Source organism: Sus scrofa, chromosome X (genome assembly GCF_000003025.6).
Source record: "Sus scrofa isolate TJ Tabasco breed Duroc chromosome X, Sscrofa11.1, whole genome shotgun sequence".
Taxonomy (NCBI): domain Eukaryota; kingdom Metazoa; phylum Chordata; class Mammalia; order Artiodactyla; family Suidae; genus Sus; species Sus scrofa.
Window position 1 is genome coordinate 55,205,658 of NC_010461.5, and position 71,351 is coordinate 55,277,008.

General features: G+C 50.6%; 1 protein-coding gene and 1 long non-coding RNA gene across 7 annotated transcripts in view; both read right to left on the minus strand.

Moving 5' to 3' along the window:
* Positions 2,250-44,602, minus strand: LOC106506983. Its single transcript, XR_002340616.1, has 6 exons — positions 44,428-44,602; positions 35,787-35,816; positions 35,190-35,290; positions 22,347-22,526; positions 7,848-8,218; positions 2,250-2,960 (listed from the first exon to the last, which is right to left on the minus strand). It is a non-coding gene; the product is annotated as an uncharacterized LOC106506983 (long non-coding RNA).
* The window catches only part of PJA1 (praja ring finger ubiquitin ligase 1), a 6,290-nt gene continuing 3,575 nt past the window's right edge, over positions 68,637-71,351 (minus strand). For 4 of the 6 annotated variants that reach the window (XM_005673705.3, XM_005673704.3, XM_005673703.3 and 1 more), the window contains one exon: positions 68,637-71,351. This exon is cut by the window's right edge. In XM_005673705.3, coding sequence (XP_005673762.1) covers positions 70,576-71,351 — 776 coding nt within the window. In that variant the 3' untranslated portion in view covers positions 68,637-70,575. The other 2 variants (XM_005673702.3, XM_003360347.4) reach the window with 1 other exon arrangement.

The following is a 71,351-nucleotide window of genomic DNA, read 5'->3' on the forward strand; positions in this document are numbered from 1 at the left end:
GCAGTCATGGGAAACAAGCAAGATGTTGTCCCTACCTCCCTCCCAAGAAGTGTGTGGGGCATGGGAGAAACATAGAGACCCCACTTGAGGGAGTTGCAGTAGAGTTGTCCTCAGGGCATAGGAATGAAGGAAATGATCTTAAGAGATTGAAAGTGTAGGGAGGGGAACAGTGGCTGACTATGGACCACGGGTACCGGAAGGCAGAGTGTAAGACTTTGGGCAGCTCATAAGGAATGCAAGATATGGCCCAAATTAAGCAATGTCTAGAACAATAAAGGCATTAGAGTTGGGAAGATGATGGAAGGTCAAGGAGGCCTAGGATTCTGTAGTGATTCAGGTAGACAGGGATGTGATTCCTGATGGAATTGATGAGAATTTCTTAGAGAAAGCGTGGTCATCAGTTCAAATCAGAAGATGTTGGGGAGCCTGAGTTGCCAACTTCCTACTGCTGGGCTGGAGATGGGGAAGCCAAGGGTGATCTAGGATTTGTGACTTTGGTAGGCCTCCCATATAACCTGCAGGGGGCAGCGTCTCTGTGGAGGGAGAAAAGGTGGTACCCAAAACAAGCAAAGCATGTAAGCACACATCCAACCTGGCACACATGACCACTTACCTGCAGGTACACACTTGCACGTACACAGAGGCCTTAACCCTCCACCCACCCACAGCATGAGCATGTACACAAAATATTCCGTATGTGCAAACATGGGATGGGCACTTTTACAGGCACCCACATACACATACCACGAACACAGGCCCAACACACCGCACCCATATTTCCCCAAACCATCCTGACATACTCACACATGCGCACATGTACACACACACACACCCCCCAGAGGAGACTGGGTTTTCTTAAGTCTTGCCAAGCCACAGACAGCAGAAAATCAAGCTGAAGTTGAACAATCCAACCCAGAAAAGGGGGAGGAGACGAAGGGGCGTGAGAATGAGGTGTGTGCTGGGGGAGTCAGGCGGGGGGCGGGGGGAGCAAGGAAGCCAAGTGCTGAGGAAAAAAAAAAAAAAAACTAGACCTTTTGAAAAAGGGAAAGCCTTCAGACAGAGCAGGAATGCAGGCTGTAATTAGAATCGCTTTAACCGTCTCTAGATCCGAAGAGGATAGGCAAACTGGTTGCACATGCAGCATGGTGATCCCTAGCCTAGATAATGTCGGAAAAGCATGTGTGCGTGCGCACATGAGTGCCTGCGAGGTCTGTGCACGATGCACTTGACCACCCGGCATTGGACCCTGGGGAAGCCAAAGTGAGGTGTCCCCAATACTTGCCCTGCAGGCACCTGCCTTCAGGCTAGACCCCTCACTCATCCCAGGGCCACACCGACACACACACACACACACACACACACACACACACACACACACGGCCCGGAGGGCTTAGGACTTGCCCAAGGCCACACAGCCTGCCAAATTGAGCCCAAGGGGTAACATAGTGGCAAAGGCACTGGATGAGGAGACAGTAGCCCTTTAAGTTCAAGTCCCAGGTCAGCTACTGACTAGCTGCCTCACTGGGACCCGCAACCCTGTCTTTCTCAGGGACACTGTAGCCTAAAGAGACATCTTGAGGTCCTTCTAATCTGGCCCTGAGTATTCAGGTTCATCCAGAACGATTGGTTCAGGGCAGCTGGAAGCAGGCAAAGGAAAGAGATTTGTGCAGTGCCTGCAAGAGGAGGAGCTGGGCCAGGAGGGATGTGAACCTCTCTGGCTCCCCTGGCTCTGGCCACAGATTTCCCTGAGTTCAAACCTTCACACATTGGCCTGGCCAGTGTGCTATGGGCTCTCAAGGACTAAAATGGGCCCCAGAGGAAAAGACCAGTTGGCCAGACAGGGCCCAGCCAGCCACAGACATAATCCTTCATAGTCCCTCTGGCCCTCCCCGCCTCTTCTTTTCACCTTCCTCCTCCAGGCTAACTAAGAGGGCCTTGGGGCCAGCTGCTGTCGTCACTAAAAATAGCTCAGCCAGCTTTGGGTGTGAAAGAGCCCCTCTTACTTGCAGGGTCCCAGAGGCCTGGCAGGTGGCAGTTGGTGTCTATGGCCCCTCCAAGCCTAAGAGATCACATTCTCCTTTTCAAGTGCAAGTCCCAGCTCCAGCTGAAATCTCAGGCTCCCCACCCACCACCCTCTTTGTTCCCCAGTATCCCAGGGACTCCTCTTTAAATGTTCACACAGTGTATGGCTTGGGTTTGGATGCTTAGAGAATAATAATAATAATAAACACAGAGCATTTATGGTACATCTGGCACTCTGCAAAGGGCTTGGCCTGTCTACCTCCTGACTCCCCACAACAGCTCTTTGAGATAAGTGTTGTTACCCCCATTGTGCAGGTAAACAAAATGAGGCACAGAGAGCTTAGGAAAATTATTCAAAGTTACACAGCTAGTAAGTGGTGGAGTGGGGATGTTGTTATCCATTTAATAGCAGATTCCTTCAGGGAGAGAAAAATTCTGGTTACAGTAAGAGTGAGAATTAATATTTATGCATCTGCATGCAATGGGCCTCCCTGAACACTTCAAACTGGCTTTATGGTAGAGCCCACTGGGGCAGCTGAAAAGGCCCCGAGGCTAAAGGGATAAAGAATGAATTCCTTGGTTCACCCCTCATTGGCTGTGCTACCCTGAGCAAGTGCCTTCTCCTTTCTGAGCTTGAGCATCCTCATCTGTGAAAGAGAAGTACTAATAGCAGCTGGCTCTCAAAGTGGCATGAAGATTCTAGGAGACAACGAGTGAGAACAGACCTGGCACACGTAAGACTGTGTTGTCCTCTTCGCCCCATCCTGAAGACACCTGGGGCCTTCTTGATCTCATTCTTTTCAGTGGCTCTTTGGGGACCCCAGAAGTCCTGTGTCTGGACCGTTTTCTCCATGTGGCACTGTCAGTGTAGTACCCAGGGCCTCCAAGCTTTCCAGGGGCCTGTGCGAATGTGCAAGCCCCAGGAAAATTTATGGGCTCTAAAATATGAAAAGAAAACAGCAGAATTAGAATTAATAAATGTTCTATTATGTGTCTACAAAACATAACATCGACCTCATTAATTGTTAAATTTAGTATTTCTAAAAATTTCATTACATTTGAAAACAATTTGTTGGTTAGATTTCTTCACTTTGCAAGAATTCCCAAATATGCATGATGATTACCAAGAAATCATAACCAATTGGGAATGAAACGAGTTACTCACAGGCAAATCATTTCAAAAGCGGAATTATAAAAATCCTTTGAAAAAGTTTATAGCAAAAATTACATTTAATATGGGATGTGGGTGCATTTTCATATATTTGATATGCTGTGGGGTAAAGCCATTAAAAGTGAGAGTGCCTGGGGCCTTCGAAGGTCTAGAGAGGGCCCTGCCCCTGAGCGGAAGAGGAGCAAGGGCCCTGCGTGAGGAATAAAAGCGCCTCTGTGAGAATTGCTATTTGGGGGAAGGAGTCGATGGGCCATGGCAGGCGCCCACTCCTCTGGTTGTTCCCCTCATCTCAAAACAAAACAAAACAAAAACCCACCCGGGCCACATGCATGTAGGCGCTGGCAGAATGGCCCTCACGGAGCAGCCCTTTCATGTACTGCCCTCGGCTCTTATCAAAGGCCCTTTCAAGAAACAGGCATGCCTGTGTGCCTTTCATAATCAAGAAGAGAAATAAACATTATCTGATGAAAAGCGAGAAGAAAACAGCCATGTGTAAATGGTGTCTTTTGGCTTGTCAAGCCGTTACCCAGGACATTGTCCACTGGGCTCCTCGGTGCCCCTGGGCAAGGGCCCACACGAGGCATCTCTCTCCCAATTAAGCACCAGCATCAACTAGGGGTCCCTGGAGGGCCTGTCAGTTTCCTCCCCTCTGATACCCAGAGCAGCAGAGCACTCTGCTTCTGGTGGACTCACCATGGGAGGCCGCCTCGGCTTAGGCAGCAAGTGGGAGGAACACAGGCCACCACTTACTTCTACGTGACCTGAGGCAGGTCGCTCCCTGCTGAGCCTTCTGTGCAACACCAGCAGCATAAGTCACAGGGTTAGCGTGAGGACGCATTGAGATAATGAATGTCAAGTGGATAGAATAGGCCTCCGTGCAGTTGAGAACTCCAGATCAGGAGTGGGTTTGCTCTGGATGGCTGACATTTGATGACTCAGACCCCCTACCCCAGGATGCCTGCCTGCTCTGCACGGTCTCCTACACCTGGGCTCCGTGCCCAACACATGCCAGCAACCCTTGTCAAATCTGCACTCCCTGGAATCACCGAGGAGCTCAGGGGCTGGTAGCAGAGACTCCACCGTGACCCCACCTCCCCAGAAGCTAAGATGACTCAGCCTCACGTCCTTCAGACCTTGTCTCTGCTCTAGTGAGCTACCCTGGCCTGGTTTCTGCCCACTCTTCCTCACCTCTTCCATGTGGAAACCCCGTGAGGATACAGCTCTGCTAAGAGCTCTGTCCTACTTATTGCTGAGACTGATGCAGGGATGAACAAGCCCAAGAAAGAGGCTGGTGGCATCATGCCAGCTCATCAATGGCAGACCAGTACTTGGGCTAAGTCACCATCTGTAGCTGGGCCACCCCCTTCCAGGCCAAACACCTTGCTGCCAGCTCAAGAGCTTAGCCCACTCCTTGGAATGCTTTCTCTCCTCTGCCCCCACCCTCCCTCCCTCAGACCCCAGCCTCCTTCTGCCCCTCAAACACCATTAGCCCTCCCTCCTTTGTGCTCTTGCCATGCTTTGTATGTGGCTCCATTGCAGCTCTTAGAAACTCTTGGCTCCTTAGACCAACATTTCTGGGGTCTGGGGTGTGTAGCTCTTAGATGACAAAGGCAGAGGCTATATGGTTCATCTCTGGGTCTCTTGTGCCCCGAACTGGTCTTGGCACAGGTGTATCTGCTGAACGTGGGGGATCTCAACAGAGGCAGAGGGAGCTGGGATTTCTCCTTCCAGCCCGAGGTGCCAGGACTCAGAAGATCAAGGCTCAAGTCCTTGACCATTTTTAGTTGTGTGACATTAGGTAAGTCATTTCCCTTTCCTATGAGCCTCACTTTTATCACCAGAAAAATGAGGCTCCCCATTTCTTCTCTGTTCCTGGCAAAGGCCATTGTAGAGGTCCGATGAGAGAATGGCTGGGCAAGTCCATGAGGCCTCCTGGACTGCTGGACCGGCAGCTGAGGCTCTGTTCATTTGCCCATCCTGGGAATTCCTCTGAGTTTATTTCCATGAGGGGACAGAAAGCCCCGGGGAACATGCAGATGGTCCAGCTACACACACTCATGCCTTGCCTGCTAGGTGGCTCCGTTGCAGAGAAATCTCACTTGCCTATTATCACAGGACGACTCCCACCTGTGCAGTGCAGTCCCCAGCCCACAACATCCAAAGTGATTTTTCTGCCCTCTCATTCCCTTAATCCCCACTCCCACCTCACCTGCCAGGCATCCTGAACCCCATTTGTCAGGTGATAATATGATTCATCATAACAGCAGCTAGCACTTATCAAGGACTGACTATAGCTCTGAGTGTCTTATACTGATTAACTCAGTTCTCATGACACTAACAGGTACCGTGATTTCCCGCATTTTTAAAGATGGGAAAACTGAAAATCAAAGAGGTAAAGTCACTTGCCTAAGATCATAGAACTACTACACTGCAAAGGTGTAGTTTGCCCTTAGATATCCTAGCTCTAAAGTCTGTAAGTTTAACCATTTTGCTGCACTACCTGCCAGATAAGACACTAGGCTGTGAAAGAAAGTGACTTGCCCAAGGTCACGTACACAGTGAGTGGCATTGCCGGCATCCTCTAACTCAGCTTGTTAGCCATTTCTATAACCTGGACTTTTCTGCTAAATAGTAGATGATGTAGAAATGAACACTTAGGGACACTGTCTAGATGGAAGGGGGGAGGCCCTATGTGAAGGAAGTCAATCATAGGTGTTTCCTACGTTTACAATTCAACGAGCATTTCCCCTTGCATCCAGGAGATATTCATTCTAATATTCCACTGGAGGAACAGAGGTACTCCTGAACTGACAATAGCCCTGTGGACCAAGGAAGGGGCCCCTCATTTTCCCACTTGGGCTGGACCTGGGAGGTTGCAAATTGCTGGAGAGGCAGCAGTGAGTCAAGGGGCGTCGTAAGCAGGGCAATTACCCAAGGAGAAGCACTGCTATAGGGAAAATCTTAGCGTGTTCCAGGGAGACTGAGGAATCCAAAGCAACTATAAGACATTCTGGAAGAAGCTGGATCAAATGGATAAAGGATTTGAAGAGCAAGCTAAGAAACTGGGGCTTGATTTTTGCAGGTGACAGGGAATTTACTTAGATTCTGGTTGCTGACAGAAGTCCCACTCACAGAGTCATTCAAGAAGAATAGACCTGGAGTGTCATGGTTTGTCCCAGCTAGAAAGGATATTGAGACCTCAGTGGGGGCCAGTGGCTTGTGCAGGGTCAACTATGAGATTGTGGGAGGGATTGGGCCTTCATTTGGGTCTCAGAAGAACTTTCAGACTTGTACAAGCAGAGAGGAGGGAGGAAGGGCCACGAGAACAGGGACCCCAGAAAGAAGGGAGGAGAAAGGCTTGGCTTTGGACAGCTCCACATCCCATCCCTACACCCACCCAGGCTGGCAGGTGTAGCTTTGAGTAGTGGGCTCCTGACTGGGACAGTCAAGGTGCTGGAATCTCGGGCCAGGGCGTATGTCCCAGGAAGGACCCCAGAGCCGGGCCAATGGGTCTCCTTCTTCTCAGAAGCAGAAAGCCCACATGGAAAGTTTTGTCATGGGAATGGAAGGCCTGGCTGGGCCTGGATGGCCAGACAAGTGCCCTGGTTTGAGAGAAGCCAGGCCCAGCTTAGAGAGGGCAGCCATCCCAGCTTGCTTGGAAGCCAATTAGAGCAGGGGTGAGGTGGGGTCTTGGCAGCCTCTGCCCTGGGTTCCCCACTCCCACCTGGCAATCATTAGGTTGGTTCGGAGGATCCCTGCAAGAGAGACTTCTGGGATGGATCAAGGTGAAAGGGAGGCTGATGGAAAGGACCCCTGTGCCGAGATCTCACACTGATGGCCCCCCAAAGCTGCTGCCACCCCTGGGCATGTCAAAAAGACATTTCAAAGGCCTGGCCGACCCTTATCAAGCCACATGTGCTCCCTTCCACTATGTGGCAGGCCACATGTCCAGCTCTCCTGGGAAGTGTGGACCTTTGGGCTTAGAGGGGAAGGGCTGCTTCTCAGCGCAATGGGCTGATTAGTCAGACAAAAGCTACTAGGAGGGTGCTAAACTCTGGGACCGGAAATATTGGATACAGGAGTCCCCAGGATGCATTGCCCTGGGGGAGCATGTCCAGGAGCTGAGATCATGCCTCTTCTTCCCCCAACCTTCAAATTCAACGATCAATTCTCCAAAACTTCAATGTCCTCGTCTATAAGATGGGTGTAATTCCTTCCTCACAGGGCTGCTGTGAAGCTGAAACAAGAGACTGAACATACAACTTTCAGCACAGTCCCAAGCACAAAGTAGGCACCCAGTAAGCCCTAGGCCGGCTGACTCCCTTTCCACCCTTAAGGGTTAGAACAAAGCAGTTGAGGAGTTCCCATCTGGCTCAGTGGTTAACAAATCCGACTAGGAACCATGAGGTTGCCCGTTCGATCCCTGGCCTTGCTCAGTGGGTTAAGGATCCGGCGTTGCCGAGAGCTGTGGTGTAGGTCACAGACGTGGCTCAGATCCCGCGTTGCTGTGGCTCTGGAGTAGGCTGGCAGCTATAGCTCTGATTCGACCCCTAGCTGGGAATCTCCATATGCCACAGGAGCGGCCCAAGAAAATGGCAAAAAGACAAAACAAACAAACAAACAAAGAAACAAAACATAGCAGTTGAAAATTCACCAGTCTGTGAAGCTCCTACATAGTGGAATTTGGAGGGCGCATATCATCTAGCCCCTCCCACCTCCATCTTGCTGATTTGGCAGCAGAGGCCCAGAGAGGTTAAGTGGCTTATCCAAGATCACACAGCCCATCAGCAGTAGAGCTGGGACTGGAAGCCAGGGTGCCTGTATCATAGAACACTGGAGTATGGCTGTCTCATAGCCCTGGCTCAGCTCAGTGGCAATGCTTGGTGACTTCTGGAGTATCCCTCCTTCATAGGATGTCTCGATGAGGACGAGGACCGTGGAGCTGCTGTCCCAGCAAGGCTTAAGGCTGAGATGGGAGATCCTCTGCCTGTGCTCTGTGCTGCAGCAGCCCCGCCCCATGCAGGCCTTGAGAGAGAGAGAGAGAGAGAGAGAGAGAAGCTTTATTAGGCTACCATCACAATGCAAGCTCCTATTTTATTTGCTGTTCACAAGGCCCTGCCCCCCCTTCCCTTGCTCTTTCGCTGGCAGATCTGCATGGTTTGCATTATTTCCCTTCCCGCCCACCCCCTACCCGGATATCTTGGTTCCATATTTTCCACGCTGAGTCTCAGTTTACTCCTGGCTGGGCTCCGGGCCTGCACCTGGGTTCTAAGAGAAAGGTCCTGGGGTGGGGGATGGAAAGGGCAAGCATGCTGGCTGGGATGTTGCTGGTCACCCTGCCTTTCTCTCTGGGGGTACAGGCCACCAGGGCATCTTCCCTACCTCTGCCTTTCTCTACCTCCTCCTGATGCAGCAATTCTCAAAGTCAATGCCATAGACACCTGCCCCTGAATCTCTTGATCCTAGTTGAAAATGAAGATATCAGGGCCCCACTCTGATGGAATCAGGATTTCTGGGGGGACAGCCCAAGAGTCTAGATTATGACTAGTGTTTCATCTGTAAATATTCTACGTGATTATTTTCCTTTAACTCCTTACCAGCCATGGGTAGCAACTTCTCTCCTTATGCACGATGATCTTGATCACACCTATACTTGTTAAGTTCATTTAACAAGTATTTGCCAACCACCCCTGGTTCCCCTCCTAGCTCTTGGGCTATTCTTCTGTTTCTTTTACTGGCTCCTCTCTCTCTCCAAATCCTTGGCTGCTGGAAAGCCCAGAGCTCAGTTCTTCCTCCTATTTTTCCACGCCGCCCAATCTCCCCACATGAGCTCATCTCCTCTCAGCTCCAGCTCCTATCTGTGTGCTGATAATCCCCACCCCAGGCCTCTAGCCCAGCCCTCTCCCCTGAGCTTCAGCCCCATCCCAGCTTGAGCATCCCGCAGACAGACCCCTCGAATTCAATAGGACCCATACTGAGCTCATCTTCTTCACACGCCCAATGAACTTTCTGAAACATGCATCCGATTACATCACTTCAAAACCTTCTGGGAACTCTCTTTGACCTACAAGATAAAGTCCACACTCCATAGCCCCAAAGCAGGGCCTGGCCCCTGTTTACCTCTCCAGCCTGCTCCCTCCCGACTCCTCTCCTCAACCTTCCCCCACTTCCCCACCTCTGGCTTCCCTGCTCCAGATGATTTGAATGACTCACATTTCTGTAAAAGCACCCGGTGTTCCTCACCTCTGGCCCCTGTATATATTACTCCCACTTCCTAGGACACAGGGGCATAAGGAAGCGGGGGGTAGGGGGGCAGAAAGGGACCTCTACCTTCCAGGCTGGTCTATGGGGGTGCTAGTCTCAAAGTCCTTAGCAAGACTGTGGGAACCAAGGGTACAAACACATCCCCCCAGCACTGTTCCCCAGCAGTGCCATTGTTGGAACACCAAACCCAAGCCTACTTGTCTTTAAGGCACTTCCTCCTCTTGGAAGCTTCTCCTTATCCTTCTGGTCTGAGTTACGAGCGGGATAATGATCATAGATAAGCCTCTAAGAATAGTGCCTGGCAATAAATCTTTGTTAATGATTGAGGGAATGTGTTCCTCTAATTTTCCTCTGTCAATATATTATGATGGACAATGTCAATTCTCATTCCCACCCTAGAGCAAGAGTCCACCAAGAGCCCAGGGTAACGTCTTCTCTCCCTGCACAGCCCCTGCATCCTGCACACATCGGGAGGTGCTCCATGGATGTTTGATGAATGAGCTTATTGAGGCCCCCACTGTGCCTGGCCCTGCACTGGTGTTCTGGGGAAGCAGGCAATGATTAGAAAGCTGCTGAGATACTGGGCGCTCCACCTGGTGTACTGAGGGTAGAAGAACGGGCAAGATCACTTGCTCTTTGGAGTGGGGCGAGGAGGAGGCAGGGAAAGACTTCCTAGGGCATGTAGCTTTTGGCAGAGCCTTGTTGGATATGGTTATAAAAATGATTATAAAAATGAAGATTTTTTAGGGACTTTCCTCATGGCTCAGCAGGGTAAGGATCTGTTGCTGTTGCTGCTGTGGCTCTGGTTTACAGCTGTGGCACAGCTTTGATCCCTGGCCCGGGAACTTCCACTTGCCAAAGGTGTGGCCAAAAAATTAAAAAAATAAGTGTTTTTAATTTTTATTTATTTTATTTTATTTATTTACTTATTTTTGTCTTTTCTAGGGCCGCGCCTGTGGCATACGGAGGTTCCCAGGCTAGGGGTCTAATCAGAGCTGTAGCCGCCAGCCTACACCACAGCCACAGCAATGTGGCTGCCAAGCCACGACGGGAACTCCAAAAATAAAGTGCTTTTAAAATTAAGACTTTTTGGCCTATTGAAGCTAGGTGCTTCTTATTTAATACCTCAGTTCATCAGGATCACAATCTTAAAAATAGGTATTATTGTCATCGTTTGACCAATAATAAAGCAGAAGCTCAAAGGAGATAGCGAAGTGGTCCAAGTCATTCAAGAAATGAATAGGAAAATTGTGACTTGGTACCAGATTTCCACGACACCAGAGATTCCATGCTTAATGCCACATTCTCCTGCCTCCAAATCCATACACACTGCAGAACACAACAAACATGGTCTTTCCTAAAAATCACCTTCCACCTGCCCCCCTGGAGAGTGTCACAGTTAAGTTAGGCACAAAAGTACAGGCGCCTTCTTCTCTTGCTGTGGCTCCACAAATGAGAGTCTGCAGAGTCTGAGGACTGGAAGCCTGGACTCTGAGCCAGCTCTGCCACTTACTAGCTGTGTGTTACTGAGCGAGATGCTATCCTACTATGGGCTTCAGTTTCATCATCCGGAATATGGCAGTGAGAATAGTGGTACCTAACCCATAGAAGGGTTATGAAGATTAAATAAGTTATGAAACACTTAGAATGGAGCCTGGAACATAGTAAGCCCTCAGCAAGAATAAGTCATTATTATGTACCTTTTCTACAAAAAATCAGCAAAAACAAACAAACAAAAAAAGGAATGTACTATATATGTAGCTTGGTATCCTATTTCTTCCTGTGGGGTAGGATTTTGTCAGGTGGAGAAGGGCAACCTAAGCAGGTAGGAAAATGGGTACAAAAGCATGGAGGGGGAAGTTCCTGTTGTGGTGCAGCAGAAATGGATCCGACTAGGAACCTTGAGGTTGCAGGTTCGATCCTTGGCCTCATTCAGTGGGTTAAGGATCCAGAATTGCCATGAGCTGTGGTGTAGGTCACAGACACGGCTCTGATCTGGTGTTGCTACGGCTCTGGGCTCTGGCATAGGCTGGCAGCTGTAGCTCCAATTGGACCCCTAGCCTGGGAACCTCCATATGCCGTGGGTACGGCCCTAAAAAGACAAAAAAGACAAAAAAAAAAAAAAAAAAAAAAAAAAGAAGCATGGAGGTCAGGAAAATATGTGATGTATGTTTGGGGAAGTTCGGAGAGGACCACTGTAGCAGGTGATGTGGACGAGGGCTGGTCATGAGCGCCTGGAAGGCTCCCTTGACATGATAGGGCTGGGAAGGAAGCCCAGAACTCCACGAGGCTCCTGGGAGCACAGCTCTGCTGTTGGAGCGCAACATTCTCAGTCCTCGTATCCTCTGGCAGAATCCCCAGTGGGGCAGCTGGGATGGGGCCTGGCTTTCCCCAGGGGCCAGAGTTTGTGCAGGCCAGGCTGCTGTCTGCCCAGCCCCAGGCTCCAGGCCTGCTTTTCACTCAGGCATCTGTGGCATTCTTTCCTCCTTAGAGAAGAGAGGAGGGGGAAGGGGCTGCAGGGGGCAGGGCCCCCTCAGCATCTGGAGGCACCACCTTGGGGTGAGCCTGCCTCTGAAAGCCCAGGCTCGGGAAGGCAGGGCGAAGGGGCCAGGGCAGCCTGCCAGGGTGGGCTCCCCTTCTCAGCAGAGGTCTAATGGGAGCTGACAAGAGCAGCTGTGGGCCTTTGATCTGCCCTTCAGGTATGTGTCCCAGCTTGGGATGGGGAAACTGGAATGAGGAATGTTGATGGGGGCGGAGATAAGAGAGGATCAGTCCAACCAGGCAGAAAGGGCCTGGGCCACCAGGCCAGGGCTCAGAGGAAGAAAGAGAAAAACGGAGCTAGAAAAAGACCTGCATAGCCCTCAAAGGAATGGCCATTTGGGCCCTTCCTCACCCACTCAGGGGGAGGCCCTGAAGGTGAGAGAGGCTCATCTGGACTCAGCCTCGGCCTGGCCAGGCCCTACTCGCATGGGTGGGGCTCAGACTGCCACGTGGTCTTCATTTCAGGTCTGCACGTGGGCACTCCACCCTGCCGCACCTGGCCAGACAGAAGGTGGGGCTGCGCTCAGACAGGGGTCGGCCTGGGCAGGCGAATTAGGATGGGGGCCTCCTGGAGCTGCCAGCCCTAAGATCAGAGGCCCAGCCAGGGCCCAGTGGGTATTTTTCCAGTTGGCCCCGGCCCAGGAGACACCTGCTTGGCATGGCCCAGACAGATCCCAGGAGTCTTCCCCTTACAGATTCTTAGGCCATTAGGACTCCCTCAGCAGTGCTTTACCCAGTGGTCAACCAGCATTTTCTCGAAGACTTCCAGGGACAGGTTGCTCATCACCTTTCCAGGTGGCTTACAGGCTTGCTTTGTCACACCCAGCACCCCTGCCCCACCCTGGGCTGATTCTGTCAGCCTTGATTGCTGCCTCTTTCAATGAAATCCCCAGATGTGGACCCAGAAGGAATCAGGACATGAGCCCAGTGGAAGATTAGGCAGCGATCCTATCCTAGGGCTCCTCTAGGATGCAACAGACTCTGGGGGAGCCAAACCCATGGACGGCTATGGTTCTTGCTCCACGTCGGACTGTCTCACTTCAGCGTCAGGCCATTTCACCACATTCCCACCTCATGCCCTACCAAGAACTTCTCTCACACCTCCAGTCCCAGGGGACTTGGCACCTTTCCCTTCTTGGACTTGCTCTGGTCGTTAGGAAGTGATTCCCTATGAAGAGTCAGAATTCTCCTCTCTATCCCTTTCCTCTTGGGCCTACTCTGCTTTGTAAACTCTTAGAGTGGCAAAGCCAACTTTGGGAGCAGGAGAAAGAGTACCATGATCTACACTCCCACCTTGAGTTTTCCCTGGCCTCTGGCTGGTCCCTCCCCCTCAAAGTTGGACCTGAGGAGTTTTGTCCAGATCAAAAATGCTTTATAGATTTTCTGCCCCATGACAACTCTTCACCTTTCTGAAAATGGACACCACGCCTCCTACCCGTCCCCATAGTTTTCTCTGTTCCAGAATAAACAACTCCAGCTCCTTCAAAGATCCCTCCTACCCAGGATGTGAGTTCTTGTCCCCTCCACAGCCAGTTAATTCCCCAAAGTGGGGAGGGAAGGGCAGAAATCCATAGTGGCCTTCCTCAAGGACTCAGAAATGTTTGCTTAGGAAAGAGTGGGGAGGCCCATGTTGGACTCTCATCTTCTTTCTCTGCCCAGTCTTGCCCTTGGCCTTGAGTTGCCCAGTCACCCCTAATCATAATGCCCCCAGCAGCAACACCCCAAGCAGCCACCTGATGCCACTGCCAAGTCTTTGTGCCCTGCTGACTCCTCCTTTCCCCTCTTGCATAGCCTAAACTTTGTAGAGCACAAGGAGCTCCCCAGGAAGCAAACCTCCCCTCAGGACCTTGATCTTGTTAGTTCCTAAAGAACCCAGCTCTGTGAGCCATGCAGGCTTGACAACCTCTGTTTGTTGCCTGACTTTACAGTTGCCCCTCCTTCTGGATCCCCCTCAGCTTCTTCAGAGGCCAGACCTAGAAATCTGACAGATGCTAGTTTGAGGAAAAACGGGATCTGCTTCCATTTAGGAAGTGCGAGCTGGCCATCCCTAGCTCCCAAGGGCCACTACAGCATCAGAGGTGGGGCTGAACTCAGCGGCAATCCTGGGCCAAAATCTGAGGCCTGGCCCAGAACCTCGGGGGAGGCCTGGGACCCTGGCAAGCCCTCCAGGAGATGACAGCATCAGAGGGAGCTTGCAGACCAGCCTCCTCCATCCCCATCCCCTTGCCCCCTTCCTCCTCCTCTTCAGGCTGCTGAAGAGCTGGAATGTTACCCTCTCTCCCTAGGGTGGTCACCTGCTTCCTCCCCACCTGAGCTGTGGGCTGCTGCTGAGGAGGTGGAGGAGGGTGGGGAAGGGGCTGGGGAGCACTAGCTAACCTTGGACTAGAAGAATGTGCAGAACAGGCAGGCAACAGGGCCTCTTTCCCCGCCAAGGGCCCAGTGATAAAGAAAAGGGGAGGGGGGCAGCTGGAGGCCGGTGGTGGGGAGTACAGAGAATGTGCTGTGTCAGCCTTGTGCTCAGCCCTGAACTAACAACTCCCTCCCCCTCTCTTCCCGCCCCTCCCCCCTTCCCTCTTTCCTCTCCATTCGAGGTCTCCATAGCCCGTTCTGTCTGTCTTTGTCTCCTCCTCTCTTTGTCTCTGACTCTTTCTGGTGGCCTCTGTTTCTCTTTCCAGCTCACTCTGTCGGCCTCTCCCTGCCCCTTTCCCCCCAGCCTGGCCTGTGGCCCTCTCTCCATTTTATTTCTCTGCTTGGACCTCTCTCTGTTTGCTTTTCTCCCAATGCATCTCTTTCTCTAGGTTTGGCCATCTCTCAGTGTCCCCATGCACATCTTCTTTTTATTTTATTATTTTATTTTTATTATTTATTTATTTATTTATTTACTTTTTAGGGCCGCACCCATGGCATATGGAGGTTCCCAGGCTAGGGGTTGAATTGGAGCTAGGCTAGGGGTTGAATCGGAGCTATAGCTGCTGGTCTATGCCACAGCCACAGCAAAGCCACACGATCCGAGCTGCGTCTGTGACCTACACTATAGTTCACAGCAACGCCAGATAGATCTTTGACCCATTGAGTGAGGCCAGGGATCGAACCCCCAACCTCATGGTTCCTAGTCGGGTTTGTTTCCACTGCACCATGATGGGAACTCCCCCCACATGTGTCTTCTTTTCTCTCTCTCTCTCTGTGTCTCTCTGTCTTTCTCCCTGCCTGTCGCTCTCACTCTCTGTCTCTGCTCTGCTCCTTCCCTGCCAGCTCTCCCTCTCCCCCACCCCCACTGTGTGGTTCCCAAGAGGATTTAGGCAGCTGCTGAACCACCAAAGGTGAACCCGGGCACCCACTGGTCGGCTCTGCCTCTGAGAGTGGCCAGGGCCTGGCTGCCTTTCCCAGCGCTGAGAAGGAGGGAGTGAGAGCAGGAGGAGGGCACCAGGGAAGGTTTGTACAGGAAAGACTGGAGAAGGAGGAAAGCAATCTTTCATGTCTGATGAACCATGCATAATACCGAGCACTTTCACAGATCTCTTCCTTTATCCTGTGACGGAAAGACCCTTTCATCCTTATTTTCCTGGTGAAGATACTTAGAGACGGAAGTGACTTGGCCAAGATCACACAGCGTGACAGTGGAAGAGCTGCTGGGAATTGAACCCAGGACTTTCTGCCCCCATTGCCCATAGGGAGAGGGCCCATTCTTTGGCTGTCCTGAGGTCACCTCGCCAAGCCCATGCCCACCTCTGTTGAAAGTGCTCTTGCTCTGGAGTTCCCATTGTGGCTCAGCAGAAACCAATCTGACTAGCATCCATGAGGATGCAGGTTTCATCCCTGGCCTCACTCAGTGGGTTAAGGATCCAGCATTGCCATGAGCTGTAGTGTAGGTCACAGACATGGCTTGGATCTGGCCTTGCTGTGGCTGTGGTGTAGGCCAGCAGCTGTAGCTCCAATTCGACCCCTAGCCTGGGAACCACCATATGCCACAAGTGCGGCCCTAAAAGGCAAAAAAAAAAAAAAAAAAAAAGAAAGTTCTCCTTCTCTGGGATTCAGGTCTTTGGCTTTCCTAGTAAGAGCCTCATTTGAAGACCCACTGGAAAGCAGGGCTGCTGAGATTCGAGGTATCACAGTGAAGCCACCCTGAACTGGCCTCCAGGACAGAAACCCCTGGGGCCTCTGGGAGATGTGGCTGAACAGATGGCATTTTTCAGGTGACACAGAGAGTCCCTGCTGGGAGGGTCTTTGTCCTTGTCCTAGTCCAGCCCCTTTCATGGCAGACAGGGACACCGAGGCCCAGAGTGTGGGAATGGGCCCAGGCCACCTCAAGACGTGCCCTCAGAGGAAGGGGGAACAACACTGGAAGAGGAAAATTCTTAGGAGCTAGTTTGGCATAAATAATACGAAAATTCTGTGCAATCCACCCCTATCAAGCCATCCACAGCCCAGCTTTGGACAAAGCACTTGGGGAAAAGTCTGGGGCAAGTCCCTGTATCCAGTCTTTTCTAATCTCTGGGGCTTGCTGGGGTCTCTTGGTCCAAAGCCTTGGGCTCCTCCATTCTTTCCCTCTGGGGGGCTGTCAGGCACCAGCCAAGGCTGGCCATGCAGCTGGTCAGGAAGAGAACTCTCTACTGAGACAGAGACAAGAGAGAATGAGAGGAAAGCAGAGAAAAAAAGGACAAACAAAGAGAAGGGATAGCAAGAGACAGAGGCAAAGAAGGAGAAGCAGAAAGCGTGAGCAGGCGAGCAGGCCTGTGGTGGGCCCGGAGGGAGTGTTCTTCTCGGGGCAAAGAAGCACTAGTCCTGCCCAAGTGCACCATCTTCAGAGGACTGTTCCCGCACATGATCTCATTTTTCTCCTCACAACAGGCCTGAAGAGTTTCCTGGTGGCCCAGTTGGTTAAGAATCCAGCATTGTCACTGCTGTGGCGCAAGTTTGATTCCACATGTCAAGGGCAGGTCCAAAAAAAAAAAAAAAAAACAACAACAACCCAACAACAACAGGCCTGTGACCTTGGCAGGGCTGAGAACATTGTTGCCCATTTGCCAGAAGAGGAAATTGAGGCCCCGCAGAGCAAAGCCATTTGTCCAAACTCTGGTGCAGAGAGCCAGTGGCCAACTGGAGGCCTCCAGCAAGCTTCTGGTGGCCTTTGCCACTTTGCCCTTGGTCCACCCTCGGAGACAGTGGCATGGAGCTACCCTGAGAAATTCTCAAGTGAAAAACAGTCAAGGTAGAGAAGGGAAGCCAGAGTTGCTGGAGGGTGTTTAGAGGGAGAAAGAAAATGATTAAGGAAGAAGAGAGATTGGCTGAAAGGGGGATATGAAAGGAGCCAGCAGACAGGGTTTGGCGGCTGGGATGAGTCAGGCCAACGGCCTCCTGAGATAGAGATCTACAAATATCTCTGAGGTGTTAACAGCCAAGTTGGCTTCAAGGAAGAGGAGGAGGAGGAGGAGGTGAAGCATAGCCAGAGCAGGAAGAAGAGGGGAGGAGTGGGAAATAGAGTGGCCTGGCCATTCAGTGAGGGGACACCTGCCTCGGGAACTGCAGGAACTATGCTGGAAGAGGCAAGGTGGGCTGGGGACAGGGCCTTGGAGGGCAGCCCCAGAGAGCTACAAGGGACCAGAGCAGGAGCCCCCTGCCCCAAGGCGGGTGCTGACCTCAACCTCATCCCACCCCTGGAGTAGGCAGGCCACTGCTCATTTTCTGCCCCCCACCCTGAAGTCAGGCCCCGAGCCAACTTGGGTCTCTTTCATTTCTAATAGGACTGACTCTGATGTCCTCTGCCTATTCCCCAGCCTGGGCCTGACCAGCCATCTTCATGCACTACCTCAGGACTGGTCCGTCACCTAAGGGTAGGAGCTGTAGGGAGCAGGAGGCCACCATCCTGGGCTTGTCTCCTCCTGTCTCCCAGGGGCCCAGGTGCTGGGAGGCCTTGGTGACCTGGAGAGGGTGGAGCCCCCTTTCCTCAACGCAGAGAAGAGGCCATGTAGAGATGCCACCCACAGATGGCAGAGGCTGGTGCCTGGGCCTCACACCCACACACTTTTCTGTACTCTGCCCAGTGTCCTGATGAGAGGCCTGGGGCACTGATCCCACTTTAATCAGTTGTGGAAACTGACACTCAGACAGGGAAACGAGGTTCCTGTGTTTCAGATGAAAATGTGGCCTGGAGAAAATGGAAGAAATGGGACGGCCGCTGCTTTTCTTGAGGGATTTGAAATATTGTCCCACCCCACCATCAACCAAAGTGTACACAAACCTCTCTCTCTCTCATACACATACACTGACTCACTCACTCACATATGCATGCAGGTATCTCTTCTAGAAGCGCTCCCTCCTGCAGTAAAATGGAGGAACATGGGCAGGGCTCAGAGGGGACCGAAAAAGCCTCATATGTTTTTTTTTCTTTTCCTGTGTAGTAGCTCACTGCTGCCATGGCTCTGCAAGGTAGAGCTCATGATTCCATTTCACAGATGAGAAGACTGAGGCTTAGCATGATGGACTGAGTGACTGGCGCCCTCACAGCTAGAGAGTGGTAGAGCAGGGCCTCAAACTCAGGTGTATCTGTGTCCACAGGCTGTAGTCTTTGTAGTCTTTGTGGCCTCCTCTGGGGATGGAAATTCTGTAGCTTCCTCCCTTTTCCCCCTCTGTCCATTTTTTTTTTTTTTTTTTTTTTTTTTTTTGCCTTTTAGGGCCACGTATGGAGTTTCCCAGGCTAGGGGGCAAATCAGGGCTGTAGCCACTGGCCTACACCACAGCCACAGCAACACCAGATTGGAGCCGCGTCTGCGACCTACACCATAGCTCAAGGCAGCGCCAGATCCTTAACCCACTGAGCAAGATCAGGGGCCGAACCTGTGTCCTCATGGATCCTAGTCAGATTCATTTCCACTATGCCACAATGGGAACTCCTCTGCCCACTTTGGTTGCAAGCTTAGCCTTCAGGATATTCTCCTTGGGGCCTCCTCTAAAGCCACATCTGAGGAAATGAAGCCAGGCCAGGCACATGGGCAACGGGAGATACCTGGTTTTCATTGCTGCAGCAGGAGGGATGAGTAACTTCTGTCTGCCCCTCTTGGCTCCCTGCAGGGAGGGCTGGATGGGCAGCTCCTTCAGAGTAGCCATGCTGGGGCCTTCTGTCTTGCAGCCAGGGATCCCCACCCTAGGGATGCTCTGGTACAGCCCACATGGGGTACCAAATGGCTGAGATGCCCCAGAGAGGAAACAGAAGGATGAGAGAGGGACAGGCACAATGGAGACTATCGCCTCCAAGACATAACTCCTATCTTCAAAGTGCTTCCTGAAATATGCCATGCAGACCTCACGCCAAAAAGGAATGAGAGAAAGGGAGAGGTTATTATTCCTATTTTCCACATGAGAAAATGAGGACCAGAGAGGGCAAGCAACTTTTGCAAGGTCACACAGCTAGACTATAGAACAGTGCATTGAGGGTTTTTCTAAATTGCACTCCATGGTAAAACAAACATACACACACGCACATATACCTATATAAAATACATACACATATATAGAATACATACATATATGTATTCTATATATGTGTGTATATGTAAAAGCATGTATGTATAAAATGGAAACAGAAGTTTCATGAAACAGTACTTATCCTTACTGCACAGACGTACTCTATTTCTTATTTTTTATAATATTTTGAGCATTTTATATTTCTTGAGATTTGTGTAATGATACTTCAAATGGTCTATGTGAATATACCTTTTTTTTTTTTTTTGGCTGTGCCCACAGTATGTAGAAGTTTCCCAGCCAGGGATTGAACCCGAGTTGCTGCAATGACAAGGCCAGATCCTTAAGCTGCTGCGGCACAAGAGAACTCCTCTATTTCCTATTTTTAAAATCCTAATCAAGGTTCCCGGAACTGATTACAAGACTTGCTAATAACTTGCACTCTGCAGTTTGCAAAAGACTGTTCCGGGGGCCTACAGGTCATAGACTCGGTTCCACCATCTCCAAAGCCAGAGTGGGCTCCTGGGTTGTGCTCTGCTGTCTAATTTTGAAAGAGAGCAGAGAAAATGGGCTGAGTTTGGTCAAGCGAGGAGATAAGCTAGTGGAAGATTGAACTGGGGTGTTGTGATTTCTGAGGCCAGAAGATCTCCTGGTTAGAGCTTCCTGCGCCTCCAAGCAAGGTAAAAGCCAGAGGGACCTCAAAATGCTGCTCCCTGAAGGTACAGAGAACCAGGATGCTAACACTGAGGCCTGATGGGGTGGGTCCCATGACATACAGGAAGGGATCTTCTAGAAGGGGAGGTGGAATCATTCTGTGAGAGGTGCAGCCCTCACGCGTGTGTATGCATATCAGTACACACACACGAACACACCAGAAAACTTCTATTGCAGCCCCCTCCCCACAGTCAGGGGTTTGGTATTCCCTCTCCAGACAGGTGTGGGCCTCAGACCCCTGCTGCTAGAAGGGGGACAGGCTTTAGTGGGCCTTGGTGACTTGGGCAGCTCAGAGGGCATGGGCCAGTGGCATCTCTGGTTCAATCCTGGCCTCCAAGGAAGACCTGGCTGGGAAGGAGGAAGTGCTGGGGGCCCTGGGAGGAGGCGAGTGAGTTGCTCAGGACTGGCTCCCATTTTGAGTCAGGGCTGAGCCCCAGCATGGCCCCCGAGCACAGCAGATGCAGAGTTCAGAGAAGCCAGGGCAAAGGCTGGGGTGGAAGATGGGCGGACTATGATCTCATTGCCCAACACCCTTCAAAGGATGATGGCTTGAAGGCTCAGGAAGGATGGGAGGACCAGAATAGCAGACTTGAATGTTGGAACTGCCTGGAGTCCAGACAAAAGAGGGAGGGTATTGGAAATAAAAGAACTACCAAGAAGATTTTCTAAAAGAACTCAGAGGAGTTTCCACTGTGGTGCAACGGGATCAGCAGCACCTGGACACAGGTTCAATCCCTGGCCTAGCACAATAGGTTAAAGGATCTGGCCTTGCTGCAGCTGAAGCATAGGTTGCAACTGTGGTTCAGATCTGATCCCTGGCCCAGGAACGCCATGTGCCACAAAGCAGCCAAAAAAGAAAAAAAAATTAATTAATTTTAAAAAATTTAAAAAACGAACTCCAAAATGGAAAAGTCATACACAAGGCTACCAAGTGAGGCAGACAACCATGCCATTGGGGAATGGAGTCACAGTGGGGGAAAATCAGAAGGTAGTGATGCCAGCAGAGAGGCATAGGCAGCGGGAAGTGTTTAAGAGCTCTACTTGGAGGCCACAAGATCCAAAGGAAAGGGCTGGGCCTGCTGTTCTGGGAAGACAGGGAGAAAGCCCACAGCCTGGTACCCAAAAACACTTGTGACCAGGAGGGAAAAGCAAACAGAGGCAAAGATGCAATGAAGAGCAACAGAGGCTACAAGATGGAGACTTGGGTGACTTATTAGTTAAGAATAAAGGTTTTGGAGTCAGACAGCTCTTGCTAAAAGGCTTGGCTAGGCCACATGCTAGTTGTGTGACCCTAGGCAAGTCATTGAATCGTGCTGAGCCTTTATTAGCTCCTGTACCAAATGAAGATGAGCATGCTTCATATCTTGTGTCTGCCTCACAGTAGGTATTGTGATTCCATGATAATATATGTAGAGTGCTTATTACAATCCTGGGCACATACAAAGGCAGCTATTATGATTATCACTTACCGTCCATGCTACATACCTCCAGCAAGGTCCCCACCTCCATGCCTTTACTCGGTCTCTTCCACCTGCTGAGAAACCCTCTCACCTCCTCAGCACTTATTCAAATCCTGCCCATGCTTTAAGGCCCAGCTCCAAAGTGACCTCCTCCACAAAGCCAGCTCTGATTGCCTCTCAGCTGCCCGGCTCCTTTTCCTCCAAAGCTCTCAACATTCTATCTGTGCCTTTTTCAGGCACTTGTCACCTTCTATCTTTTATTAAAACCTTTGGCATGTCTCCTCTCTCCCACTAGATGGGCAGCTCACTGAGCAGAGGAATCACATCTCACTCGGTGCTAACTCACCACAGTGCCCAGCCCAGGGATGTTAAATGCACTGTTGTCATTTTAAATGACTTCATCTCTAAGTCCAGAGTCCTGAAGACATTTGTAGGTATGAGGTGGGAACCATCAGTGACTCAAAGAACTCACGGAGACTGGAAGATTTTTGAGTATAGCATCGATTTTCAATGGGGGAAAGGTAGACTTTGCCAATATGAAACCACTTAGCTCAGTCTGGAACTTTGACAAAATTGTCAAGAAAACCGTCAAGTTGCTAGTTGTCAGGAAACCTCCCAGGAGGTGAGGAAGCAGTACCAGGGCCAACTGGGCCTCACTCTATTTTGTGACTGTGTCAGTCTCTGGAGTTCAACAAAGCTCTGACAAGTCTACTCACCCTGTGCTTGTGAACAAGGTGGAGAATTGTGGGCTGGAGAAGTTCCGGTGAAGGGCTTTTGCAGCTGAACAATGGAACTTGAAGAGTCTTGATTGATGTCAGCCAGGAAGGAACTATTTAGCATGCTGCTACAGGGTCTTGGGCCTCCATTCTTGCCTGCACATCAAGGTTATCAGTGACCTGGAGGAGGATGCAGAAGGCATGGTCACCAACAGATTTCCCAAGACCCGAAGCTGTGAGGCCTAACTAATATGTTGAATTTAAAAATGAAAACAACACAAAAAAATCTCAATGGACTGGGAGCAGGGGCTAAAACCCACTAGATAAAACTGAATGGAGGTCAACGTGAAGTCTTGCGTTGAGACTAAAAGCCCAACTACATAAATACAGGCTGGGGAGACGGGGCTTAACAGCCACATGTGTGAAAAAGTCCAAGGACTTTGAGTTGACCACAAGCTTCACAGAAGCCAACAGTGTGACGTGGTGGTGACAAAAGCTAATGAAATCTCAGGCTGTATGAATAGAAATACAGTTCCCAGATGCAGGGAGTTAATAGCTCTATTGGACTCTGTCTGTCCAGACCATCTGGAATATGGGGCCTGATTGTAGTCAACCCACATTTGCCAAGGCATGCTGATAAACAACAAGGGCAGGTCACCCAGGCCAGAGATGTAATGCATGAGAAATAGAGAAACTGGGGCCATTGACCCTGTGCAACAAGGCCCCTGAACCTTGGTCTAAAAGAGCAATGTCTTCCACAGGTTCAATCATATTGAGCACTCACAATATGCTGAACACTGTGTGAAGGGATTCGTGGATGTGGAACCCCCATAACCACCCTAAGAGAGTCACCATCATCTGACTCAGAGAAATGGAGTAACTTGCAGGAGGTCACACATCTAGAAGTGGCAGAGCCAGCCCACAACCCAAATCTGCTTGGCTCCAAAGGTCATGCTTCTGTGCAAATAGCTAAAGATCAACACAAGGCAGGGGGAACAAGGATGGTCTGTACGGTCTGAGTAGGCATATCGGGGATCTGTGTGTGGAAACTGCTAGAAAGTATGACTTCAACTCAACACATACATGGTTTTGCATTTTTGCTTTGTTTTGTTCAGTTTTGCTTTCACTTTTTATTATGGAAACTTTCACATATATGTAATAGTAGCCAAAATGGCTTCATGAGTTCCCATGTATGTACCAACAATCCACCTTTAACAATTATCAACTTATGGCCAATCTTGTTCCACCCCTATCTGCACCCACTTCCCATCCAAGGATTATTTTGAGGCAGATTCCAGACATCCCACCAGAGTGTAAACAAACAGGGATTTTAAACAGACTATCTATCACAGGACAGTCAGCCCTGTCCTGAGATAGAACTGGAATCCAGGAAAGAGATAGAAGGAGCATATTGTCACTGGAGGGGCGAAATTGTCTCTGAGGCCATTCTCCATTCATATAAATGAGGAATAGCCACAGCCTGCTCCTCTCTTGGACATAACTAAATGGATGGAGGCAGATCAAAGAGCGGGGGTTGGTGCTGCCATCTGGGCAAAGAAGGCTACTAATGTGCACTGAGCTTGCAAGACTTTTCCCCAGGGGCATAAGCTAGGAAACCCCTTACCCTCTTCAGCCCAGAGTAGCACTGCCCTACCCTTGGTACCCAGAGTTTGCTCAGAAAGAAAATGGAATATATTTCTCTACCCCAACACACACACACACACACACACACTAACACACTCTTAAACACACTTACATACTCACATACCCTATTAGAGTCTTTGGTAGGCATATCCTAGGCTGCCTCTCACGCCTTGCCCTGGAGCCTGACATGAGTCACCTCCTCTCCATTAACATTTGGGCACAGGTCTTCATGGGAGCCAGCCGTGGGAGCAAGCAAACTTCAAGGCTTTGGGGACCTCCAGACCCCAGGTCTAGCCTACACTTCTAGCAGGTGGTTCCTCTGGGCCCTACCCATCCCCTGCCAATAGCCTTTTAAGCATGGCCCTTCTTCACCAGCCCCTCCCTCAGGCATCAGTAGGGCTTCCAGCCATGCCCAGATGAACCAGGGGAACAGCACTTGACCAAGTCAAGGCCCAGAATTCCCTCCCCCTTGGCAGGGCTGTGGTCCCTGACCTGAACAGACACTCTCAAACATGTCAATAGCATGACAGGTATACAGGTTGGGTTTGATGGGTCCCATAGGCACATGACTATGTTAGTTCATCAGTCTTTGACTAGAGGGCAGAGGTTGGGCTCCTGATGTTCTCTCTGAATGAAAAGCAATGCCAATTAGTCTTTTAAATAAGTAAACATATTTTCAGAGAAGATCATGGAGGAGGTAGCAGTAGGGGGAAATTACATGACTGGCAGTATTGGTGGTTGTTGGTGATAACAGTTGTGGCACAAATGTTAAAGTTGAGGCAGGTGAGGACAGCAATGTCAGATCTAATTAACTTAGTCATAATGCTGATGAAAGTGTCAGTGGTGGCAATGAAGGTAGAAGAAATCGTGGTGGTGGTGGTCATGGTGGTGGTAATGACTGAAGGTTTGGGCTCTAGGCAGTTATCTTTGGTGATGTGGAAAATGCTTCCCACAGCAATTCTAAGAACCAAGGCAATTTCTGCAGGCTCAGAGCCTGCCCTGAGAACAGCCCCCTGGCCAGGAGCTGACTTGAACACTCAGGTTCTTGAGATTTGTCATAACGATATCTGTTCAGTTAGGTCAGAGGAGGCTGGAGGATAGACTATACATATGACATCTCTGAATACCTCTTGGCACAGGATTCTGTAACAGGCCAGACAGTGAGTTCTGACCTACACTGGTCTCAGGCAAAAGAGGCACTCCCAAGCACTTTTTATCCAATCCCCCCATCACTAGATATGGCTTCATAAAGACTCGGTCAGGGAGAGCACAGGACTAGACTCGGCCTCTCTTGTAACTAAGGCTCCATCTAAGCTGGGAGAAAAGAGGCTGGATCACTGATGGAGGCTCTTTTCTGTCTCCAGGCAGACAAACCCCATCATCCTGGGATAGAAGCCTAGCAGGGCGCAAGTTGCATTGACTGCTGAATCCTCAGGAGTTGAGGCCTTCTGAGATGGTAACATGAGGTCCCTAGGGAGAAAGAAAGTGATTTGGGAGCCTTGGCTACCCCAGATCAGCTGGTTTTCTTGGGGAGGGCCAGCCCCACTCATTCTGTGGGGGAGTGAGAAAAGGAAGGTTTTTGAAGCTAGATCTGGAATCCAAGCTCAGCTGCTTGCTAACTTTTTGCCCTTGCTCAAGTCCTTCCACTTTATTGCACCTTAGTTTCCTCATCTGGAAAATGGGCTTCTGGAATTTGCAGAGGCTTCCATGACATATTTCTTAACTAGGCCTGGGGGGGCGGCATCAACCCAGGACAGCATCTCAGGACAAAGTCAGGGGTGATGAAGACCCCGGCTGTGTGAACAACATTACTGATAAATTAAGCAAAGGGAATTACTGAAAGAAAAAAGATATGCAGGACTCAACTTCCAGCTTCTTCTTCTCCAATTCATCTTTCTCTCTGAGGCCAGAATAATGTTTCTAAAATTGTTTCTCCTACCTGGAATAGAAAATATCCATGGGTCTCCTCTCTGCCCACCAACTAGAATGAAAGCTCTGGGAGGACAAATGTTTTGTTTGGTTGACTGCTTGATTCCTGGTGCTTAGAACAGACCCTGATACATACTCAGTGTGTGAGACATATGTCAAACATCTAATCCACAGAATTACAAGATAAGAAAATTGTGTTGGAGAGACAGGATTAAGATGGTGGAATAGAAAGACTAGAGCTCACCATCTTCTCTCATGAAAACAACAGAATTACAACCAAATGCTGAACAATCTTCAACCAAATGGACTGTAAACCTTCAAAAAGATATTCTACTTCAGAAGACAAAGAGGAGACCACATAAAGATGGCGGGGGGGATTATATGATATAAGCAACCCCATACCATCAGATGGAAAGCCCACAGACTGGAAAGTAACTGTATCAGAGACTCACCTACAGAAGTGAGAGTTCTGAGCCCCATGTCAGGTCCCCACGCCTAGGGATCTGGCATTGGGAGAAAGAACTCCCAGAGCATCTGGCATTGAAGGCCAGTGGAGCTTGTGCTCAGGAGCTCCACAAGACTGGGGGAAATGGAAACCCCATTCTTGAAAGGTACACACAGGCTTTCATGTGCACTGGGTGCCAGGGCAAAGCAAAGGCTCCATAGGAATCTGGATCAGATCTGATTGCAGTTCTCGGAGGATCTCATGGGAAAACAGGGGGTGACTGGCTTGTTGTGGGGGAAGGAGATAATGGAGGAAAAGGTCTCAGGAATATTCATCAGCTGTGTTCCTCTAGAAGTGGCCATTTTGGGAAAACTGGCCCCACCCATCAGTCAGCTGAGAAGCCCCAGGGCAAACAACAATCCAGGCGGGATTACAGCCCCACCCCTCAGTAAACAGGCTACCTAAAGACCCCTCAGGCACACAGCTGCCTCTAATCTCACCCAGAGACAAAGCCCCACCCACCAAGGGGATAGGAATCAGTTCCACCTACCAGTGGGCAGGCACCTATCCCTCCCATCAGGAAGCCTACAGCAAGCCCCCATGCCAACTTCAGCCACAAGGGGGGCAGACACCAGAAGCAAGAGAGATTGCAACTCTATTGTCCGCAAAAAGGAGACCACACCAAAAACCTATAAAAATGAAAAGGCAGAGAACTATAATTCAGATAAGGGAACAAGAAAAAAACCCAGAAAAACAGTTAGGTGGTCTGGAGATTCTCAGCCTTCAGGAAAAAGACTTCAGACTTACGATGCTGAAGATGATGCAAGGCTTTGAAAACAAACTGGAGGCAAAGACTGATAATTTACAGCAAACACTGAGCAAAGAAATACAAGATTTAAAACTTAAGCAAACAGAGATGCAAAATACAATAACTGAAATAAAAAATTCATTAGAAGCAACCAACAGCAGAATACAGGAGGCAGAAGAATGAATAAGCGAGGTGGATTACAGACTGGTGGAAATCACAGATGCAGAACAGAAAAAGGAAAACAGATTGAAAATAAATGGAGACAGTCTAAGAGAACTCTGGGACAACGTTAAATGCACCAACATCCATATTATAATAGTGGTGCAAGAAGTGGAGAGAGAGAAAGGGCCAGAGAAAATATTTGAAGAGATAACAACTGAAAACTTATCTAACATGGGGAAGGAATCACTCAAATCCAGGAAGCACAACGAGTAACATATAAAACAGACCCAAGGGGGAATACCCCAAGACACATTAATTACACTAAACTATGCCTGTCACAATGTCCAGCACACAGTGGGTGTTCTATGACCAGCAGGAGTTCCTTTTCCTCCCTTTGAATCTCACTGAGGCATCATGGCCTTCCCCATCACCTTACCCCCTTTAAGTACCTGAATATCCCCTAGTAGGAGGCTAGGTGGCTGAGAGACATGAGTTGCCACCATTTGACCCAATTCATTGGGAAAACTCCAGGTTTTTCACAGGGAACTCTCCCAGAATGCCAAAGGCTGATGATTTCTTTGTGACCAGGAGAGAGGAAAGTGGCTCTTCCCTGATTCCTTGGGCAGATGTGGCAGGGCTGGCCAAAGAAAGGCCACTGTGTGCTTTCTTCCTGCTCTAGTGTCCTCTGGCACCTATTCCCAAGCCCCTCCATCTGGCACAAAGCATATGCTATCTGGTAACATCTCATGCATTGTTGTTAGGAAACTTTCTATTATTTAACTTGGCGTGTGTATCTGTGTGTGTATTTATGTGTGTGGGGGGGTGTTTTCTGTCTCTTCAAACTAGACTGCAAAGTCCCCAAGAGCACAAGACATTCCCTTCATTCCTTCTCTCTCCTCTTAGCACAGGGCTGGGCACCTGGAAGGTTTCAGTCCAGTCGAGTTCTTGCTTCTATGATAGGGCAGCTGTTTTGGCTCCTTCCAAAAAGTGTGGAGATTCCAAATCCCTCCCAAGCTCTGGGTCTCTGGACTGAGGGGCCTTCCTGGCTCCACTGAGACCATCATCCTGGTTGTTTCTCTCTCTGGGAAAATCTGTGCAAGCCTCTGACCTGAGATCTCTTGTTCTCTCAGGTGTGTCTCTGTGCCATTGTCTCTACAAGTGAATGTCTTCCAGTCTCTGGGAAATGAAGGCAGGGCCAATGCAAACATTGCAACTGAATCGAATCTTTGTGGCCTAATGATTTTGGAAAATGATTTGCATGGCAGGCTTATTATTTGCAGGATGGGAACCAGCTGTTCCCCCTCTCCCTGACAGCAGGATAAGAAGGAGTGGACTAGAAATAAAGTTGCAGAGACTGAGGTTTCTGACCTAGAGGTCCACCAGCATCCTCTCTAAAATCTCCCAGGGTGGATCATATTCTCCTCCAGCTCCATCTGGCTGAAGGGTGCCTCTCCTTAAGAGGCTCATGGAACAAGAAGCCACAGGATAATCAATAATAGGCAAGACATGGACAGGAAGCTGGAAGTAAGAGGGCCACATGAAGTCTTGAGATGGAGATTGGGACTCCTTGGACCAGGAACATTTTTCTAAGAGACTGTGAGTGGCCACAGGGGGAATTATTCCTCATTGATGGCCAACTGTGTCAGGTGATCTTGAATTTATTCATCTCACTTATCCCTCAAGGTAAGTTTTCAGGGCAAAGGGGCTACCGTGTCTATTCTACTTATGAGGAACCGAGGCTCATTTGGAAAGGTGAAATGACTTGTCCAAAGTCAAACACAGACTACAAACCATGGGGCTGAGATCTGAGACTAGGTCTGGCTCCAAAGTCAGTGCTCTTTACACCGCTCCCCAGACTTTGGTGTCCAAAGAAAGCAGTGACAAGTTGGGCCACTGCTGCTGGTAGCGAGGAAAGAGGGGAAGGGTGTGGCACCCATTCACTGGCACTTGCCAGGAGCAAGGTGGTACCTCAGGCCAGGTTTCATGTGTGAAGCTCCTCGGGACCCAAGTACCATTGGACCTTGATGCTCCAGGCTGGGTGCCAGAGATGGCTGGGGGGCAGCCTCTACACTCCAGCCCTTGCTGGCTCTGAGGAGAGCAGGTGTCAGCACCCCAAGGTCCACAGTCAGTGAGAATGGGCCTGGCCCCATTTAAGGTAAAACTCTACCAGGGCGTCCGGAGCTTTCTGCCAATGCCAAGGTAATATATTCTGAGATGTGATGGCTGGTTCCTACTGTCACAGCTACTGAGAGGCTGCAACAAGAGAATGTGTGTACTACTGCCTGGAAATGGTGCCATGCTCCTGGGTACTCATTAGGTGTTGGAATCTACCTGGCCAAATGAGGGCTAATACAGTGAGGAGACCTGGGGCCTTTGGAGGTGGTGAGGGGTGGGAGGAGCTGGAAAGCCACAGGACCTGGGGTCTGGCAACTAGGAGCCCACTACCTCTCCCTCAAGACAGCCTCCGCTTTCTCCCACAAGCCACAAGCAGTGGACTCAGCTCTTTCTACATCTCAGCCACCCCACCTGCTCTACCTCTGCCCACCAGGGAAAACAGCTCTCCTTCCTGCTGTCTCTGCAACAAATCCATGGGCCCTTTTGTGCTTTAAGGACTTTCCAGCTACTCTGGACAGAGAAACAAGTTGTGGCAGGTTTGGGGGAAGGGGATGGTTACCAGAATAACAGCTGTGGGGAAGCCTCAAAGAGTCAAGAGAGTAGAGTTCCAGTTGCCCTTGGCATTCATTGAAATGGAAATGGAGAGGGGGCAGCCATTCTCACAGGCCTTTCCCACACTCCTTTTCTTGCATGGCTCCATGGACATTGCTTGTAACTTCATTCCCTCCCTCTTTTATGCCTGAGCTTGGGGCTCCTGTATTCCCCAGCAAAGCTCTCTCATGCTTGGCTCCCACCCCCATCCCTCACTGGGGGGGTAGCAGAGACCTTCTTAGGGCAAAACACTAGGCATCACAATTCCATCATTCACATTCACCCACGCTCAAGTGGGTCATTTATATGAACCCTGGAATGGCAGACCTGGGAGGAATCTGACAGGACATCATCAAGGTCATCCTTCCCCCCACCCCCACCCCACCCCATCCCTACCCTCTCAGGGAAGGAAACTGAGGCCTAGATAAGGGAAGGGAGCTCTCCAAGGACATACAGTGAGCAAGAGTCTATGCCAAGACTGGAGGCTAGGGCTCCTGAGGGCTTGAAGGGCTCCGGCCGCTCTCTGCCTTTAATCAGATTTTTCAACTCTGAAGGCCCAATGGTCTGGACCCAGGAGATCCTCAGAGAGTGAGGCCCAGTCAAAACCTGCCTGCTTTCTGAAGGGGGGTTTCAGAGGAGTTTTTCCCTTAACTAAAGGGAGCCTTAGACAGTCCCTGGTATCTCAAAGGAAGGAAGTTTTCACCTGTTGCTAGCCTACTGTGTGCAAAATTCTCCCACATGTGATCTTTTATTTCATCCTTAAGACAAACCTGCAGCATTGTTATCCTCATTTTGCAGATGAGGAAACCAAGTGTCAGAAGGGGCTCATATGTGAATAGGTTACATAGCTAGAAAGCAATGCTCTGGGCCCCGGAGCCTGTGCCCTGTGACCTCCATCCCACTGCCACAAAAGACTCCTCAGAGCTCATTTCAGCCGTGCCCCAACTCCAGCCCTTGCTCTTTTCCCCCTCTACCTGTGACCCACCTCCCATTCACCTGGCGTGACCTGGGGAGGAGTGACTGGGTGAGGGATCCACAGAGCAGTGCTCCTGAGAACACCTGGGTCCTGACTCAGCCACCTCTGAGTACCCTGAGGAGTTGGGCAGTAGCTCTCAACACATGGAAGAACTGACAGTATGTGTGCGTGCATGTGTATGTGTGTGTGTGTGAGAGAGAGAGAGAGAGAAATAGTAGGGTGTCTAGGTCAATTCTCTGTTGTGCGTGAGGCTCTGTACGAGTATCTGAGTCTATGCACTTGGGGTTCCATTAGTCTTAGTGGGTCGAGATACATGTCTGGAACTGTGTGTGAGTGTATACATGTGTCTGTCCACACGTGTCACTGCATCTGTGGATTTGTATTTCTTTGCATAAATTTATGTTTCCCTTATGCACCCGCAACCGTGTATATACCCAGTTGTAAACATGTTTGGCAAGCTCTGCCATATCTGGGTGTGGGTGTGGCCCCTATGCCAGTATTTGTGGCTGCTGACCCTGTGATTGGTGTGGCTGACCAGGTGGGCAGAATACCATGCGTTAATACATGTCACTGTGCCTACAGGGTCTCTTTGTGCCACTGAGGGAAAGTCTACACACGTGTCCAGGTCTGGGGCTTTGTGTGAGGACAGCTATTTGCTGTGCACACAAGTGAGTATATCTGCACACGAGTCTGTGACTCTGGGCACCTGGTACACATGGATTTCCATGAACACTCAGGCCTGATGTCAATCTCCACCAGTAAGGCTCAGGGGTCCCCAGCAGCCCTCAGCTTTTGTGTCCCACCCCCACCATGCCGAGGAATCAGGACCCATCGGGTGTGAGCATCCCTATTACACCCTGCCAAGTGCACTAATCCCCCTGGGGAAGTCATTACCAACAACCATACACAGCCGGAGTTGCTTAATCACTCTTAAGAAATTTCTTTATAATCTGAGTAAATTACTTTAATTACTTGCAACTAACAATTAGCGTTTGAAGGTTTCCCTTCCAGAGGAACAAGCCTCCTGCTCTGGACTTCCAGTCCCCTCCTCCTCCGGGGTGAGGGCGGCTCACCTGGCCACCCCTCCTACCAGGCGCCAGGCTGCCCCCTCCTCAGCCCAAAGAGCCTCACCACAGTGGCCCAGTCCCTGGCTTGGCTTCAGTGGGTACTCAGTTTCTCAATGGCGCTCCAAGTGCTCCTTCCTGACCCTAACACCCTCACCTGAAGAGGAGGCAAGAACAGCAGCAGGCCCTAACTTAGCCTCCCCCAATACACCCCCACAGGGCTTGGCTCAGTTCTGGTCTTATCCTGGGCTCTGCTCCCAAAGGCCAGAACTTTCCCTCTCCAGGCCTCCTCCTCCCCAGCCACCCTCTATCTCTCCTGATATGTAGGACAAGCAGCCACTGCCTCTCAGCTCCTCGAATGGAAGGGGCACAAGGGTGCAGGTATCTGAGAGCCAAGCCAGTCTTCAAGTCAGGCTGCTGCCAGCTTCTCTTAAACCTCCCCCAAAGAAGTGCTGGTCCCACTCAGCTTGTACACACTACACAGGGAGCCCTCTGGAAGTTCCTAGAGAAAAGGTGGCATGCTGTAAGAGGAGGATAAGGGACACTGGCTTTAGTTAGAGTCTTACCTCTTCATCTTGGCTCTGCTGCATGACCTTGAGCAAGTCGCTTCCCCACTCGAAGCCTCAGTATCGTTATGTGTAAAATGTGAGGCTGACCTCACACTTGTGTGTGGAGATTAAACTCCTCCCCCCAGTGGCACCAGGGAGACACACACGCTAATTCCCCCACGTGCCAGGGGCAGGGGGCATCTCTGTGTGGCTGGATGCTGCATGCATAACCATATAGAAGGGTACAAGATGTCCCCCAGATTCTTCTTCTCATGTGAGTACCTTGGTGTGTGTGTTTATGTACACATATGCATATGAATGCAGAGATGAGTGTGTGTGTGTGGGTGTGTGTGGGTGTGTGTGTGTGTGTGTGTGTAAAACTTGAAGGAGGAAAAAAAGTAAAAATAGAACTACCATGCAATCCAGCAATCCCACTCCTGGGCATCTATCCAGAGAAAACCATAATTCAAAAAGACATATGCACTCCAATGTTCACTGCAGCACTATTTACAATAGCCAAGACATGGAAGCAACCTAAATGTTTATCAACAGAGGAGTGGATAAAGATGATGTGGTACATATATACAATGGAATATTACTCAGCCATAAAAAAGATTAATGCAATCTTGCCATTGCAATAATGGATGTAACTAGAGCTTCTCATACTAAGTAAAGTAAGTTAGAAAGACAAACATCATATAATATGACCTATATGTGGAATCTTAGAAAAAAGAATACAAATGAACTTATTGGCAAAATAGAAATAGACTCACAGACTGTGAAAAACGTGGTTACCAAAGGGGATAAGTCGGGGTGTGAGGGGTGAACTGAGGGTTTGGGATTGTCATGTGTAGACAAAGGATGCGGAATGACTGGGCAATGGGGACCTGCTGTACAGCACAGAGAACTCTACCCAGTATTCTGTGATCATCTATGTGGGAAAAGAATCAGAATTAATGGATATGTGTATATGTATGACTGGGTCATTTTGTCGTAAAGTAGAAATTATCACAGCCTTGTAAATTAACTATACTTCAATAAAACTTAAAAAAACAAGAGTGAGGATAAGGAAAGAGGAAGATGCTAGGGAACAAGTCTCCTGCCTCCTCCTCCCTGCCAGCAACTTTCTCCCTCTGCCCAGTGCCGGGCTACAGCTCCTGCTCACAGAGCACAAGAGGCCCACCTCCTCACCCATTCCCCCTTAAGGGCCCCTCTTCCACTCAGCCAGCCCTTTCCAACCATGAGGCAGCTTCCGGCTACTCCTGATTTCTTCCGATCTTTATTTGGACACAGTTCCCAGAGCATTCATTCTTGCCATGTCCCATTAGATCATCCCCATGGTCCTGACAACTAGGTGCTGTTAATGCCTCTTGTGTTTTTGTTTTTGCTATTTTAGGACCACACCTGCGGCATATAGAGGTTCCCAGGCTAGGGGTCAAATCAGAGCTACAGCTGCCAGCCTATACTACAGCCACAGCAACTCAGGATCCGAGCCGCGTCTACAACCTGCACCACAGCTCACGGCAACATCAGATCCTTAACCCACTGAGTGAGGCCAGGGATCGAACCGGCAACCTCATGGTTACTAGTCGGATTCATTTCCGCGGCTCCACAACAGGAACTCCTAATCCCTCTTGTTTTAAAGATGAGGAAACTGAGGCACAGGGAGATGACAGGACTGAGCTAAAATAAACTGTGTTGTATGATAACCTCTTCAACCTTTAGCCCCTTGGCTGTATGGCTTGGCCTCTGAAGCTCCCACCAGCCATTTGAAGGGTGTACCCAGGGAGGATTGGAAGGGAAGGCAGCTTCCTTGTCTGGAATGCTGGGATCGCTTGGGTCCCAGCTCCACACCCATTCTCTAGGCTTCAGTTTCACTGGCCTCCCCTTTCCCCGCCCCATGGAGATGAGGGAATCAGCAGCTTTTGGGGCAGGCAGGAGGGCTATAAGGGTTAATTAACTGTTTCCCTCAAAGCTTTGAAGATGAAGGCTCCTCTGAAATGGGGGTGGGGGCAACAGAGTGTAAAGCAAGCTTCAAGGCAGGCAGAGCTGCTAATGAATTGGGGTGCCAGGTTGTTATTAAGGAAAAATCCCCAGCTTCTGGCCTGCACTCCACCCACACTCTTCCAGGTGCTACCAGTGGGCTCTGCACTTTGTAAGCTCTCTGGTCTCTTTGCCCTACCATGCCTGGATGTGCTCTCTGGAGGTGTGTAGCCCTGGCAGAGGAAGGGGGAGACCTTTGTCTCTGGTGGGCAAATAGGGGAGGGAGAGGAGGGACCCCAGGCTGGAGACAGTGCAGGTCCCAGGGGCTACACGGAGGGGAGGATGGAAGCACTACCCAAACATCCTGTCTGTGAGCTCGATGTGGGGAGGGAGGCTGCTGGCTCCTGCCTCGCCTCACCCAAGCCAGGATGCCTCTTCAGTGTGCCTATATGTGGGCTGGATCCAAAGGTCCAGAAAGATGGCTCTTGATTCCATGTCCTGTGTCCTCAAAGGGCCAGAACTGGTGTTGGAGATGTTTTTCACCAGAAGAACCAGATAGAAGATAGACATCCTCTTACCTCAGAAGGTTTCCATCATCACCTCCTTGATCGCTTCCTCATCTCCTTCTCTCTCTTCCAATGCTCCAGGACCCTGAGCCTGTCCACCAGGAGCTTCCAGTCTAGTTGCGGGGACAGAGTTGTAAGAAGATAAAAATATAACTATTTAAGCCAACTCTTATTCTTTGAGGTTATTTTCCTGTAGAAGTCCTCACATAGGCACAATGATAGCCACAAAATTGTAATGCATATTAAGAGGGGCAAATTGTACACAACCTAGATGGCCATCATTAGGGGGCTGGTTTAAGAAAAGATTCCATACTATGGGATCTGCTGCGGCTGTTCAAAATAAGATAGATCAACACACTCAGAATGGAAAGATGCCCCACACCTACTGTTAAGGTTAAAAAGTAAGTTGTAAAACATGCATGCATGGAGAGTAAGACCCCCTTTGTGAAAAATGAAACCAGTTCTATGCTTCAGTGTATACTTATGTCCATGTGCAGATGGCCCAAAATAAAGGGTTGGCTTCTCCCCACCACCCTTATGCCGACCGGACCCCGGCACTGCTCCACTAGGCCTGGCCTGCAGGTGGAGGCCTGATGCTTCTTCACTGACCTTTGTCTTCTTAGTCCAACAGTAGCGGAACTACAAGGCAAGAACAAGAAGAAAGTTCGCACCTGCTCTGGGCCAGCCCTTGACTAGGACCAAACGCGTGTGGCTAAGGTCTCCCAAGCAGAGGCTGCTCAGCACCTCTGCAAGTTATCCATCCCAACCCCTGCCTCCACCACAGATGGCTTCCTCTGGCACCTGTCAAGCAGGATCTCCGCGGAGCATATAGCATCTACCCAGCCTCCAACAAAGCACAGCTTCCTTCCCCAGTCAGGGGTGAGGAGTCTGCAAGGGGGTGTGTGTCAGGCCCTGAGAAGGGACCTGGGGGGCCAGAGGCAGGTTGTTGGCCCCCACAGTCTGGTGGAGGGTGAAGGAGGGAGGGTTCAGAGGGCACAGAGACACCAAAATGGGTCACCTTGAGTGGAAAGGAAATTTGTGCCAAGATTCCTGGAGGGGCACACTCAGAACTCATAGGAGCTCAGAAGCAGACCTGAGAAAGAACAAGGAACACAGTGTGGCAGAGCTTGGCTAGGATACCTTTGCCACCACGCAGCCAACATGGCCGATATACCCCCCCCACCCCCATGCTGTGGCACCTGCTCCAAGAGGGAGCCCCAGTCACGCACCAGCCCCTTTGACCTCCAGAGTTGAAGCAGTTGCTTTCAGTTCCACCCCACCCCCCACTGTGACCACAGAAAATGGAGAGAAGGAGTTTCTCAAAATCAGGATGCCATTAGGTGGGGTGGGGGGAGCCTCAAATGACAAATAACCATGACAAGGAAGCCAGGACACAGAACAAAGCTGTGTGTGTTGAGGGCATGGGTAATGTGGGGAGTCCATTTGGAGCACCTCTCTTTCCACATGTCATCTGTTCCATGCTCACTGCAGCCCTGAGACAGAGACAGTATCACTTCTGTATACAGACGACGACGACGACCTGCAGGCTCAGAGGCAGGAAGTGACTCAACCAGTGGCATCATTCACCAACTGGCTGCATGTGGACTTGAACCGAGGATTCAGGCTCTGCTTTCATCCCTTCCCACCCCCTGGTTGGGGGAGGGGGAGCAGCATCAGCTGTTTGAGCAGCCCCTAGAGATCTGCCTTGAGAGCTCTGCATCAGCAGCATCCTCTGGTGCTCCCCTCTCCCTCCTTTCCCTCTCCTGCCTCCAGAACTCAATCCTCAGCAAATCTCTGAGCTCAATTTAGAAAGGGTGCTGAAGGCCTTTGGTGCCAGCCGGCCTTGTGGGCAGAGGCAGGGTGAACTGTGGTCACATTCCCTGGAGGCTATCCTGCCAGCTCCCTGCAGGGCTGGCCAGGATCCCTTGGCTATGGGTAGGCCTAGGAAGTAGCCTCAGCCCGGTACTGTGGGGAAGGGAGAAAGCCAAGGACTCCTCTACCCTGACATCCTACTCCAACAGGCAGCACTGAGGCAGGTCATGGGCTGCCTAGAAAGCAAGGGGAATGGAATATGGCTGCAGACGCCACCCCAGCCTGCTCAAGACACAAGGCCAGGGCGGGTATCCTTTTGGCTAGAATGTGGGCTCCTAGGTTCTCTTGTTACCCTCCCCCTCCTCTGAGCAGATTATCCAAAGTGGCATGCCTATCTCCCCCGTGTCCCCCCGCCCCTGACTGCCAGGCCACAGCCATCAGGACACAAGTCCTTTCCCAGTACTTGGCTTCATCACAGACTTGGCTTCTCACTCTTGCTACCTGAATTGCCCCCTTAGGGAGATAAGTCTTGGGGGACACTGAGTGGCCCTTTTGAGGGCCCCAGACAGGTCTAGGCCATTGGCTTTGAGACCTACACTATCTCTCTGAGGCCATGGCCTGAGGAATTAGCCATTCTCTAGACTCAAGGCTTAGAAATTCTTGACCTGTTTCTGTTGGCCCATCAAATCATGTGGCAAACGTGAGAATTTCAAACTGGATTAAACTTCCTTTCCACTGTTGCATAACTGAGCTGCAATGGGCAATGCAGGGAGGTACCTGGTGGCCTGGCAGGTGGCCAGGAATAGAAGAGACTTGAGTCCCAACCCTGCCACTACTGGCTGTGACTTGGGGTAAGGCCCTCCCCTCCCTAGCTTTCCATTGCAACCCCCAGGTCACAGGGTTGATAGAGGCTCCAATGAGTGAATGGATGCAAATAAACTGTGTAACAATAGTAATTTACTGGGTGCTCACTATGTGCCAGGCACCATTCTAAGCCCTTTACGAGCATTAATTCACTGAAGCTGCACAGCAACACTACGACCTGGGGAACTATTGTTCTCACAACTTTACAGAGGGTTTGAGGGAGACATAAGGCACAGAGAGGCTAAGTAACTTGCCCCAAATCACAGGGCTAAGATGGAGCAGAGACAAGAGTTAAATCAGGCAGCCTGGTTCCAGAACCTTCACTGTAAACCACTGTGCTATATACTATAATACTATAGTATTATGTTTATTTTTATTTTATTTTGCTTCTGGCAGCTCCCACAGCAATGTGCAAGTTCCCGAGTCAGGGATCGAACCTGAGCCACAGCAGCGACCAAGGCCGCTGCAGTGACAGCCCTGGATCCTTAACTCACTGAGCCACAAGGGAACTCTGTGGTATTATTTTTGGTAGCTGCCTCTAACTCGGGTTCGGTTGTGGCTGGAGTTCTTCAAAGAGGGGACACAAGGGAATATTTGGAAAGGAGAAACCACATGCCTGCTTTTTCAAAGCGAGGGGAGGGCTGCAGAGGTAGGTTCCACCAGCACTGACCAGGGTCAGAGGGCCCCTTCCTGGCCTCAGCCTTGGATTTGGGGGAGCACCTGGGCGGCTCCCGTCTGGGAAAAGGGTGGTGGGGCCGGAGCAGCGGGTGAGCTGCTAATCAGAAGCAGTGGGCCTGCCTGGGCAGCCCCAATCCTTGGCTCACGCCTCAGCAGCGAGCGCCTGCTGAAAGGGCACTGCTCCACCCGGAGCTACTGGCAGTGGCTGCGGCGGCGGCGGGGTGCTGATGGAGGGCCCTGGAAGCCCCTCCCCGGGGGCCGGCTCCCCACCGCTCCACTTTGATAGCCCAGTATGAGCGGCAAGTCCACAGTCCGGCAGCTTCTCGGGCATCGCAGGCATTCTTCCCAGCCAAGAAGGAACGCAGCAAGCTAATGGGATCCAGATGTTCGACTGCATTGGGTTTGAACCCCAAATACCAGCGGGGGTACTGGGAGACCTGGGGACTCACAGGAAGGCTGCTGAGCCTTCAGGAGGGCCAGGAACTCAGCCTCAAGCACCTCTAGTAGTTCTCTAGGGGCCTGGGGGCTGGGCCCGGAGCCTGGACCCAGGCCTCTGCTCCCTCTTTTGATTCTGTGCTTCATCCTGATGCTCAGCCTGCTGGGCAAACTAGCTCCCTCGCCATGGAAGTGGGAGAGCCCAGTGGGTAGCTAAAGAAGGCCATCCGCAAGGCCCTGTGCTCCTGTTCCAATCAGAAGCCCCATCCTCTGATACTGGCAGGCTGAGCAGCCACCTTGAGATGGTCCTCTTTGTTGGTGGTGGTGAGGACTTTGGCCAGCAGTGAGGTTTGGGGATTACAATATCTGAGTGCCAACTCCGGCTCCACCCTGTCCTAGTGTCATGGTTTTGGGTGCATCACATCACTTTTCCAGGCTTCAGTTACACTATCTATAATATGGGAGTCTGTGTGAGTAATTCTACCATGCAAGGAAACATGGACCTTGGCCCTAAAAGCTGAACCTGGCGCCTGGGGGCACAAAGGGAAAGGAGGATAACTCCTTAGAGAGCTCAAGTGGGTGCCATGGCCCCTTGTTCTCACTCGCCTCCTCTGCCCTCAGGGCCAGACTGTGCTAAGCAAGAGGAAATGGTGCCTGGGACCCTGCCACTGGAGCCAGGGGGCTGGGAAGAAAATGAGCACAGGCAAATCTTGGAGCCTCTTCGGACGTGTTCCTTTAAGAGCTACTGCCACTCAAGCCGTGGCAGTGTGTTCATCAGTATGCTTTGATCCCAGACTCAGTGAATATGTGGCAACACAGAGTGCTGGATAAATGGTTTGTAATATAATGTGATGGGCTCTTAAAAGCTCTCCCTAGCCCCGAAGCTCTTTTCCAGCCTCCAACAAGCCCGGAGAGCCTGAAATTGCACCATGAGCACTTTACAGTAAGTTATTATTTGCCATTGACACCACAGTGTGAATTAGTTGATTAGCTGGCTGAAGGACTAGGACAGATGGGGAGGGGGGGTTGGGGAGATCAGTTCAGAGGCTTGTAGAACTGCCTGGAATGATAAATCTCGGCCTGACTCAGGTACAGGGGAAAGCAGCACAAGGCCCACAAGATGATTCTGGCTACAGATGGGAGGGCTGACAGGGAAGGGAGACTGCATCTCCTGGGGCACTGAATTGGGAAACAGGAGACCAGGGTTCAAGTTTTGCCCTTGCCACTGACCAAGTTGTGTGACCTAAGTCGGGTCACGCCCCCTTTCCAAGTGTCAAGTCCTCATCTAGGTAGAGCCAAGGTAGGTGGAATGATCGCTAAGTACTGTCTGAAGGAGAGCATGCAAGGATTTGAATTTCTCAACACAGCTCTGAGCTGGGCCCACCCTAGGGTCTCCCTACAGTCCTGAAAAAGTGAAGGAAGCAGAGCCTTGGGGAAGAAAAGTAAGAGAGATTCCGAGCCACTGGAGCGAGGAGCAGGGCCTTCCTGCTTTGTGGGAGACCGATTTCTCATCTACACAGGCTCAGAAAGGTAGCTAAAGAAAGAGGGGAGGAAGCAGAGAGGGAGTGAGAGGGCTAACCCCAGTCTATCCCCTCACTGCATTCGCTTTTAAAATAAAACCCATTTATATATAAATGTTGGCCTGATGCCCAGTCTCTGTAGAAAAGCTTTTCTGTATTAAACGCTACAATGAATTAAATTAACCATAATGATTTCTTTGTGAATGAAAACCTCTCTCTCTCTCTCTCTCTCTCTCTCTCTCTCTCACTCTCTCTCCCCCCCCTCCATTGTGACATGGTTTTGATCAGGTTTTCCCCTCCTTCCTCAACTCCAACACCCCCCAACACCCTCTCCACATGCACCCCACCCCCACATTCCCCACTCCCACTAACAGCACTGCCCTCCCAGCAAGTGACCAGTTCTGTGAGCCCTTCCCAAGGTTAAGCCGATGGGCCCTAGCGTCCAATGTGGAGCAGAAATATGGTCAGCCTGAGGTAGGGGGACACATGCAGGAGGACATGTGCACAAACAGGGCGGAGGACATGGCCTGGGAAATCATGTGCCTGCCAGAGCTTCCGTGTGAGGTTTTCTGGCTGCAGGACACCTCCCTGAGCCTTGCTTTCTTCATCTATAAACTGCAGTGAGTGGTACTGAGTCCAGCAGACTAATGAGGGGAGAGTGGAAGGGGGGGTACACGTGCGTATAGCGGCAGCCGCGTGCAGAAGAGGTGCAGAGGTAGGCATGGACATTCATGGGGTGTACCTGAGAACACCTGCACCCTAAGGGCATCTCCAAGTGTGGGCCCCTGGACTCTGGCACGCACTCGTAGGTTTAGCCAAGTGTGTACCTGGCAGAACATGTGTGCACGTGGGTCTTGATCTGTGGGGATCCCACCCAAGGCTAAACCCTGCACGGGCAGAGAGAAATCAGAATAGCCCTGCCTTTGGGCACTCCCATATTCTATGCCAGGACTGGTCAGAAGAGGCGCTATGACTCCCAGCTAGCAAGGACCAGAGAAGGTTTCCTGAAGGTGGGAGCTTTGAGCCTGGGGGCTAGAAAGAGGGGCTCCAATAGTAATGATCTTTCCCATGGACACAGAGCTTCATATTTCCAATGCCCTTTTGTAGGCATTATGTCATTTCTCCCACACATCAAGCCTATGAAGTATGTGCTATTATCCCCATTTTAGAGATGAGAAGATTGAGGATTTCAAGCTTCTTGTACCCGTTGACTCAACAGCCATGGCCTGGCCCCAGCCAACCACACACATTCTGTCTCTGCCAGGCCCAGCGGCCCTTGGCACCCACTACCAACATGGTGTCTGCAGTCCTTAAGCTGTGCCTCATGCAGCTTTTCCCTACTTCTTGCCTACCACCTCACAAGGGACAACCCTTGAGCAAGGACATCCTTTCTATTGCTCAGTGTCTCATCAGGACCATGAGAGGTGCTTAGAAACCAAGCCACAGCCCCCAGAACCACCAGGCCATTGTGTGTGTCCAGGTCTCTTCCCACACTGCTTCCTCTGCCTCCTTGTCTGCCTCCCACATACCTACCGACCTTGCAAGTCTCCCATGCACTGAGTTAGATCTCCATCACTGCCTCCCTTGCTCTCCCTCCCTGGACTACCAGCATGACATCGAAATAAGACATTGGATGATCAAGGGACATGTGTGTGTCTCCCACCAGATGGTGAGCTCCATAGGGGAGAGGTGATCTCTGGAGCATTTCTCTTTCTCCATGACCCAACACAGAGCCAGACACTGAGATGCTTGTGGAAGGGAGGGAGGGAAAGGGGAAGAGTCTTTCCAATGCAGAGTGGACTGAGGTATTCATAGCCTTCATTCTCCCCCAAAATGTTGAGAGCGAGGAACAGTTCCACAATACATCAGCTTTGAAAGGGCAAAGTCGAAGGCAGGGGGCTGCTATCCAGGGCAAGTGGAATTAGGAAGAGAGAAGTGTGCTACAGCTGGGGCTACTGATGGGAAATGGATGCCTCCCAAGTCTTCCTATCAAGGCTAAAACGCCTCCGGAAAAATCAGGTCCCCATAGCAATGGAGCACAGCAGGCAGATGTTGCAGGCCCCCAAAGGCCAACTCCACAGACAAAAGCAAGTCCTTTTGTAGTAGCTGGAGTCGGGGGAGACACAGGAGTCTGGTAAGGGAGCGCATCTAGAGTCACAGGAGAAGCGAAGGGCAGGAGCATGGAAGAGAGCCCTGCTACCACGTTCTTCCTCTCACTCCCCCTTCCCTGCCCTTTAACTGATGGGCACTGACCCAGTCCTGGGACTGGTAGGGTTGCCCCTGGTTCCTGAATGCGCAGACACCCAGCTCGGGCAGAGGCCAGAGAGGTTGGCTCCTCCGTAGAGGGTGGCCATGGGAGCCACATGGGAGGGAGACCAGGCAGTGGAGCTGGTCCTGAGGAGTTTGGCAGGGTGCCAACAGGCCTGCCCTGGCACAGAGATGTGAGCGGATGGCCGTTGCAACTGGTCTAATTGCTGTCTCATCTGCTCTCCCAGGGGCTGATTCCAGAGCCAAGCAAAGGGAGGTTTCTGCTGTGAGACTCGAGACTCAAGGGAGCCTGAGGAGAGATGGAGGGCCGGCACGTTGAAAGGCCCTGACAAACCCCAGCACGCCCAGGGCACAGACCCAAGTCAGCAGGGGGAGGGGGAGGGTGGACAGGGAGCAAAGAATCCGGCAGGGTAGGGCCTAACATTCGCATCATGTGCTCTTGACTCCCCCTTGACACTACATCTCCCTCGAGCTCCTTTTCCCAGGGTCCTTGATCTCCTGTTCCCACTTCCCTACCTGCCCTGGCCATCTCAGACCCAGGCTGGTGGGCTCCCACCCCTACTTCAACTCTCACCCCAACCCCAGAGATCTAATGACAGAAGTCAGTGGATGCTTTTCTCAGAGTTCCCACTGTGATGCAATAGGATCAGTGGCATCTTGGAAGCTCTATGGCGTCTTGGAAGCTCTGTGACGCAGGTTCAATCCCCGGCCCGGCACAGTGAGTTAAGGATCCAGCATTGCCACAGCTACAGTGGGATCTGATTCCTGGCCAGGAATTTCCATATGCCTCGTGGTAGCCAAAAAAGAAAAAAAAAATCACTGGATGCTTTTCTATCCTTAACCCCCTCCCAGGGGACCTCTCAGCCACATTTGATATTTGTGACCCCCTCTCCTGCTCCAGGAAAAGCTCTACTTCCTAATTCGAGCCTCTCTACTTAGATGTGGCTTCCCTGGTTCTCCTACTTCTCTGACCATTTTTTCTCAGGCCCTTTCACAGGCCCCTCTCCTTCAGCACCCCCCTTATATGCTGGGTTCCCCAAAGTGCTGCTTGCAAGCCTCCCCTCCCCACAGATGCTCCCCAGGTGCTCAGCCCCTCCTGTGACTTCCACCATCTCCTCCTGGGCCAGTGAATTCCAAATGTCACCTCAGCCTGGACCATTCCTCTGAGCTGTAGCCGATACCAACATTTACCCGGTGGTCATCTCTGAAGACACTGCAAACCCACTAGCCCCAAATAGACCTTATCATACTCCCAGGCCACACTTCTGCCAGTTTCATTTATCAATACACTCAGGCACGCTCTCAAGCTCGAAACCTTCTCTCCTCCCTCTCCCTAACCCCTCACATCTAATTAATTACCATGACCTGCCAATTTTACCTCCTTAATAGCTCTGGAATCCATCCCAAGCATTCCATCCCTACAAACACTGCCCTAATTCAGGCCTTTATCATTTCTCTGCCACCAGAGTGCGTCCTCCTCTGACCAGCCTCTACCCTGCAGCCAGAGAGCCCTTCTCTGCAGACAAATCTGAGCATGTAATTCCCCAATTAAAATCTGCCAGTGATTCCCCCATTGTCTCCAGAGTCGAGTCTTAACTTCCTGAGCCTGGCACACAAGGCCCTCTGGGATATGGCCCTGCTCACCCACCTCACCTCTGAGGCCCAGCACGTACCACGCTCTTTCATGTTGTGCTCACTTCTCTCAGCCTCCTCTTCAAGTGACAAACTTCATCACAGGGGCAGTTTGGTGGGGTGATTAAGCGGGCAAGTCACACACCTTCTCTGTGCCTTGGTTTCCCTATCTGTAAAATGGGGATAACAAAGGTTTTTCGCTCAGAAGCTTGTATTCATCTCATAAGGAAGTAAATTAGATCATGCTTGTAAAGCACTTAGAACAGTGCCTGGCACATACTAAGTGCTGCATAAGTGTTAGCTGTTATTAGCTATTATTCCCCCTTCAAAGACCAGCTCACGCATTACCATCCTTGCGAAGCCACCTCCTCCTCTGAGACTAAGATAAGTGGCCCTCTTCTGGGCCCCTAGAGCCCTGGCAAAATTCCATCATGGCACTTGAGAACATCTGCCTGCCGCATGACCTTCCTCCCCTGCTACTTGATATCAAGGACTGAGGTCTATTTATCTTTGCATCTCTAGCCCCTAGCCCAGGACTTTTCATTTGAGCCTCAGACCAGCCTAATAGTACTAGTATTATCTCCATTTTACAGATGAGGCAACTGAGGCTCAGAGAGGTAATGGGAGTTTTCCAAGATTGCATAGCTTGAAATGGGACAGAACATGATTTTAAACCCAGGTCTGCATGATACCAACCCCCCTGATGGTTCTACTTTATCTAGTGGCCTTGGGGGAAGGGGTCTTGAAATCTTGTCCTGGAAGGAGGGATTAAAGGAACTAGTGGATGGCTGGAGGAGAGACAACTCAGGGGCAAGGCCGATCACCTCCCACCCATCTGTTTGAAGCTTACCAGTGCTGGTATGTGTATTTCAATAGTGGTGCCAATGCATGTGTTGGACACGTGTGCAATGAGGTCATGCCAGAATGCTAGGGATGGAAACCCAGAGATGACGACCTTCATCTCAAAACCCCCACTTGCCTCTGTGCAGCCTTCTGGAGTTTACGAAATGCTGTCCCATCCCATGTTGTCACTTGATCAGCCTCACACGCCTGGAATGAGGTAGCTCAGGCAGGGCAGTGACTTATCCCAAGTCACCCAGCTCAGAAGTGGCAGAGCCAGGACTCCAAAATCTAATCAACCCATAAAGGTTTCAATAAGCCCCATTTCTTTCCAAGCTACAAGTGTGAAGAGAATGAGACTGTGGCCGGGGAGGGTTTGTCCCTGAAGAAATGGGTATGTGAGTGCTATGATGGTTCGGGGTGGCCTTCCCAGAGGGTTGAAAGGCAAAAGAGAAGGTCTTTGAGACTCATGTTCTCACCTGCAGATGGAAGACACCCCCATCCTCACAAAGTAGGTGTAAGTCTCCAGTGAGGTGATACATGTAAAACAATCAAATAACTGGTGCATCAGTAAGCACCCAGCAGAGAGAGCATTGCATCTGAGTTCTTAGAATGTTCCCAACAGTAACAAAGGTATTTGAGGAAAGTCAATGTGTCAAGAGCCAGGCAGAGCTGGGTTTTGAAATACCACCTCTGCTGCTTACCAATGGTAGGGCCTCAAGGAAAGCATGTAACCCTGTGAGCCTTTCTTGCCTCATTCATCTGCCTTACACAATTGCTGTATAGGAGAGTACACATGCTGAATGACTGGCAAGGGGCAGGCATTCATCATGGTAGACAGTTATCAAGACTTTGGAGCCATACCACCTGGGCTCCAAGCCCGACTGCTTTACTACCAGCTGTGTGACCCTAGACACATCACTTCTCTGTGCCTTGGTTTCTTCCTCACAGAGCCGGTTGCAACGATTAAATGAGGAAATACATATAGATGCTTAGAACTGCTTCTGGCACAGAGTATGTGTTCTAGGAGAGCTAGTGATTATTGTTATTAACAGACAAAGGCCTGAGAGGCATGAAATAGTCCCCCCCCCCAGCTCTTCATGAACAAAGACATTAGTTGAGGCCAGTCAGAACAGATTAATGGGGTTCCTTTCATTCAGCTTCCAAAAGGCACAGAATGACCCCTTCAGGGCTGGGGCCCTGCTTGTAAGAGTTGCTGTGAGCAAACCAAACTTTAGCCAAGATGCCCCAGGCACTCTCCCAGACTAGGCCAGAACTGTTGAGAGCCACTGCAAAAGCTTTGTTGGGCTTGGAGAGCTCAGAAACGTTACCTGCCCACCCACTTGCTGGGCGGGGGGCAAAGGTGGGAATTCAGGAACAAATTCATCTTTCAGACACCTGACTCTAGAGCCTATGGCTGCACAGGCTACGGAGACCTGGGTTAAAGGGCTCAGCGGCAGCAGGGGGCAGGGCCGGGCTGAGGGGTATGGGCTGGCACCTGGGGGCAGGCACAGCCCCCTGAAATTCACGTTCTGGCTCCATTTTACATCAGGCTTCCCAGAGACCCACTGCCTTTTCCCAAGTGCCTGTTCTAGGTTTTCGTAGCTTTTCCCAGTCACCCAGGCTCACCCGGGGCTTTGGACACCCACAAAGAAGTAGGAGACCCAGTCCTGGTCCCCTTGGGTCAGCGATGAGGCTGGGGCTGGGCTCGGGCAGGGCTTTCACATACAAAGCAGCAGGCGTGAGCAAGCGACCCCTCCCCGCCTCCGCCCCCTCCCCGCCTCCGCCCCCTCCCCAGCTCAGCTCGGGCTGGCCCCACCCCGGCCCCCTCTCCCAGTGCCGCGTGGAGGGAAATCAGGAGAAGCCGAGGAATTGTTTGTAATTAGTGTGTTTTTAAAGGCTTTTCCGTGAGCCTTTAGCAGATTTCGGGGGAGGGCAGCTTGCCAGGGAGCATTGAAATGGAAATCCTGTGTTCTGGCTAGGACCCTCTTGGAAGGAGATTCTTCCCAGAGAAAAGGCCAGAAGCCCCGCCTCCCTCCCCCAGGTCCCCGCGCGCTGCTGTGGTCAAGGAAGGAGGGACTCAGCGATGTGGGGCGGCTTTGTGGAAAGGCATTCCTGCCCACAGGCCCCAGCTCTGCCTCAGGACACCTCGGTTCAGCCCCCACATGAAAGGCTGCTCCGCAGGCACCCAGCCCCTATTCACCCCCCCCCAACCCCAAAGGCACATCCGTTCACCTCCCCCGACACAGAATAGATAATCACCCGCTTTCCCCACTCTCCCCAAAGGGGAGGCAGTGGCCCTGGAACATGGCACCTCCAGGGTGACCTCCTCCTAAGTTACCCAGAGGTCATGTATACAAGCGGCAATTCTCAGAACAGAACAATCCCTCTGGCCTGAACAGCATTTTAGTTCGCAATGCCTTTGCATGCCGCCGCCGCCGCCGCCGCCGCCGCCGCCGCCGCCGCCAGAGAGCCAGTTATTCCTCATAGCAACACCCTGAGTAGCTACTGTCTACTGTTACCAGTTCACAGATGGGGCTGGGGTCACAATTTGCCTGAGGATCCTCAGCTAGCAGAATAACAGAACTGGCTCTAAAGTCAGGGTCTGTGTAGGATGCCTTCTTCCCCTCCCCACCCCAGGCTGCCTCTCCCACACCCTGGCTGACACGCAGGCAGGACTGTTCTGGTGCAATCCCAGGGCCTTGTGGTCTGGGATCATTTCCTGTGGCCTGAAGTACTTATTTGCAAGTTGTAAGGACTGCCCGGTTTCTACAGGCTTCGATGAATGCTTCCAGCTGGGAATTTAACCTTCTCAGACCCAGCTGTGGCTCTTGTGAGCAGTCCAAGTTCCCACCCATTTTCCTAGATTCCCCCCTCCTAGAGGTAAATCAGTCACATATGGGTGGGGGACAATGGAGAAGCACTGGACTGGGACCCAGAAGACCTGGCTTTGCCACCCACTTGCTCTGTGACCTTGGGCAAGTCCCTTCACCTCTCTGATCTCCAATCAAGACTTAGAAAGTGTGCTTCCCTGCCTGAGTTCCAAAGCCTGGCCTCTTGTTTTCATTGGAATGTGAGTGGAGCTGACCTCTCCTCCCACAGCTCAAGGTCTTAGGAGAACCACGAATTATTGCATGTGAGAGCTGGCTATGCACGCAGGCTCTTGGGGCCAACGGAAGCCTACCCCTGCCCCTCCGGCATTGTACAGATGGGCAAACATAGGCACAGGAAAGAGGAGTGACTTGTCCAAGATCATCCAGGGATGCTAGTGCTAAGATCAGGATTCAAATTCAGCTCAGAGGTGGTGGTACCACAGGTGAAGTGGAGATTTTAGCCTCCTGTAAGTTCCCACCAGACTCCCTAAGCCATTCCCGATAAAATAGTGATATTGTTAAGTGCATATTTAGAGTTCCAACTGTGGCAAAGCAGAATCGGTGGCATCTCTGCAGTGCCAGAACGAAGTTTCAATCCCCAGCCTGGCACAGTGGGTTAAGGGATCTGGCATTGCCACAGCTGCAGCATAGATTCCAACTGCGGCTTGGATCTGATCTCTAGTCTGTGAACTCCATATGCCACGGGGTGGCCAAAAAAAAAAAAAGTGCATATTTAGAATCCTATGTAAAGTGTGAATAAAAGCATCTTCAGAAAACTTTGTTATTTTTATTTACCTTTAACACCCATCCTCAAAGGAAACACGGTGTTTGCTGGCCTCCAGAGATGCCCCACCTTCCAGGAGACAGCTGCTGTCCTGAAGACCCTCCTAGTGGGGATGCGCAGCCATGGGCTCCTTGCAACTCTCCCCAGCAGCATCTTCTATGATTCTGTGAACACATGCCATCCCTGGATCCCTCCTTTCAGCCCGGAATTAATGGTCCTGGGTCTCCCCTCCTCAGCCTTCCTTAACAAGGGGAGGATTTTCAGACACATTCCCACTCTCCTCCACTTCTGCCCTGACCTTGGCTCTAGGAAAACCAAAGTACAAGGAAAGTCTGAGATTTACAAAAGAGTAAAGGAAGTTGCATGCCTATTTCAGAGGTGACTCTGGGTATCTTTCCCTGGTATCCTCCTTCTGCATAAAGGAAGAGTTTCTGAGCCTGCCCTAGTGCACAGAACATCAAGGAACTAGAGCAGGTTAGAGCCACAGGAGCCCTTAGAGATTTCCCATTCCTCCCTCTCAGGTTACAGATGGAGAAACTGAGGCACAGAGATGGGGAAGGACCTTAGAAACCCAGAAGCGGAGCCAGGACCAGAAACCTCTTCTGCCCCCGCAGCCAATGTCTTTTTTTTTTTTTTTTTCACCCTCCCCTGTACCCTGCTGCTTCTTGCGCCCACGTGCAGGCTCACCCATGTGTGCACTAATGCAGGCTGACGGCTGCTGGGAGGGTCACACATGGAGCCACACACCGGCCCATTCACTCTGACACATACCCCAGCTGGCTGTCCCCCTACACACACTCCTCCATCCCCTCTCACTGGCACCTACCTGCCCCCCGCATCCCCTCCACCATCCTTGCCCAAGTACACAGCCAGTCCCATGCTGAATCACATGCCCCTCCCTGCCTGCAGTCTCTCTTTGTCAATATGACTGCCCATGGCTGCGCAGAGAAGAGGTGGGCTCAGAGGTGCTCCTGGGGTTGGGGGCAGGGGTGCTCAGTGCCGAAGAGCTGGGATGTGTGTATGACCACAGGCTGGATCCCAAAGGCCCCCATGGGAGGCCTGGGGCTGGGCCACACCTTAGATAAAGCAGAGCAAGAGGAAGAATCTTTAGTGTTTGGAGAGAGAACAGGAGAGAAAAAGACACAGGGCTAAATAGCCTGCAAGAGATAAGCCTAGGAGTGGAGGCCTGTTCTGGCAGAGGTGGAGAGTGTCCTGGGGAAGCAGCCAGGCAGCCATCCAGAAAATGTGAGCTCAGGAGCCATTGAACATTAACCTGGGCTGAGGTGGGGTGCTGTGGAAGTGGGGCCAGCCTCTCTAGAGTATGGGGGAGAAGTTACTGAGCTGAAGAGGGGCCAGGCAGGGGCCTCTGACCACAGAGATAGGTCTGAGGGTGATAGGTCTCTTGGACTGGATGCCGTTGGACAGTGCCCGACACACTGTGGGTGCCAATACATGCTTGCTAGATGGATGAATAAATGAATGAGTGAATGAATGAATGGGCTCTCTCCCGTTTTACCATGAAGGAGCCTGGCCCCATCCTATTCACAGCTGGGGCTGGCTCCATGTGGCTAGCTGCAGGTGGAAAGGTTAAAGGAACAGTCGCCTGGAAAAAAGAACCTGAGCTCTAGGTCACCGCTGGCAGCACCTGATGGCCTTCTCCCCACCTCCCCCACCACCATGGGGTACAGCAGGTGGGGCCCCAGTGCCTCATGGCCATCTCATCTAAGCTCCCTCCCCTTCTTTGTGAGATGGGGAACCTAGATTCAGGTTGGGGAATGAATCTTCCAAGGTCCAGTAGCCCAGTGGTGGCAGAGCTCAGCCTGGAGCTTGCCTTTTTCACCCCAAGTCAGCAATCACTGTTTCCCCTGGCTGCCGCCCATCTCTGTTGCCTCTACAGCAGCATCCTCAGACCCAGACCCAATGGCTTCTGGGCCTGGGAGAGCCCTGGGGAAACCAGAAAGGGTGGAGAAAGAATAAGAATAAGAGAAGAACTTCTCTAGGAAAGCAGAGATGGGGCTGCCTGGCTGTGAATACAGGGGCCATGCCTCTAGGAGGGAGATGTCGGCCGCAGCCCCATCTGCCCACCCTGACACTGGTGAGGCCAAGCCAAGTGCCCTCACTGCCAAAGGTCCACGGGGCAAGGTGTGTGTTCCCCACACACTGCACCACGCACGGGCCCAGAGTGTATGCCCTGCTGTGTGACAGAGGCGATGGTTATGGAGACAGTGTCCATCCTCTCACTTCACAGCGGAGCCTGGCGTTGCAGCTGGAAGGGAAGGACTGGGTGGCTTGGGGGACAAAGGCCCTTGGATTCTGCACGCCACCAATGGGTATTTTTCTTGTTAACACACAATACTGCTTGCGTAACTGGAACTGGCCAGACACTGTGAGAAATATTTAGGACTTGAGGAAAAGCAGGAGGAGGAATAAATAGCCACAAAGCCACAGGGTCCCATGGGCTGCTTTCCTGAGGACATTCCACTCCCCTACCCACCCACACTCCTGCGAATGGGGGTCTGGAAGGGAGGCTACAAAGATGGGACCAGCCCTCATCTCAGCGGCCCAGACTGGCCCCATCTGTTCATAGGGCTCTCCTCTGTGGGAAGAACCCAGGTTCTCCATGGCTTCCCATCTTTTTTCCCAGCTGGTCAAGCACCCCACTACCCACCAGGCCTGGCTCCCTACAAGCTCAATCTCTAGACTGGGAGAGCAGCAGTGGGACTGAGCCGGAACCAAAGGGATGTCTCCACACACCATGGTTAGGTCTACGGAGTGAAGCCAGTTGTTTCAATTCAACCCTGATCCTGACCCAAAACTTAGCCCAAGTTCCAGCATTAAAGACATCCCTGAAATGGGAAGCAGTGGCATAAAGGCCTGGGGAAGAGATGGGGGAATGAAAAAGGAAACTGGTTTTAGCAGATGATTTCAGAGAACTACTTTGGCCAAAAAGTAGACAACTTCTTTATCTCCTCAACTGGTCCCCTCAGCAGTGAAGAACATATAGATATTATCTTTAGGCAGAGGGCCAGGATGAAAGTGCAAAGAAAATGTGCCAGGATGCTTCACCCAGGTGCTCAAAAATTCACCCATCTGAATGGAAGTTTAAGTGTGCAAGGCAAACGAGCAAAATGACAGAATGCCTGTCCCCTGTAGGGGGGCAGGGCCCAAGCCATCCAGACCCATCGACCACAGCTTTTATAAATACTTGTTCTCTGGAGGGAGTAGAGTGTATAGTAAGTGGCCCCATGACTTCTGAGATTCTCCCATTCTAGGATTTGGGGTGGGGAAGGTCAGAAACATCACCTTCCCTGGCCATTGCTGCTCAGTTATTTTGCAGACACCAAACTTCCTGTCTCCATTACCCTATGCCTTTTCTGGAGGAAAGTCTTCCTGGAACTTTATTGTCTTTCCTTCTGCCTTTCCCATCCCCAGAAAATCCCTGCCACCTTTTGGGAGTGGGACTCCTCGAAAAGAGTCCATTCTAGTCCCCAGGCATCCCCACTCCAGTTCCCGCTCTGCCTGCCCCCTGGAAAATGGGTAAGTGGGATCTGGTGACTGGCACCCCTGGGTCCCTAAATTAGAAGCATGTTTGTTTATAGCCAGATGAAATCCATCCCTACTCCCACCCTTTCCCCCAGCCACGTCTGTGTATATGTCTCAGAAGTTCCTGCCACGGCCTCTACACCAAGCTGGCTTCTCGCAACCTTCCCACCCCTGGATCCCCGAGAGGCGGGGCTGAGGCAGCTGCCACATTCAGCGTGGCAGAGCAGCTAGCTCAGTACAAATCAGAAACACATTGGAAGCAGGCAGGGCGGGAGCAGACAGGCCAGGGCTGGGGCCCATTAAGGCCGGAGCCCGGCCACGCTGTTTGCCGTCTCAGCACAAGGTTTCAGGTCTGCCTCCTGATTGTTTGTTTGTCTCGGTGATGAGAAGGGCCAAGAAGGCAGCTGACAAGGACCATGGGGGGTGGGAGGTGGGAGGTGGGGGGAGGCCCCCCGGCTCTCACCATTCTCCCCACCCTGGAACTCTTGGAGTGCAGGAAAAGCAAACTGCCTCATTTCCCTACCCCCACCCCCAAATTCCAAACAGATGTGCCGTCAGATTCTTCCTCTCCTTGGTTGGGGGAAACAAAAGAAATTAAAAATGGGACCCAAGAGACACTACTTTCAGGAGAACCCTGGTATAAAGAAGGGATGAAAGAGAGATATGGGAAGGACTTCTGGCGGGGGGGGGGGGGCAGGTAAGATGGGAGAGGTGGGGGCAGCCGCCCCTTCTCCTAAAGACAAGTTCGTGAAGATTCCTATCTGGGCTGGGGCAGTGGTTGGGGGGGAGCGGGGTTTGCCTGGAAGGATGATTGCTCTGGGAGGTCCCACTGAGTCTCAGATAGAAAGGATTCAAAGACGTCTGCAGATATGCATACATTCTCTATATCTTGATTCGGTGAGTCTTGACTTCATCAGCGCTGGCCTTCACCATCATGGAGCCTGGCCCTCCCTCAGAGACAGACTCCTCGGCCCAGAAAGGGGAAGGCATTGCTCAGGGTCACACAGGAGACCAGACTCTGGACTAAGTCTAGATCAGAGGCCTCCTGAGTCTCCGTCCAGGGCTCCCTTCACTTTATGCTGGCCCCCTTTCTCAGTGTTCTCTGTTTTCTAGGAAAGCAGATACCCTAGCCCTCTCAATCGGTCTCACCCCAGCGCCAACTGAGGGTCTGGGCTTAGTCTTTCATGGGCTCTCTGTGAAGTCTGCAAAGTCTCTCTGGATTTGCTTGTTTATCACAGCCCCCCATAAGGAAGTTTATACAAGGGCCCACAGCCACCCCACCACTGCCCAGGCCAGCCTCAAGCGCCCGTAGTTGATTGAGGGCAGTGTGGTCAAATGGTGAGCACCCACCTCAGGTGACAGTGACAATGGCCTTGTCTCTGGCAACAGAGCTTCTAGCCTGCCACTGGCTAGGCCTTCCCCTGGGCACGAGAATCTTGTGTCCACCCCATTACAGTCTCCGCCCAGCTCTTCCCTCCTTTCAGATCTGCCTGCCTCCTAGCCAGGCCTGCTCTAGCCCTCGTCACAATCCGTGCCCACCTGAGGCCAGACTGAGGCTGTCTCTGGAGGCCCTCTGTGCTCCTGGCAGGGCTTGGCTGCAAATATCCCCAATGCATACATGCCCACACATGCACGAGCGTGCACACACTCACACTTGGCATATACACACACATACACCAATGCCAGAAGCTCCTGATGATGGTTGCTTTGCTTCTTTGGCCTAGGGAGCTAACATAACCTCACCCTACCATTAAGACAAGCAGCCCGGCAGTCACCCATGACCCACTGTCCACTCAAAGCCCTGGCCCCAGGGGGCTTTTAAAAACTCCTGACTCTGCTGGCATCCAGGCCAATGCTGCCAAAGAGCAATGCTAAGGAACAGGTTTGGGGAGATGATGGCCAAAGAGATTAGATTCTCTTTCAGTGCTCTTGTATTTGTGACTCCCCCCCAACACACACAAACATCCTCCTCATTCCTCTCCCTCTCTCTCTCCCAGTCTCTCTCTCCCTTCCTCCCTTCCTCTCCATCTCTCTCTTTTCTTGCAGTAAATTCCAACCAGATGGGCAAGCCTTCTCTCCCACTTCTGAAGCTGAGAGGGAATAGCAGTCATGGGGGAACCAGAAATCACTCCCTTCCTCAGACTGGATCATCCCAGCTTCACTGGGTCTCCTATTCTAGTACCTCACGCCTCACTGGATTAGGCCAGATATTAAAAAGTATTTCCTAAATCCTTTCTGTTCCGAGTCTACTATTGACACTCACGCTTCCCTCTCGGTAGGGCCTCAAACAGAGTAAAGGGAGAGGGAGGGAGGGGAGCAGGACCCACTTTCAAGGATTCAGCTCTCTGCAGGGCTGGACCCAGGCTGCAACTCCATTATCAGGGGGAAGAAGAGCTCAACTCCTGGGCATGACCAAGAATATCAATGGAGTGTTGTGTCTGCCTAGACCCCTCTCTAAGCCCAGAGCCAAGCACAAACAGAAACAGCAGACTTCAGAGCAGTCAAGTGCCGCTTCTTGCTTTGCAGCAAGAGCTGGGTCTTGTTACTCGAGCTACAGACAGAGGGATTTATATGTCTCCGTGTGATTTTCCCTTGCAGAGCTGAGGCCCAGAATCCCTATGCATGGCAGGGCTGGGACAAAGCCTCTCATGTCTAAGGATGGTCCCAGAAAGAGTAATGGGGACCTGAGTTGGGCTGAGCTGTCTGGTTTCCTGGGCCTGCAGCCTCTTATGCCCACAGCTGTGGCCACAGAGCCACCATCATGGCCCCTAGGATTGACCCCAACCTCAGGTGAAACTTCTCTTGGATTCCTGGTCGTGGGGGTCAAGAGTAGCCACAGCTGGTCTCAACTTCTGCCTCTGCCTTGTACCCCAGATCCAATAGCTAGCCCCCTAGCTCATTAGCCCAAGCCCATCCTAGGACTGCAGAGGATGCTGTAATAGCACAATCCTGGCTTGCTTCCCTGACAAGCCATGATCAAAATGATAACTAATACCTTTTTTTGTTGAATAACAGTTGATTTACAAGATAACTAACACCTTTTGAGTAGTTACTATGTGCCAGGCACTGTTCCAAGAGCTGTACATGTATCCTGCAACATAGGAACTCTTAGTATTACTCTCATTTTACAGAAAAGGAACCCGATGCACAGAGAGGTTAAGTAACTTGCCCAAGGTCACACAGCTAGCAAGTGGTAGAACTGGGATTCAGCCCAGTGGAGAGATCAGGCCTCAAGAGCTGCCCTCCAGGACTGCTGCCCTCTCCCCATCTTCCCAGTCTTCCCAGGATTTCAGTCAGGTCTCCCAACCCCATGCCCTGTGGCTCTGCCTCCACGAGCTGCCTGTCAGAATCTCCTCCCCAGATATCATCCACCCACCTGACTCCAGCCCAGACTCTGACCCTGGGCTCAATGGCCTTCCTGCCTGCCAGTCTGGGCCCTGGCTCCTTGCCATCTGCTGTGACCTTCCTCCATTATGTATCCTGCCCCACCTGGGCATCTCTTCAGAACTGACAGGATGGTTACTGCTGCCGGAGATGTGTCACATTGTTGTCCAATAGAAATATAATGCAAACCACTTATGGAATGTTCTAGTAGCTAGGTTAAAAAATGTAAAACCAAAGGAGTTCCCGTCGTGGCCCAGCAGAAACGAATCTGACTAGCATCCATGAGGATGCAGGTTCAATCCCTGGCCTAACTCAGTGGGTTAAGGATCTGGCATTGCCATGAGCTGTAGTGTAGGTCACAGACATGGCTCAGATCTGTCATTGCTGTGGCTGCAGCATAGGCCAGCAGCTGCAGGTCTGAGTCGACCCCCTAGCCTAGGAACCTCCATATGCCACAGGTGTGGTCCTAAAAAGATTAAAAAAAAGAAAAAGTAAAACAAAAAAAAAAAGAATTTTAATAATGTATTTTATTTCACTCACTATATCCAAATATTATCATTTCAACATATAATCAATATAAGAATTATTAATGAGATATTTTATTTTCTTTTTTTACACTGCCTTCCAAGTCCAGTGTGTATTTTACACTTCCAGCACATCTGACCTGGGCGCTATTGAACTGAACAGCACAAATCTTGAGGCAGAGTGTGGGCCTGAGGAACCCCAGGTGCAGAGGTAACTAAAGTCACCAGACATAGGGAGTGGTGCACTGAGAGGGGGAGGCAGAAAGGATGCACACATGGGAGTTCAGAGACTTGGGTTCTGATATCAAGTCACTGGTGAGCTTGAGTCACCCCCTTGCCATCTCTGGATATTACAGTTAGAGGGTTGGCCTAAAGACACTTTCAGCTGGAACATTCTATTCCCGCGCCCATGGTATCTAGTTATCAGTAGGAACAAGGTCCAATAAGTGATGAGCACCAGCACAACCCTCTTTCTCCAGAATGTCAAAACTGTGGCCTTTTCGGCCTTTTCTGGAAATATCCCTGGCTGTGTGAAGCTTGGCCCTTTATTCTTCATGACCAGTGGACTTGGCCTTGGACTGTCACAGACAGACTCCTAAATCTGAGCAAATAGAGTGTGGCCATCTTTCCAATCACAGGAGCAATTTGAGCAGAGGTGAATTCAGTGGTATAATAGGTGGTCAGGCCTAGCCTTTCTAGAAGACTCGGTTGGCTCAATGTTTCTAATACACATCCCCTCCATATTCCATGGATCCCACACCAACCAAAAAGGTTTTACCACAAGCTCAGCTTTCTAGAGCTTAGACCATGGGAGAAAACTAGGTCTATTGAATATAATTTTACCAACTACCTATGCCCTTGGGAATTCTGTAATCCACAGCCCCCACTCTCCTACCTCCCAGCCCCACCCAGTCACTAGTAAAAACTGAAACCCTAGAGCTTCTAAAGAAGCTTTTTTCCTTTTTTTTTTAAACTATGGTTCTGATCCTGAGAATTGAGGAGATGAGGATATTTCCAAGTGGTTTGGACTATTATAATCCAACTAGAACAATGTTGGCCTATTAAAATGATTCTTTTAAATAACATGTAACCTGTTTAAAGTTAGCATTGGAGTAAAGTGACCTTCTTATCACCAAGGTCAAATGTCTGTAGAATTAAAATAGGTATTCTTCTTCTAGTGCAGGAGATGATTTTTCTGTGGTGATGCAAGACTTTGTTTATGGAGGTGGAATGGGCCAACATATGTGTCCCAACATAGGTGTGAAATCTTGCAAGGAGGTACCACAACACAGCAAAGGGGGTGTTTTGCTTGGGCCTTAGCCCCGAGAGCACTGTTCCAAGACTTGGTCTCAGTTCCTGGCCATGGGAGCTGTAGACAAGTTACTTCGAGGCTCAGCATCCCCATCTGCAGGGTGGACTAATCAGAGCTCGCCCTGTGCTACTGTGTCCCAAAATGGTTGTGAGGGAGGCCCTGTTGCCATAACTAATGGGTGCAAATGGATTCTGTAAGCTTCAACGTGTTGCACTCACCTAGAGGAAAACAGGAGTGCAAACGTGAAGATTCCTGGTGGCCTCTGACTGTCTTCTGCATGTTCAGTGCCCATGGGGAGGCTCAGAAAATGCTTTGTCCACAGTGGTCCTGGGGTAGGTCAGACACTGGGAAGCAGCTGGAGCCCAGGAGGGGTGAGAGGCATCCCTGAGTCAGAGATGAGGCAAGAAGAGGCAAAAAATTAAAAGGTCTGGGAGTTCCCGTCGTGGCGTAGTGGTTAACGAATCCGACTAGGAACCATGAGGTTGCGGGTTCGGTCCCTGCCCTTGCTCAGTGGGTTAACGATCCGGCGTTGCCGTGAGCTGTGGTGTAGGTCGCAGACGCGGCTCGGATCCCGCGTTGCTGTGGCTCTGGCGTAGGCTGGTGGCTACAGCTCCAATTCGACCCCTAGCCTGGGAACCTCCATATGCCGCGGGAGCGGCCCAAGAAATAGCAACAACAACAACAACAACAAAAAATTTAAAAGGTCTTAAATAGGATCTTGAACAGAATTATTATTTTTTTATTTTTTGGCAACCCCATGGCATATGGAGTTCCCAAGCCAGGTATCAGATCTGAGCCACAGTTGTGACCTATGCCACAGCTGCAGCAACGCCAGATCCTTAACCCGCTGTGCCAGGTTGGGGATCGAACCTGCCTCCCAGCAATCCAGAAATGCCACTGATCCCATTGCACCACAGCAGGAACTCCCATAATTATTAACAGTAATTTTTAAAGCATAGAGTGTCTATGGCATTCTACCTTTTGGGATAATACTTGTGCAAATCTTAATCTTTATAACAACTCTGGAAACTGAGAACCACGATTAGCTCCATTTTATTGCTGAGGCCCAGAGAGGGTAAGCCATTTAACCAAAGTCACACTGCTAGTAAATGGTAGAGCCAGGATTTGAATCCTAGGTTGTCTGATAATAAAGCTTACACTATGCTGATCCTGACATCAGAAGACTTGTGGATGAACACACAATAACACTACCAGGCTCCCATAGTGCTGTCCAGGCACTATTCTAGGTCCTTTCCTCATATTAACTCACTTAATGCTCACTACAACCTTATGAGGTAGGTACAATCATTACCCTCCTCACTGTATAGAAGAGGACGCTAAGGCACAAAGTCGCTTATCTAAGGCCTCCCTGCTGCCAGGTGGCAGAGGCAGGATCTGAACCTGGTATCTGGCTCCAGATCCTTTAACCACTTCCCCATGCAGCGATTTAAGCCAGGCCATGTTCCCCAGGCGGTGGAATCCTTGGGTTAGCAGCAGCCACGTGAAACCACCCAGGACCTCCTCTGCAGGCTGAATCCAGCAACCACTCCCCAGGAGCATCCAGCCGCCTAGCCCACTTTTTAAGAAAGCCCAGCCAAACAGAAGCAAGCTCAGCCTGACAGAGAGGCAAGGTGGTGTAGTGGAAAGAATGTGGCCTCGGCATTAGACAAACCTGAGTTGAAATATCTTGGCTTCAGAAATTACTTTGTGACCTTGGGCAAATCACTGAACTTCTCGAGATGTCAGTGTCCCACCGCTAAGGGCGGTTATGAGAAGCAAATAAAACAGCTATATAGAAACGTGAATTATATACTCCAAAGTGCTCTTGAAGGTTAGTTGGAATTGTTAGTTGTTCTATAGGGCTAAGTTCCTCTGCCCAGGCTGAGCCAAAGCGCGATCAGGAGAAGAGGGCTTTAGAAATGCTAATGGCCTGCATGAGTGACAGGCGGGGACAAAGGAGGAGGGAGCCTTGAATGGGGCAGCCAGCCTGGGAGCGGGGCTCCCCACTTGGGAGCGCAGAGGAGGAGGGGGCAGGAGGGGGGCGGCCGATCCCAGCGGAGTTGATAGGAGACTAGGCTAATTGGAAGGGGCTGGAGCTGCGGGGGCAGGAAGAGGGAGGGGATTACTTGCGGGTCGGGTCCCAAGGGGGCGGGGCTCCCAGGAGGGGATCCTGCCGGGAGCCGGGATGGGGGTGCAGGAGCCCTGGGCCTGGGGCAGAGGGGAGCAGAGGCAATGTGCGGGACACCCAGAGATGGAGGGGGCGGGGAGGGCAGGGGCTGGAGATGGAGACCACGCAGGGGACTTTGGGTTGGGCAACTAGAGGCCCAAGCCTAGGTTGGAGCTTGGGAAAATAGGACAGTTAGCTTCTAAAGCCAGCTTGTATCCTGACCTCCTTGAGCAACCTGGGGATCAGTGTCCCCAGTGCCAGTACTCAATGAGGACAGTGTGTGTGTGTGTGTGTGTGTGTGTGTGTGTGGTGTGTGTGATGGGCTGGCTGGGGGGGTGGGTTTGGGAACTGGGTCTGTAACCTTCTACTCTTTTCCCTCCTCCTCCATCCATTTCTTCCCTCTCTTCCTCTCCCCCCCTGTGCTCTCCCGGTGCCCTCCCCTCCCCCTGTACCATGAAGGCTGTTTTTGTTCCTCCTCCTGGCCTAGCCCCCGAGGTGTGCAAACAGGAAGGACCTCTCCCCAGGCAGTGAGTAAGGAGGGAAAAATGAGGTGTTGAAAAGATGACAAGTCGCCCTGTCAGAGCTCACCTTGGCAGGGAGCAGGTGGCAGGGGCCGGCGGGTGGTGGGAGGGGGAGTCCGCCCTGGAAGCCAGCCTACATGTGCCCAGAGCCAGGCAAGCTGATCCTCAACAAGCAGGCACTGTGTATGCGTTTGTTTGGTTTAGAAAAGCACCCCCCACCCCCATTCCCACCATCAAAGATTCCTTCCTTCCCTTCCCAGTAGGAAGAGTAAAGGCCGCTGGGCCAGAGGTTTAGAGTGTGATTGAAGGGGGCGGGGCAAAGGGAGGGGGCTGGGCAGGGGGCCCAAATCCCTCTTCTAAGCCTGAGCCTTGCATCCAACAGCTTCCTGAACATCCCCTGGCATGTCTCAAAGGCACCTCAAACTCGACATCCTCAACCGAATTCATCAATGCCACTCTCCCCACCCCTGCATTCTGTCCCTCCTATAGGGTTCCTATCTCAGTAAATGACCTCATCATACAGTCACCCAAAAGCCTAAATCTTGGGAGTCATCCAAGCCTTCCTCATACCCCCAGTTGGATCAGTTTCCTAATCTGGTCAGTTCTCCCTCTTATCTCTTGAATCCCTCTCTTTTCTCCCTCCTAATGGCTACCACCCTATGTTAATTTCATTCATTCACTCACTCATTCAACAAGGATTTATTAAGCATCTACCATGTGCCAGGTACTATGTTAGCCATTGAAGATTCAGCTGTGAACAAATATGACTGGCTCCTGCTCCCATGGAATTTGGTGCCAGACATGGCTGGGTTTGCTGCAGTGAGATGGGGCTGCCTGAATGAGCCAACTTCCAAAACTCTTCCTTCCAGAGCATACCAGTTTAGAGCAGTGATTCTGGAGCCAGCCAGCCTGGGTTTGGATTCTGGCTCTACCACGTCTAGCTGTGAGGCCTTGGGCAAATCGCTTAATCTCTTTGCACCTTTGATTTTCTCACGTGGCAAATGGAAGTGACAGTAACATCTACCCCATAGGGCCACTCTAAGGACTGAGTGTCAATTTTTTTAGATCTATTTTAATATTATGTATATTTTAATGTACAAGCACAGTGTTCTATTAGCATGGTTAATTTTATTGTTTAAAATATGGAGTGAGGCAGGGCCTGATGATAGACCAAATTATCAGAGCCCAGGGGTAGGCCTGCCTGGAGGGCAGTGGATCAGATCTCAATAATATGGCAGCTGGTGCTTGCAATGGCCCCATCAAGAAGTCCACATGGGAAAGCCAACAGAGTCCTGAGTAGCTAACGGAGGCCTGGCATAGGAAATCCAGGTACAGAATCCAGAAATCCAAAGGGTAAGAAGCAAAAGATGGCAGAGTAGTTACTGTCAGGAAGACTAGGGTACCAGCACCAGCTCTGCCACTTCCTAATTCTGTGATCTTGGTAGGATATTTCCCCTCCTGAGCATTAGCTCCTTAAGGATAGCAGTTAACAAATATCAAAAGCTGAATAGTCATCAGGCATTGCTCTCAGCCCTTTGCCTCTCAAAGGGAGCTACTATTATTGAACTCCCATTTTACAGATGCTAAAACTGAGGCACAGACAGATTAAGGCACTTGCCCAAGATAGCGGAATAAGCAAAATGCAGACCTGGGACCTGAAGGCAAGTATCTTTGAGATGGGTGATCAGCATACCTCCTTTGCAGAGCTATTGTGAAAATTTGTGATATACTTCCAGAAATAAATGGTAGCAAGCTGGCAGGCTGCCCAGGGAAGACTGTCTCCAGGCTGTGTGCTCCGGTCCCTGGACTGAGGCAGGAGGAAGCCTGGGCCTCAGGCATCTAATAGGACCTGAGCAATGCCATAGTCTTGGGGACAGGCCAGAATCCCCTGGTCAGAAGCAGGGCTCAAGGTTAAGCCTGGGCTAGAGGCCAAGGGGATGGGAACCCCTGAACCTGCTTGAGGGCAGAGACAGAGACAGTCTTAGTCATTTCTGCATTCCCCAGTGCTCCACAAAAGGAAGCACTTAGTAAATACAGGAAGGAAATGCCACTTCTGAAGGATCTCCTACAAACCGCCACTGCACTAGGCCCTCATGTCCTCTTCACAGTGGTCACATGAGGTTATTGTCCCCATTTTACTGATGAGAAAACTGAAGCCCACAGAGGTGAAGTGACTCACTCAAGACCGAGAGCTAACAAGTAGTCAAGTGGCTCTTTGAATGCAGAGAAGAGAAAAAAAAAAAAAAACAGAAAACAAAAAGACCCCTGCCCCCATCTATGGCCAAATAGGAAGATACATTTTAACACTCTAAGATACACTTTCTGGTGACCACGGGCCTCACTGCCTCTACCTCATGCTGCCTGCCTGCAGCCAAGGCGCAAGCGCCACCTCTACAGAACCTACATGATGACCAAGCCTGGGGGTCCATCAGATCCTGGTATTTATGGTCTAGGCTTTGACCAAAGATATTAGAGAAGACCCCACCCCTGGTTGGCCTGAACCTGTCACTCTGGGACTCCTTCATTCAGGAACAAAGAGACCAGCGGGAGCTTCTGACTTCCAGAAACCCAGAGGAGTTCCACTCTCTTAGCCCTAGGACTCTGGGCAAGCCTCAGGTTTTTCTTTCCCCATGCCCAGCCTGCAAGGGAGGAGTCAGTGTAGCAGCCATGCCTAATCAGGCGGGGGGCCCTGGGACACAGAAGCTCCTTCATCCAGGCCTGAGGAGGGGTCAGGCCAGGGCTCAGGGAGGGGCCGGGGCAGACACAGAGCCCATCCAGCCGGGACCAGCCCACATTCCTCAGCGGGTCTGGATGGGGTGGGCACGCTCGACAGGAAGCCAAGCCCTTCTTGAGAGGGGCTCAGCCGCCATCTGTGCACAGACAGTGGTGAGCAAAGGGCCTAGGCCGGCAGAGTCAATTGCATAGAAAAAAACAGCAAACATTTTGCTTCCTCCTCCTCCTCCCCCATCTCGATGCCCTGCCGCACTCTGCTTCCAAAGGGAATGTTGGACTCCTGCTAAGTATTTTTCTCCAGACCAGGGCCAGGCATCCGGAGTTGGCCTTGCTCAGTTGCTGAAGAGGGAACGATGTGTGTGGGGGGATTCTTTCTACCCAGGGAGTAGTGGTTTTTCTTCTGAGCTCCGGGCTCCTGCTGCTCCAGCCCAGAAAAAAAAAAGCCAGCAGAAATGATAACAACCATCCCCTTATGCTTATACAGCGTATTCTGTCCATCTGTTACTCCCTTTGCTCTATCAGATAGGGATTCTTTTGTCCCATTTTATAAATAAGCAAACCAAGGCAAGAGAGGGTGTGTGCCTCGCTCACCACTCACAGTGAATTAGCATGAAAACTGTTTCTGACACAGACCTGACTCCAAATGCCCTGGTCTCTGGGCCAGCCTGCACCACCCGGCTGAGGACTGGGTCGGCTGCCCATGGCCAGCTTAGCTTCCCTCAGGAAGAACCAGCCTTTGAGAGGCCTGAGTCACTGTTCCATTAACATTCCAATTTTGTTTTTCTTTTTTTTTTTTTTTTTTTTGCCCTGGTCACCTGCTCATTGAAGGGAATTTGAGAAATGCCCTCCAAATGGAAAGAAAATCAAAATTACCCATAATCCTACCACTGAGAGAACCACTGCTAACATGATGGTCTAGGTAGATTTCCTGATAGTTCCTCTATTACGCACATAGACAATCTGGAGATCTTTTTTTACATACCTAAGATGTTATAGACCTGCTCTGGGTGCTGGGTCACCCTCCAGCCTTCACACTGTGTCCTCAAGAAACCAGCTAAACTCCAGTTCCTCTTTTCCCTATAATAAGGGCTGCTCAGGGCAGAATTCTGCTTCCCAGGGGCCATGCATACACACAACAGGCTATTTCATACCCCTGCCTTTGTTCATTCAGTTCCCTTCTTCAGAGGTCTCTGCCCTCCTGCCTCCCCCCTCCCCAACCCCTTGGTTATGTATACATGTGGTTAAAAAAAATCAAATTAACAAAAACTCCAAGTGGGCAAAAGGGCATACAGGAAAGAGTGAGGTTCTTTCTCACCCCTGACCTCAGCACTTGTTTTATGTGTATCTTTCCAGAGACATTCTATGTACAGGTAAGCACAGATGTGTGTGTATCTTTTGTGAGACACTCATGGTAACTGTGCCCACTGTTCTCTGACTCACTTCTTGGTTTGGGACACTCTTTTATTTATATATTCATATATTTATTTATTTATTTATTTAGTCTTTTTAGGGCCGCACCTGTGGCATATGGAGGTTCTCAGGCTAGGGGTCGAATTGGAGCTGTTGCCACCAGCCCACGCTGCAGCCACAGCAACACCAGATCTGAGCCACGTCTGCAACCTACACCACAGCTCATGGCAATGCTGGATCCTTAACCCACTGAGCAAGACCAGGATCGAACTCATGTCCTCATGGATGCTAGTCGGATTTGTTTCGGCTGAGCCAAGACGGGAACTCCCGGTTTTGGATACTCTTACACTGCAATAGCTGCAGATCTGCTTCATGCTGGGGAAAGGCTATCTAGTGAAGCATCTGATGGCTATGTTGTAATTTATTTAACCAGGCCTCTAGTGATGGACGTTGAAATGCTTTCCAGTCTCTTGCTACTACAAACAAGGCAACAATGAATATCCTTGTACAAACAACCTTGTGCTTTCACTCATGTAGGAGAAACTCTACCAGTGGAATTGCTAGGTCAGAAAGTGTGCAGATTTTAAATGTTAATACATTTCATTAAATGGCCCTTCAAACAAACTGATTGACACTCCCACTGATAGACAATAGGGGAAAGGCCCCATCCTACCCTCCTGCTCTCCTTTCTTTACCTGGCTGATGCCTATGCATACTTTTGGAGTAGCCTCGTCCAGGATGCCTCCTAAGATCAGTGCCCCTGCCCAGCAGAGCCAGCAGGGCTTTTGGCTCCCAGGTCACCCCATGTTTGCCTCCATGAAGTGCTTTGCACAGAAGGTTGTAATCCTCTCTTTACATGTCTGTTTTCCACACTAGACTATGAGCTCTTTGAGGGGAGGACTAAGCTTTATTCATGCCTTGCAGGCCCTGATCCAACACACCCCAGGCAGAAGGTCAATAAATATTTGTTGAACTAGTCAGTTCTGAATCCCCAGCTCCCAGTGCAGAGAGAATAGGAATATGTTGACTGAATATAAGCAGTGCCTTGGGTATGGTTCCCCTGGGTCTCTAGACATTTGTCTTCATGTGTTTAGTGCCCAGTCCCTACTTTCCTTCAGGCTGGCTCTCAGGCCCTGCTTGGACTGCATTCCTCGACAATCTGTAAGCAGTGACCCTCTGCTAGTCTTCAGCTGCTGTGGAAGAAATCCTCTACCATCTGGGTCTTGTTTCTCCTCTTCCTTCCACCCAAATGCCTAGTGTCCTCTTATCTGGGTGCCCCCAGGCTGTTCTTGCCCAGTCCCTCAGTGAGCTGCAGGGTGGCTGGCAAGCTGGGGTGCCAGGGCCCAGCACCCCTGAATGGTGTCTAGCTGGAGCCAGGCTGGACTTTTTACGCTGAGGACCAGACCCCTACCTGCTCAGCTCACTGGGGCTGGGACAGGTGCAGACAGGATGTCCCTGCTGCCTCCCCTATCATGCACACATATTGTCACTCTCCCTTCAGAACTGCCACAGCCTTTCCAAATCGCCTCTATCTTTTTATGCTTCACCTCCGGAGGTTGACAGACGGGTCAGGTGACATCACTGAATGTGAAGAGGTCTGGGAAACTCTTATTCAAATGTAAGGATTGGAGTTCCCATTGTGGTGCAGCAGAAATGAATCCGACTAGGAACCGTGAGGTTGCAGGTTCCATCCCTGGCCTTGCTCAGTGGGTTAAGGATCTGGTGTTGCCATGAGCTGTGGTGTAGGTCTCAGACGCAGCTCAGATCTGATTTTGCTATGGCCATGGTGTAGACCGGCAGCTGCAGCTCTGATTGGACCCCTAGCCTGGGAACCTCCATGTGCCGTGGGTGCGGCCCTAAAAAAAATAGATTGATTGATTAATTAATTAAAAAACAAATGTAAGGGTTATAAATCTCACTAACATTCTACTACCTTCTTCAGAATAGTGAAGTCAGATGGCAGAAATAATCTGAGAGGTATGCAGGGGTCAGCAGAAACCTGCAGCCATGTGCCTAGCTGCAAAGTTCCATTCTACAGATGCGAACATCAAGGCAGGCTGAAAGTGTTCCTCAGGGGTCCCGGAACCCAGCTTGCTCCACACCAGGCCTTGGCAGAGGCAGGGGTGAGGTGGCAGATTAACAAGTGCCCTATCAGCCCCGTGTTTGTCAAGAGTTTCAAGTCAAGTCAAAGAGGAGTATACTGAGGTTGCTTGCCATGCATTTCTCCATGTGTGAGATCACCACCACTTCCTAGGCGCTGGCCCTGGGCCTGAGAACAGCCTCTGAAACACTGGGGATTCAGCAGGACAAACAGAAACTGGGACAGAGGGTGTGAGGAGTAGAGGATGGCCAGTGGGGGGGGGGGCTTGCAGAGGCTGGGGGTAGGGGGGCACCCTGTTCCTGGTTGGGGCAGGGCCCCAGGACATTTCCTGGGTTCTCTGAACACCACCCCTGCCCCTGAACTTACCTTGGGGAGGAACTCATTCATCCTCAGCAAATGCTGCTGAACCCTTTTGAGGCCAGCATTGAGAGCCAGGTCTATGGAAATGACTCAGACATAGAGAGCACCTGACTGCAAGGACTCATAGGGATGGGGTGCAGAGAGCTGGGAGCATCAGAAAAGATTATTTTCAGGAGCTGGCCTGAGAACAGGACTTGTTAGAGAACGGAAAGAATTGACAGAGCTGGAAAGGACATTTCAGGTCAGAGGTGCTGACACAAACGGAGAAGGATCTAGCTGGAACAGAGGGCTGAGAGAAGGCGGAGCCTTAGAGCCAGGAAGGACCTTAGGATGATCCAGCTGTAGTGCCAGCTGTGGGGACCATGTCAGGAAGCTGGGGTGCTCTCTCACAAGATGAAGGGATTTCTGCTCCAAATCAGCAAAGAAAATGGGAGGCTGTTTATTCCGCAGCCAGGAAACATGTCCAGAAACCAAGATGTGCAGTGTGGTGGGTGGCACCTTCAATCAATATACCAAATAATGTACTCTCAAAAGTGTCTGCTTTGTGTACAGAAGCACCCAAGGCCTGCTGTTCTAGAACCATGGCAGGAGGTGTCAATAATGGGTCCACTGCACTGTAAACAGAAACCACCTGACCCTTGGCCATCAGGGATCTCTCATATGAGTAAGAAAACATGCATAACAGAGGGCTAGGGTGATGGTAAGCATGCCACTTGGGGTTCTTAGTTACAAGCAATGGAAACCAACTCTAGTTAATTTAAGCAGAATGGTTTTATTGGAAAGCTATGGGGGAACTTGGGGAATTGTCAGAGAGGACAGAGAGTCAGAAACTGGCAGGAACAAGGGAACTGGGCAGCCAAGGACATGGCTACATCCCTCCCAGGAGCTCTGGGCCACCACCCGCCTTAGTAAACCTTCCGGTCCTCTGACTCCTCCCCCCAGACAGACGCCCCATGTCGGATGTGATGAGACTGAGGTCTCGGCTCAGGCTGCTGGGTCTGGGGACCTGAGTCTCAGGCCTTGTTGATGTCCCTAGTCGGGAGAGCCTGACCTCTGGTTTGACTCTCTGCAGCCATGGGCTTATCCAACAGGGGACCCGCAGGGGCTGAGGAGAAGTCCCCTTCCATGGATTTACTAATTCTGACTCTAAGGGAAATTGGGGCCACCACTATTCAAGGAGGAGGGAGGAGAACGACCAGGCTGCAAGAGGGTTCCTAACACCCCTCCTTGTGTGGTTCCAGTCAAGGGACTGCAGAGGTTAATATTAGGCCAACCACCACAACCCCACCCAAATGAGGTCCCTCCAAGGTCACAGACTTCGGAGTCACCATGACAGCTGAGGTGCTGGCTGGAGGCCAAGGGGGAACACAGAATGGCTGTGAGGGATGAAGTTATAAATAGCAGCTTGACCAGCTGCAGCAAAAATAAGGACGGTGGCTTCCACCACGTTTCCATACTTGCAGAGATAGAAAAATTCTTTCTTTTTTATCAATTGGAAACTTTTTTGATTTGACTTATTTTGTTAACATTCATGAAAATACACTGACACTGGAAAAAAAAAATCCGGCAGATTAACTATTTCGGGGAGGGAAAAAAATCAAAAGCCTCACTCCTTTCCCTTAATCCCCTATCCTTCTCCAGAGGTAAACATTGCCATCAGTTAGGCTTCCAAACACTTTTATGCATTCTCACATATAGTTCAGTTTTGCAAGATTTTATTTTACATCAAGATTGTACATATTGCTCTACAATATGCTGCTTTTTTTTTTTAACTTAACATGTTTTGGAGATCTTTCCATAGCAGTCCATACAGTTTATAACTGTTGCATAGCACTAATTCCATACTACCACCGTATCTAATTTGCACTCAGGGACACGCACCATTTTCCATTTTGAAAGATAGCTAGCTACTCCTCAAACTGCTCTCCAAAAAGGCTGCTTTCGTTCACATTCACACCCCCCACACGAGTGCTCCCATTTTTTTCTCCTTCCAGCCCACACTAGATTATTACCACCATGAAAAACTACTGCTTTCTGGTAGACACAATCAGTTTCATTGTCGTATTAATTTACACATCACTGATTGCCTGTGAGGTTGATCATTAGCAGTATCCAAGCTGTTGGAGCCAAAAACAGTTCTCAAACTGTTGGTAGCAGTATCAATTAGTACAATCGCTTTGGAGAGCAGGTTGGCAATATCTAGTTAGAATGAAGATGCTCTAACCCTAAGACCCCCAAATTTCACCTCTGTACATTTACCCCTAGAGAAACTCATACATGTACACAAAGTTAAGTATGTTCACTGCTGCAAAATACTGGGATGAACCCATTCCCACAGTGGAAAATCTAGTATGCAGCAATTAAAAATGTTTGTATCACAATGGCTAAATCTCAAAAACAATGTTGAATGAAAAAAATCAAGTTGCAAAATGATACATACATTCTAGCAATTATGTCCATTTAAAAAAACATAAACATTCTATATCAGTTATGGAGATACAATACACATGTATACATACATATATACACTAATACACACACACACACTCACACACATCTAAAAACACAGACAAGAAGTAAACACACCATTTCCTGGGTAGTGCTTACCTCTGTGGAGGAAGGAAGGTAAATATGACGGGGAAGAACTTCACCTGTGCCTGAAAAGGTATATTTATTGGAAAGAGAGAGAGATCTGAAGCAAAAGGCCAAACATTCAAACCTACTCCCTTGGTGTGGGTGGGTACCTCTGTTTTTCACAGCACTTGTCTGGCATATAATTTTCTATTCCTTTTGTGACAGTGTGTTAAGGTATAGAATTAGCATACAGCTTTATTTTTTTTACCCACTCCCTCTGAGACTTCCTATTGTTGAAAAGGAGATTTTTAACTCCTTCACCCCTACACTCCGTTTGGACGTATTCCTACCACCACTGTTTATTTTTACTATGCTTTCTTGCTGTTTATTTACTTTTTATAGACTGACAGTATTTTCTACTCAACCTTTGTTCCTTTAGAAATAATTGGCCTTACTTTTTTGCTGTTGTTGAAGCCAGCATTTCCAGTGAAACTAAAGTCTTTCTCCAAGTAGAAACACCAAAAAAACCCCTATTTGGGATGCAAATGCAAGAGATTAATTATAAAGTCACTTAATGCCACCATTGTAGATGAAACCAAACAATTCCACTATACCATGTAAAACCAAAAGAACTTTAATAAGCTTTTACGGCACTGCAATTACAGGAACATTAACCCATAACATGCAACAGAAATGATGATGCCTTTTGGACAAATTTAACAGATAAACTTGACGTTACAATCAACAGCAACATATTCTACTGAAAAAAAAACCAAATGCAACTTATTTCACTGTTCAGGTTAGAAAATGTATGTTCTTACTGCAATCTCAAGTAGCATTTAGAAAGTTTAGTTTTCCCTTTCTAACCTCTAAAAGACAGGATGACTTTTTTTTTCAATGCACTCACAACCATTTTCACATTGGAAATAATCACAAGGAATCGACAGGTGGAGATTAATCGACTGATTGGTTTCATTTCAATGGTTAATTTGGAGAGGGCTCCTGCAGTATGGTGGATTTCAGATGGGGAAAATCAGCAGACCAGGAATAAAGAGCCTTGGTCTTAAAGCGGGGGAGGGAACATGCAGCGGCACACGGGGCAGGTGCCTGATTTCTGAAGCCAGATGGACACGCAGGGCTTGTGGAAATAGTGGTGGCATGGCAGCTCTGTTGCCACCTCCCCCTTCACATATTCACTGCAACAGATGGGGCAACACATCTCCTGCCCCACTGCGCTGTGATCTTCGGTGACAAGGATCTCAGGAAGAGCATCGATGCTCTCCTTGCTGGCTGGTGGATTGGCCACCTCCACATCCACCGCCAGAGACTCCAAGTGTGCGAGGGCAGTTTCCATCGCCTGGGCCAGACGTTCTTCAAGTGCCATGTATGTGAGGAACTGAGGATCCACGTAGGAAATGGCTTCAGCCACCCCCAACCCATCCGCAAACCCATCGAAAAGGCTCCAGTCCACTTCGAGGTCTTCACTGACACTGGAGTCATCTTCAAGGTTGTTGTTGCCATCCAGCATGAAGACGCCAGGCTGCAGAAACTCCTGACCTGAATCATTATCTCCCTCACTGCTGGTCTCATTCTCATTGTACTGAAGCCAGGGAACTTCTCCTTCTTCAGGGGATGCCTGCTCCTCTTCCTGGACAGAGGGCCCTCGAACTTCTTCAAGTTCACTGCTGCCACTGCTGCCAGCACTGGCACCAGCACTGGGGCTGGCCCCGGCGCCGGCATTCACTCTGGCTTGCTCAGTGTCCTGCTCTTCTTTCCCCGGCAGAGTCTCCCAGCTCTCGCCACTGGATGACATATTTTGCTCCCGACCTCGATACTTCC